The sequence below is a fragment of the Notothenia rossii genome, assembly GCF_949606895.1.
Source record: "Notothenia rossii genome assembly, chromosome: 11".
Lineage (NCBI taxonomy): Eukaryota > Metazoa > Chordata > Actinopteri > Perciformes > Nototheniidae > Notothenia > Notothenia rossii.
Window position 1 is genome coordinate 17,042,912 of NC_136910.1, and position 60,948 is coordinate 17,103,859.

At 41.5% G+C, this 60,948-nt stretch overlaps 1 protein-coding gene and 1 long non-coding RNA gene across 2 annotated transcripts; one reads left to right on the forward strand and one right to left on the reverse strand.

Moving 5' to 3' along the window:
• Positions 1–26,065: 26,065 nt before the first annotated feature.
• LOC307025416 lies at positions 26,066–26,995 on the reverse strand. Its single transcript, XR_013804155.1, has 2 exons — positions 26,856–26,995; positions 26,066–26,737 (listed from the first exon to the last, which is right to left on the reverse strand). It is a non-coding gene; the product is annotated as an uncharacterized lncRNA (long non-coding RNA).
• A 7-nt stretch (positions 26,996–27,002) lies between these two features.
• Positions 27,003–56,835, forward strand: LOC307025415 (heparan sulfate glucosamine 3-O-sulfotransferase 3A1-like). Its single transcript, XM_079660057.1, has 2 exons — positions 27,003–27,576; positions 54,594–56,835. The coding sequence occupies exons 1-2, from the start codon at positions 27,014–27,016 to the stop codon at positions 55,213–55,215; spliced, it is 1,185 nt and encodes a 394-aa protein (XP_079516183.1). The 5' UTR covers positions 27,003–27,013; the 3' UTR covers positions 55,216–56,835.
• Positions 56,836–60,948: the final 4,113 nt, after the last annotated feature.

The window sequence follows — 60,948 nt, forward strand, 5'->3', positions numbered from 1 at the left end:
ACTGAGGTTAATTTGAAAGCCAAGACAATCTAGCTGTAAGCCAAAGACTTTTCTAGCAGTGGGTGTTGTTTCCTGTGTAGAAAACACCACTTATCTGGGACTACAAGCTGGTCTAAACAAATGCTAAAAATACTCTGTTTGACCCCAGTTTAGAGCCCATATGGTTTCCTGCTGCACTTGTATCCCACCGTAATCTGAGCACCCCCTCTTATCTCCCTTCACTAGATGGCATCAGCTGGTGTGTTGCATGAAAGCCGACAGACATGTTGGTACGACGCCGGCGGTCCTCAGGCAAACCAGCGTGGCATTGAGCCTAATAGAGACATCGCCGAGGACTATTAGCACAGATGGTTGTCATATGTATGCAAATAAGGAGCAAAGTGAATCACGTAGCCCCATCAGCACCACCTGTCTGCCTCACACAGCTACACCAACATCCCCCTTCAGCATCCACACACACTACGCACTACCCATCCTCACGTCTGTTCTTTCCGGTCTACAGCTGTATATTAATAGGAGTACACACATTAACATGACATTAATCATCATATTTTTCTCTTTTAAGAGCAGACATGAGGAGGGACGGGCAAAGAAGGATGACAGGATACAAGCGAACTGGCGTGGAAAAGGGGCAGATCAATTGTTCTTTGTTGTGATGTGTTGAGGGTGTGCTCACTGGGGTGAGGTGTTAAGTGTGGGTTTTGTGGTCAAGGGGCATCACGCCCCAGGGAGTTGGCATGTTGCCCATTTCCTCAGTGTGTGGGTTTTGGGAGGGAGTGCATACAATTATACCTTCCTATGGGCTTGCAAGTGTGAAGGAGTTCCTCGTTGCACCCTATGGTTTTAATGCTCACTTTTGTAGAGCTGCTACAGTAGGCCAATTTCCCCAGGAAACCTAAAGTCTACAGAAAGGACTTGAAGCTAAATGATAATGTCCACATGCTATCAGTTGTTTTAGTTTATTGTTTCAGCATTTTTAATAGATATACCTATCCATTCTGTCATAATTATTATTACAAAATACCAAATGTATGGCTTCAATCGCGATGTTTGCGCTTAGGTTGTCTGCCATTAGCTGTAATGATTGGATCTTCATCTATCACAAGTCAAGGAAAAACCTCAAAAAAGATGACCCTTTAAGTTATCCTTTAAGCAGACGTCAATGATGGGCGTGAATAAAACAACTAAAATGATCCCATGTTACTTCACAATGCCAACAAACTCTGTTTTCTGCTTTATCAAATATATATATACGCCAATGGGAATCACCAAGATTTTTAGTATCCACCCTCTGGGGACCATGAATTTCCGTACCTAATGATATGGCAATTTATCAAGTAGTTGTTGAGACAATTCCTTCAAATCCACAAGTCTCATCCTAATGGCTAGAAGAAAAGTAAGGGGATCACCAAAGTCATTAGGATATATACTCTGGGAACCATGAACATCTGCACCAGTAACATGGTAAACAATCCAAACGTGTTAGACTGCAAGTGGCCATTGATGAAAAGTCAAGGACGTATTCTGCACGATTCTATAGGAGTCTCCAGGATTCATCCTTTGGGGAAAATGGATGTCTTTGAAAAAAGTCCATGGATAACCATCAAATCCTAATTGATATATTTCAGTCTGGGCCCAAATGGCGGACTAACTGATGGACACTCATAACCTGGCTGAAAATACTTGTGGTGTAGAATTGAGTGTTCAGGTTTGCATGTTGCAGTGCAATAAAGAGGGAGGGAAATATGTCATTTTCTCTTTACCTCCTGTCTGCGGAGGATTAGTAATGACTGGGCATAGTCCCATGGGATCTCTGTTTTGATAACACAATTTTGCTGGTATTCTTGAGGGAATGCCAATGCAGCATTGCCAGCAGATGCCTTGGCATAATATTTATACTGTGGTTTCCCGTTTTCCACTGTAATAAGTAGTATTTCAGTTGACATTTTGCAGCACATTTTTTTATTTTGAAACAGCCAGAGTTATTCTCTGTTTTCTATTTCTTCACATTCCTTCCATTGTTGCTTCTGGTGACTTTGCTGTTAGACTTTGAACACAAGCCCATTCCCAGTGGAGAACAACTACAGTATTTTGTGCTTTCTGTATTTTCAAAAAGTCCTGTTTGTTTTCCACCATGACAGTTACAAAAAACTGATATCACAGGAATACATCTTCTGAGAGTAAATCATTGAAGATCAGAAACAGCTCTTTCTTTAAACAGAATCTCAGCCATGTCAGCGTTTTGACAAGAAAACAAAAATAGAAAAAGTCCTATAAAAAAGAAACACATTTAAATCCCTCTGCTATCTGTTTGTTTAAACTTATCCAACAAGGGATCTTTGGATCTTTTAGAAAGGGCAAAAACAATGTCCAGTGTTGCTCATCATTGTGAATCAAGGCAGAGTCAACTTTGTAATCCCAGGGGTTTAGCAGCTTCACGCTCACGTTAATCCCATGTTGTACTAACAAAGAACTTGTTCCACTAAACCTCCACAGGCACAAACCAAGCAAGGATTAGAGCAGAGTATGAGGGGGAATTAAACGCTCTTAATACAGGGCTTTGAATTTTTTAAGTTGTGTACTCGATGCTAACACCACAAGTGTTATAATACCTAATGGCACAGTCCATTTCAAACTACTTCGTTGCCCCTTTAACTACTGAAATGCTCTTCATCTCAAATTGCCTCCGTCATATAGTTTTCCCTTACCCACTCAGGCTCAAAATATCTCCCGTGGGTCCACTTCATTTGCTTTCACAAAACAAACTTAGGTCCCTTTCGAGGAAATCAGCGAGCAGGAACATATGGCCCAGAGGAGATTAGGTTAGCCAAATTGGTTAATACGTTCAACTCTTACTACACACTTTTTAAGCAAACACGTAGATATTAAAAGAAGATAGAGGAGTGGGAAGAGGGTCTGCTCCCCTCAGTGATCTACTTTCACGCAGCAATCAAAGATTTTAGTACCAGTGTCAGAAACGGTTGAGTTACTACCCGCAATAATGAAGATAATAAGAAGGGCAACCCATTGATGAGTCCCCACTGTATTTACTGCATAGAAAGGGGGGGGGGGTGAATATATTTTCGCCACATGTTCTCATTATGAACCAACACCGCAGTGCTTTGAGTTATTTACTGCTGACCATGCTCACTTTCTCTCTTTTCTTTCACTGAATGTAAACTCATCACTGGTCTCTTTTTTAATGAAGCCACTCTGGGTTTATACTGTATTTGAAAACTTACATTTTGCTAATCTTTGCTTCGTATCACAAGGCAAATATTTGCTCTGTTGCTGATGCTCAGACGGAGATGGGAAAGAAAGCTTTAACATTTTCTGCTCCAGCCAATTAAGAGTAAATGGGGAAACTCAGGTGAAATTGTACAATATTATACATTATAGGGTAATTGTCCATTTGTTATTCCATCTTGTCTCTCTGTTGCTTTATTTTATATTGTTTTGTTTACAGCATTTTAACTTGGTATATTGTACTGATGCCTCTGCCTTGAAAATGTATCACTTAAATAAATGAAGGTAATACAAAAAGTGCTAGCCACTCTGCAACTGTCTTTCAGCACAGCTGAAAAAGCCAATGGTGGGACTTTTTCGTATAGTTTATTGAATTTTTCGAATTTTCTCACATGCCATCCAGTAGATTGATGAGTTATTCAACAAAGGCAACAGAACAGGGAAATGTGAAGATGAAAAGGCAGCTCGATACAATATTTATAACAGCACTGCTCTTATCACAATACACAACAATGATGCAACCTTTGGAAATCTTCTGCACAAAATAAATATAAAACGTTTCTGGCTATCTCTGGCACAAAGACCATTGTTGGTGCTCACACAGCTGCAATGGAGTTAACCAACCAGTGTGAAACTTTTCAAAGTGAACAGCCAGGCTCACAGGTGGGATTCCTCTCCACCTCAAGTTTACTTTGTGGAAATATTCCGGAGCACAGCTGAGAAAACACATCAAAACGTGAGAAATTGAGTGTCTTAACGGGTGTTTGACAGCACTAGATTTGCAAAGCATACAAAATATCCTTTCACTGCGTTATGAGTATTCAACTGTGTGGATTTTGGGTATAAGTCACCTTTGATGGACATTCATCATTTTATTCATGCAACAAAAAAAAAGTGACCTTATTTTGACTCCACGTTCATATCGTTCTCCTTCAGCGGAGACAAAGCAGCACATTGTTGAGATACCTGTGTAATCATGAGAGTCTCTGGTGCCTCTTGCCTTTTGACCCTGCTCGTATTATCCACTCTGTCTTATCCAAAGTGTGGCCTGAGGAGGACTGTCAGCCCCTGTGCTAACGGTAAAGGCTAGCAGCTAGCTGGGAAGCATGACATAACAACGAGGTAAAACTGACCTTGGCAGGGGATTAATTTCTTCACACGCACGCTGTAGTGAGACACCTCATTTAGTATTTGAGGTAATTTTCAGCTGCAAAACCATGATGCATGGCAGACCATATGCGCTCATTCTATTTCGCTAATTGCCATTTTTAATTTCTCCCTCTGCCGTTCTGCCTCAAAACAAAGCAATAACATAGATACGGCATGAATTCCTCCTGCACTTCTCAAGGCCGCGTCCTTTATTTGTCAAAGCAAGTGGCAGTTGTTTGGCAAATGGAGTTGAGTTGGAGTCTGGTTGTACCTTTGTGTAATGCCTCCGTCTTTACAGCAGGAGCTCCGCAGAGTTAATAAAGGAGCTGGGAGCCTTCATGTAAAGCAACTCTGTGGATGAACGACGTTTCACCACAGCATAATGGTGCCTTTGTGCGGTGGCGGCGGCAGTAATATGGAACTTCATCGCTCTGACGTGTCGGCCAGGGCCAAATTAACTTTGTCATCCAGTCTCTGTGCGGTGCCTGCTGCATTTATCACAGCAGCATGTGCGCCAAAAAGGCTGTTCGCATATGGGTGTTTCACTATGAGCGTATTAACACGGCTTTGACTGTGTGTGTTTTCTTTCTCTAGAAAGGGAGCTACTGATGTAATGAGCAGAAACATGTTTGTTCGGTTCATCCAAAACCACACGGAGAATTCCCCTGATGCCTCCCCGTCTGCTGCGCTTTCCAATCAGTGCTAACAGTTTACAAAGGTGTTAAGCAAGTATCCTACTTTGCCAGGAGATGTTTAACAATGACAATGCAGTTAATCAGCGGGAAGGGAGTCTGATTTCTAGCTACTACACTCTATCTGAAATCCATTTGAAAATGTTTTAGTGAAAGGTAAATAAGCCTAGTATTATTGTAATTCCTGAGTTCATCTTTTGCCTTCACGTCATCTCTCGTTCAAATCCCAGCACGTTGCAGCGACCGCAGCCAGTTATCGAGAAGTGATTAACACACAATTCTCCAGTAAAGTCGACAGCTGTCGTAACCTGTTGTCTCTGTAATGAAAAATGACAAATCGTGCACATCCCTTTGATTGATTAGCGTATGCAATTACTGTCTGGGCCACAGAGCTGCATGAAAAACAGCTCTGCCTCGGCTGCCGTCCGCTACTCTGTGTGACATTTTAATCTACTGGCAGATTAATGGGACACTGGTAGAGTGGAGAATATTCCACTATTGATTTTTTTCTGATGAACAAACGCCTCCATTTTCGTGACAGGATTCCCGTTTATCTAGTCTGCTGTGATTTGTGTGTGTGTATGAGAGAGAGATGTATATAAAGGAAGGGAGACAGTAGCTACAGTGTGAATGAATGATTGTATGGCTGAGTGTGTGTGTCGGTGCATGTGTGTGTGTTGGCATTCCTTTCTAAGATAGGACACCCACTGCGGCATCTCTGCTCTGTAAACAGTCTCCTGTTCTCTCTGCCTTATTTCTATTAACCTGTTCACATATTTGTTCGGGGCCCAGGGTAGTCTTCAATTTTGTCCGCGGTGCAAACTGAGAAAAGATATAGAGAAGAAGAAGAAGAAGAAGAAGAAGAAGAAGAAGAAGAAGAAGAAGAAGAAGAAGAAGAAGAAGAAGAAGAAGAAAGAAGTGTTCCTTTGCCCCCGCTGATTTACTACTCGACTTTAATTGGGTTGTAAAATCAAATCCAGAGTTGTTTCAGGAATGCCAAAATGCGATTCCCCAAGCTTGTTTACAGGAGGAGCATAGCAGTCAAGGACACATAGGGATAGTGGGGGAGAAAAAGTAAGATAGCGAGGGAGGAGGAGGCAAAGTGATAGTGGGGTGGGGTGGGGGGGAGCGGGGGGGGGGGGAGCGGGGAAGATAAAGGGCTTGTTAAAAGAGAGTGAGCAGGCGAAAAGAATGGAGACAGATGGAGGAGAAAGGAGAGGAGAGGATCAAGTTGAACTAAGTTTGGCCCATCATTTATAGACCTGGCCTGCGCCGCTTCACTCTGATTAAAACCGCCTGTGATTTATTTCAACCGATGGGCCTCAACACGAAACAAGCGGCAGCTCTAATGTGTGAGACAGAAAGAAAAGGGCAGGCCAATACACAAGTCACTGTACAGACTCAGCTGCAGGAGAGATACACATGTAGTGAAAGATCTGCTGTTGAGCTTGGAATGAATAGCCTTAACAGAAGAAGGCTTTACTCTGTGGGCCTTTAACACATCCACAAGCACAAACGGGGCATGTTTTCCTCTTGCATAGTGAAAAGAAATGATGATGGTGAGTTTTCAATCAACACTGGCGGCTGGATGGAGCAGAAAGCATTTGAGGGTTTTTATCAGCGACGAGGGGCTAATTTGCACATGATTACGAAAGCACACACTGCAAAGTCTCCGAGCGACACAAGAGATCCAGAGAGGGCAATGGAGACGCTGAAATTGAATAGGAGACGGACAAGTGGGGCGGACATGGAGACAACAGTCCTGCACTAAAGGACTTGAAGTGAAGTACCTTAAAGCACTATTGCTTATGTTCATTATGGCCGATTACAGTGATGGAGACACTCACAGAGGCCCCACTATTCTTAGGAATTTGAAGCTGATTTCACTTAGAAGGTAAATATTTATCTTCATGTAATCCTCGAATCATTAAAATCTCATTAGACAAGGATACAATATTGAGAATCAATACAGAGTTCATCGTCCATGGTAAGCACACTGCTGAACTCCTGAACCCTCATTATCTATAACCACTAAGATATCATTCTTCTCTGCGATCATTTACATATGCATCAGAGTGTTATTATTTCTATTATGGTTATGAGACCCCTGCCGCACATGCGTTCCATAGACTAGAGCACTTAGGGTAATTAGGTGTAAAGCTTTGCAGAGAGAAACGCCTTACGAAGAGTGATTTTTTTCTCTCAGTATTACATGGGGTTGCATATTACTGTGGTTTTCTCCCTCCTCGCTTCCCCGTTGAAAAAGAACAATGCATTTCATCGCGTTTGCTGATTTAACCTGCCTCCAGTGACTCCTTGGGTTTTAATACCCTCTCTCCAGGCTCGCAGATATGAGAGGAGAGGAGACAGGATGACTGATTGAAAGAGACGAAGAAAAACTAGCAAGAGAGGGCAAAGAAAAGTGGCCACTACAAGTTTGAAAAAAGCGCACGCATCTCTCTGAGGGGGAGAAAAGCTCTCGGCTGTATTGAATACAACTGAAAGTCGCCCAACTCTGATGTCCCTTAATCTTGCTTTGTAGCTAGATGGAGAGTAAAATGCCCTAATCTACTGTACACCACTAATCCGTACAATATTTAACATAGCAGCACACAAGCTAAATAAAGCAATAAAAGGAAAGCAACCTCCCTTTGCTGTAAAAGTTAAAGTAGGCCAACCATAAGTCCTAAAGTCTCCACACTTATAGCAGGGGGAGAAAACACACCAGGGAGCCTGATCTGACACTGAAGCTCGCTGATGTGCTACAAAATAGTTTACATTAGAAAACATGGTGTTTCATTTAGCCAGATAAGCTCAGTTCAGAGGTCTTTGCGTGGGGCTCAGGCTCCCTTTGCTGTCAGTACAAAGCCGAGCTCAGAGGAGGAGGAGGAGAAGAAGAGGGGGGACAGGAGAGGAAGAAAAAAAAGGGAAGGGTGAGACAGCCTCTAATTAGCTATGCAAATCCCAAACACTGGCGGATTGAGTTTTAAAATGAAGTTGGTCCTTTGGATCTTCTCAGCTTCTTCTTTTTTTAATCTCTGCCAATGTGACCAGTTAAGCAGGGATGGCTATGAACGGTGAGGATGGAGAGGTTCCTTATTAGAATCAGGCCGGATATAAGACCCTAGTCTGCAGTTACCCACCCACACACACACACACACACACACACACACACACACACACACACACACACACACACACACACACACACACACACACACACACACACACACACACACACACACACACACACACACACACACACACACACACACACACACACACACACACACACACACACACACACACACACACACACACACACACACACACACACACACACACACACACACACACACACACACACACACACAACGTACGGCTAAACACTGAGCTGTCGGGAAATGGAGGTTTCATCAGTTTTCTGTCCATTACGGCTCAGTGTTCCCATGAGGTTCCTACCCAGGGGTCTAAAACTGTTTGCTGCTTGCTTCTGCAGGAAAACACAGAGATAGAGAAGTGTGTCTGGCTTAGTCTGTTGAAGCAATCCGAGCAAAAAGTAGGACATCAACGTGGTAGATATGGCATTTGACAGTATAGTTCTATGTGTTTGCTTTTGCTGATTTCAGAATGCAAGAACACTCACCAAAAGGATCTTACCTCAAACCTTTATATTAGTTTTGACCAGACCAAAGCATGATCTCAGTTTTTGTACAGCACAATGCATATTTCCATTATGCAAGCTGTATCTAACAAGCTAATTTCACAGTAAAAACGTGTTCTCCTTAGCCAAGAAATTATTAACCTCAAACTGTGTGGCTGAAATCCTAGCAGTGGCTGTGGTGAGTGTTTAGGGTCCTCAAGGGCCAGGGGTTAGTATTAAACCATGTAACAAGCCAGAATGTGGCTGTACATTAATACAAAAAATAACTGGCCAACTCAATTTTCTCCCTTTACGTCTAATCCTTAATACATTAGGGTTCTGTCTGAGCAACAAGCCTCACTTTGTAATAAAAAAAGCTTAAATCCCGGCGGTTTTGAAAGAGCACGTTGTTGCTCTCGCATAAAAGCTTGGATGTAATTGGACCAGTGCGTGTCCTAACCCCGACAGATCAAAGGTTAGCAAAGCAGGTACTCATTTAGCATGACGGGGGATTAGCAGGCTCAATACACTGGTTTGGCACAGAATTTGTGTGTGGATCAAAGTGATGTCCTAATGCGTGACTTGTAATTAGGTTTTTGAGTGGAGAGGAGAAAAGAGGAGAGGAAAGGAGATGAGAGAGAGAGAGTGAGGAGAGGCGCTCGGGTTTTGACATTGATGAGTTAGAGCTGTGCATGACACAAGGCAGCCCAAGTGGAAAGCCTTCAGGTTTGTTTAGGGAGAGCTGACATCTCGAGGAGTTGCCATATTGCAGCATTTGGAGATGTTCCATCTGTCTGCACCACTGCACACTCATGCTAGTAATAAAGATTGATTTAAGTGTAATGTAAACTGTTATATCCTGAGGGCACAATGTAAACAAGAGCTACAAAGAAAATATATGCATAGTGTAAATAGTACGTCTCGATCATAACACTCAAATGTGCCCTAGAACACAGTTTTTCCCACCCCAACATGTTTGTTTTACAGTGTGGTGAAAAAAGGGGCTCCAATTCTATTATATGTGGCTATTAAACAATTTAACTGTTGGCGGTTTGTGCTCCACATAATAAGAATGCTTGGTGTGTGACTCTACATGTACTGTATAACATGACGTTTAAACAAAAAATACTCCATATGAGAATGTTGAGCATGTTAATTATATGATTGAAGTTTATAACAACCTGGATCTTATTTTCATAATTTGGACCATTATTTCTATTGGTTGTAATAACATTTGATTCAACAAGATAATTGCTAAGATCTGAGAACATAGCAACCTTGCTAAAAGAGAAGTCAGATGGGACAATAAACATTAGCAATTAGAAGATCGAAGAAGTTCCAAACACAGCCGCAGGTTAGTTGAATTTATTTGGAGTAGAAAACGAAGGGCGAACTGCACAATTATTCCCCGAACCGAGAGTTGTAAACATTTATGAGGGTTTGCATGTGATCTTGTGCAAGGTGGAAGCATGAAAAATGAAGGTGAATGATTTCATCCTCCAAACAATCTAATGTCAAGTTGCGGTGCTTGTGTGGTGTATTTTCACGTTTGTCCAGCGACTGTAGCTCTTCTAAGTGGTAGCATGGATTAGATCTTCAAACTACCTCTGAATGTAGTAAGGATTGGATTTGTAACAATGTTATATGTTTTATTTTCTGGGTCAACTTTCTGAAATGAATCTGGAAAAAAGGCCGGGAGTCTGAGCAAGATCCTACATCCATGCTAGTAGTTCTGTGAGGCTGTACTTGAATGCTAACGTCTGCATGCTAACAATTCAGCAAATCACATTTGTATTATTTCACCATCCTAGCTGAGTCTGTTAAGGCTTGTTGACCATTTGTAATGGGTTCCTGACGCAGACACAAACAGATGAATTTCCGGTCTTTTGCTGCAGGTTTAGAATGATGTTTTATTGCTTTACATACCAGGGTTTAAAGGAGACCTATCATGCTATATTTAAATGATATAGTGTATGACCATACCTATATAAGGTATATTTATACATTTTATTTTTCAAATTACCAAACAGATCATTTTTTAGCCATGCTTCGTTTTGCTAATTTTCGCTCTATTCCAAGCCTGTCTTTGAAAATTCTGAGCAGCAGTTGACCGCGGCCCCCTGCAGAAGAGGGGGGCATGAGCCGGCGAGAGTCACGTTACCATGTTTGATGTGATTACGAGTGTGGAATAAACATGTCATCTCAGAGCAATGCATGTTTTCAAGCATATTATCAATTTGATCCAGAAACTGACCCTGAAGCAGCGGAGGTTTTGGTGGAGGTGCAAACATCTCGGTTGCAGCAGGACGTTTCTGAATGGTTAGTTGACAACATACTTGTCAACCCTCCCGATTTTCGCGGGAGATTCCCGATTTCATTGCCCTCTCCCGGTTTCCTCCCGGGGTCATATTTCTCCTGCATTTCTCCCGATTTCTGACAAAATCAGATTTACACAGGACTGTTTCCACTCGGACTTTAATACAGCTACACCATTGTTTGGTTTCCATGGTAACACTTCTCTTTAGTAGCGTGCGCAACTCAAAGTCTGAGAGGGTGAGGCAGATATTCACAGAAAACAGAACAAGAATCGACATCTACTCTACTCTCTGCTCACTCCTTTCCTGTAAAATACAGGTCCAGCCCACACATATGCTCCATCAAGGACGGTGCTACAGGCCGCAAGGCAGTGCACTTACAACTACAATAAGCATGTTAATGTTAATCTAACAGCTCCGGCGGTTTTGCATTTTTAAATGCTCCCGGTTTCTGAGGTCTAAAGGTTGGCAAGTATGGTTGATAAGCTGTTGTCCCTATTTATTTTTACTCTGTTTGTTACGATGCTTGCTACTTATTCCGTTCATATTTAGGCTAATTAGCAAGAATGCAATGTGTACAGTTTGTAACTTAGAGTTTGACCCAGCAATAAGTCTCTGAAAGGCGGGGAAAAGTTGTGTGGATAGAGGCAGAGCGCGGCGGCAGAGGAGCAGGCTGCGTCACCTCACTTTGTAACCCAGGAAAGGAGCAGGAATCCTGGGTACGTGAGTGTTAAAAGTGCATTAAACTGTTTCAATCCGACAGCCGCTGATGTGCACGGAAGTCTGTTCGTTTCGTTAACATTTGAATAGCCAAATGGACGGAAATCCGTCCTAGAGAATATGCGAATAAGAGGTTTGGCAATGCACGTGAGCGTGGCTCATTCCCCTGATAGGTGGAGAGTTGACCAATAAGCGGAGCACCTCTTTGTGACGTAGAAAAGTGTTGAAATGTGGATCCGTTGCGGTATGAGCATCTGCCGAGGCTGGCCAGGCTGGTAGAATCGGTGTACTCTTCCTCCTGTGTCCTCGTCCTCTCCTGTCACCTATGACCCCTTTTATACATCCTTGAACACAAATAGTTTGCTCATAAAACAAATATGAGAAAATGTATGTTTTTTGGAATGATGATGGCGCTAGATGGGGAGTCAGAGGATAACCAACGTTTTTTAAATGTATCCAGTCTCTTGCAAGTGTAGCAATTTATTCAATAATTGTCAATACACTCAAAACCATAAATGCAGAAAAAGGTAAAAAAGGCAGAAAATATTTAGCTTGGGACCTTGTAAGCCATTTAACATTACAAAGCAATTCCACAACTGCAGCATGTGAGGCAGAATAATGTGTGTTGCTGTATCTGTTGCTACTTGAGTGAATTACTTGTCAAAACAAGTTATAATCAAAGCTAAAAGCATCTCCTAAGTGGCACAATTTCAAACTGCAAAATGGAGTCGGCATGGCTTCATATGTCAAAATAATGCGTTCTACATTGTGTTCAACAGCAGTAAACAGTACAAATGATGCACCCTCGCAGGAGAATATAGCATGAAGCGATTAGATGTTATAGTGCATCTCCAGCACGGTTAAAAGTAATTTTGTACATCCTGAGGTGATAAACGACCAACCTAAAAAAAAAAAGAAGCCTTATCCTTCCGACTCGGTAAGTATATGGAAGAGCACATTTTCAAAGGCAAGACAGTAAATCAGCTGTGAAGGCTGACAGCTGAGGATGTTGTGCGTGTACTGTACACGTATGCCCATGTGCAAAGGTTTATATTTGCTCTTATGTGATTGTGTATTCGTCCCAGGCCCGGAGCGGGTGTGGCGTCTATAAGGGCCGCAGACGAGACAGGGATTCATCCTGTCTGAATGCAGCTTATCACCGGACTGGCTGTCTCCCTAATGAGATACCAGCAACCCTGCATTTTAAATGTGGTGGACGGAAATCATGTGCATAAACAGAAGAATGAATAACCAATTATTTGTCTAGACGAGATCAAAGTCTCTCCATAACAATGTTTAAGTGATGACTGCCTCACTGTTTATCTGTTGATTTGCAGCCTTTTGAAGGTGAGTTAAAAACACCTAGACAGAAATATATATGCACTGTTGTTCTGTGCTTACACCACCAAGGTCCCCTTACAAAATGTGTTCTGATCAAGTGAAACTGCATTGTCAATAATGTCTTAAGGGAAACACATAACAAATACGATTCTAATCTAAGTCATAGGAATATTGGATGAACTTCCACCAAGAGCCAAACCATGATGTTTTATTAAACCTAACCAAGTTGTTGCGTTTTTTGTCTTTGTTTCAATTTAAATTCTTTATCCTTGTGCACTTAAGTTGTATGGGAATGTAATTATGTAGGAGACAAAGTTGGCTTTACTGCCTTTATTGCTACATATTTTGCATTTTTGTTGTCACTGATTGCATCAAAAAACAGGTGAGATCTATCACGTTGACATTACTCCAAGTTCCCTCACTCATTACAAAGGGAGAAAGCAGGACTACAAGCATTTGGAGTCCAATGAGCCATGTCCCCACACTGATCTTTCTAATGCCACGAATGCCCAAAACCACGGTGACAATGAGCGACAGTCCACATTCAGAGGATCATCCCTATTAGCCCTCATTCTGCTCGTATCCATCTGCACATTCCTCTGTAGGCCCGGTGTCGAGGGGTGATAGGCTACGCTAAATGTGATGCATTAGGTGCCAGCGAGTAAACAGAGGCTTGCAAATATGTTATTAGCGCCCCTACACAACAGCGTCTAATGGGGATCCAAAGAAAGAATAAAGGCTGCAGCATGTTGCAACTTTTGCATTACTGACACTGAAGGGCATTCCTTCCAAAGACCAGGGGACTAAAAGAGGGACACTGCCAACTGCTGTGAGATCCCAGTTGATACAAAATGCCAAAAAGAGTGAAGAGCACTAATCGGCAATGCTTAAAGAGCGGAAAAATGTGTGTGTGTTTTTAAAGCTGATGTTTTTCCAGCCCATCTGGAGCCGTCATTGTCCTTTCTGTTGACCTCTGTCGTGAAACGGGGGACTGTCTGCAACTGTGACGCAATGACAGCAGACATTACGTTTGAGTGACAACGGGGAGTGGATGCCAAAGCATGAAATAACAAAGTCCTCAACTTTGGATCACACTATATGGTTCTATATGAGATATAGAAATACATAGTTTAGGAAGTTTGTTGGATAATTATAAAAATAGTCAATTATATTGTCCATGACATATTTTTGGGGTAGTTCAGGGGTAATGTCAGTTTTAATTTCACATAGTTTATGCAAATGTAGACATTATATTAGCTCAACCTCTGGTGTTATTAAGCCTGGTTCCAGTCGAAAATATGTATGCACACCCATTGGCGCCATTAATCATCGGCTAACAAACACCAAGCTGTCCCAAATGCACCGGGCATGCAAGAGGCCTACGAAAAGCCTCATCTAAACAGACTTTGACACAAACTCCAGGATTTCCCAGGTGTTTGGGAGGCATGACATCACGGGAGGACACAATGAGGACTTTGAGAGGTGCCGGTGAGAACAGTCAGCAAAACAAGCTCGGCTCCATACATCAACAAAAAGCCCCTTCTAAATAATATGGAAAGTGGAGATGAGAGCCAAAGTAGTTCACAAGCAGCTGAATCCAGTTAACGCCTGGAAAAAAATATAGAAACATTTGAAGAAGGGGGATGGGGGGGGGTGAACACCCCAATGTCTGACAATTTGGAGGGGTGTGTGTGTGTGTGTGGTGACAGCTGAGGGGGTATGTATATTCAAAGAAACAACATTCTTCCTCACAGCGTGACTGTGTGTGGACATGGACTCCTAGCTCGTCTATTTTTTGATTCTGGGACTCTGGAAAACAACTGGGTGTTTGTGTGCGAGCCGTAAGCTGTCAGCTTTACCTTATTAAAATGTCAATGACTCCTAAACTGCATATTTATGCAGTGTTAACCGGCGCCCGATGGCAGAGCTCGCATATAGTTTCGTTCTGGCTGGCAGGCTGAGTCAGACGGACTGTGTCACCCAGAGATAAGCTTTATTACACAATGTATGCACAGGGCCTGTTTGATTGATGCTTCTCCATTATTATTATGTTCTGGCAAGGTAATATATTCCAGGCTTCCATAAAAGACCAGTTCTAAATTAGTTGTGTCAAATTGTGGCAGCAGAAGTGTTGGCCCTATCTCTCCTATCTGTACATCGAAATGAGGTTGTGCTGACATTGTGGTGGAGGGGGGCAGAGGCGATGTTCAGTGCATTTGCAAAAGCAGGAGGCCCTGGATTTCTTTCCCATTAAATGATAGCTTTTCAGTCTCTATGTTAAATAGACTTTGACACAGTTCTAGGGTATCAATTAAAAAGAGCATGGGAAACAAACTGATGAAGTAAAGCTAATCTGAAAAAAGAAATATCGACAGTATAACATCCTTGATATCCATGTTGTCTCTGCCAAGGCCAAAGGTGCATTAACATGTTCCATGGACAGCATTTCTCGTTTTTTTTTCCGATTTTGGTGTTTTCAAGAACTTAGAAGCTAAGGAGCGAGAGAGGGCAGTTTTTATTTAATTCTGAAATTTGAACATGTCTTAACATCCCGAAACATCCCAACAAATCGTAATGGATGGTACAGAGACCATTCACATCCAGGCTAAAGATTTTAGCAAGGAGCCTGGTCAGGATGAAGAAAGAGGGTGCTTCTCAATGGCAAGGAAGGATCCTTCAGAGCCACTATTTCAAGGATGCTACGTCATCGAATCCCACCGAAGGACTGTTCCAATGTCCTGGATCCTTGGAATTCTAGCGAGGACTGAATCGTTCGTTGCAGGACATTTCTAAGCTGCTCATGTCTATCCTCGGCGGTCTTAAATTACCCACAATTCTTTGCGCACAGACCAATTTCCCAAATCTTAGGCGGAAAATGGCTGAATCCAGGCAGTACACATTTAAATGTAAGTATGTTCAGTGGCGTAGTAAATGTGCACATGACTTGTGTTTAAAGTTTATAGTCCTTTTTTTTGCCCGTGAACCATAGCCGTGAACGCAAACCGAACCTTCTGAAAAATGAAACAATGTAACAAACTCTCGTCTGGTGCGCACCAGAGAAGCAGACTATTAGGTTTGAATGAGACCTTAGAGCGTTTTTGCACCTAAATAAATAATTTAAAGGAAGCTTGTTTTGACTTGGCCTCTTTTGTTGATATTTGTGGTTTATGCTAAAATGTGCACCAATATGTGTAAAAAAGGTTTGCAGACATCAAGTATGATATGAATACACATTTTATTATTGATTGGTGATGGTGATTTTATGATTTACTTATGGCTACTTATCCTCCAGGACTTTTTCAAGGCTGCAAACAGAAGGAGAACGTTTCATGTTAGTTTAGTGGTTCTGTCCTGGAGAGATGATCATTTTACAAAATACAGTTACTCGAGTACATCTTCGCAAATCAGTTATGAGTCTTCAAACAAATCGCGCTCAATTTAAGGCGGGCCCTTGCATATGACGCACACCTGCACACTTGCTAGCCTGTTCCATTCTTCGTTCCCCGAATGCTAGGAAGGATTCTTGCCTAGCCTCTGAATGACCTGACTCAGAAAGACATGTTCTACCAAGGAAGCGTCCTCGACTTTGAGAAACGGCTAGAGAACCAGTTCAAGAACTCATCTCTTTCACCTACTCCAGTCCTCTGAATCCAAGTGGTGTACCTGCTGCCGATGTTAACTTGGAGCAAGTAGCAATTGCCTCTGCGCTCAACATGGAATCAGACTCTGCTGTAGTTCCATCTCTGCTCTCTTCTGTTACCACTGCTGATGAACCTCCTGCCATCACTGTCACCAAAGATGGTATGACATTCAGCCAGATTAAACCAGCGAAGCAGTCTACCCCAGAGACAGATTCTGACAAGATGTTACCCCTGCAACCTCCTCTGATCAGTGTCACTGTTGCTACAGTACACCTCAATGAAAACACATTAACAAGTAAGAATCACACAGTGATAATATTAAACTAAGTGAGTGAGTATAATACTTTTCTGTTACACAGAACGACAGCTTTTTAGGCAGTCTTAAACTGTTTGTTAATGTTGTAAGGATTCATCTTTATGAAGTTATGAAACAGAAGCTTTAAAGGTGGGGTAATTTTGGAGAAACCGGCTCAAGTGCGCTAGAATTTGAAAATACACAGCCGGAAAAAATCTGCCACTTCCTTGCAGAGCCCCTCCTCCAACACACACGAACGCGCACATGAACAATGAGGGCGCGAGATAAGTTTGTGCACAGATGGAAGGCTGACAGGCAGGTAGGCCATCCAGTTACTTTAGCCGGGCCGGCTAAAATGATTGGTCGTGCTTTTTACAGTACTACGACTTCCACAGATGACATTTTTTTATGGATTTTTTGTCAAAATACTTAAGATATTCATTGCTATCGGGATGTTAAGAGCATTACATGGAATATAACAAAAAGTGTATCTCGAGCCGGTTTCTCACCTACCTACCCTACCTTTAACTGCAATATAAACGTTGACAAACCAATGTGTGATAACAGTACCATTATATTGCTTGCTTCTTAAAATTAGCAACCCTAGCTTTAAGATTTAATGTGAAAACAGCAGTTCAATCCCACCCACCCCCAGTCAACACGTCGATGTGGCAATATACTTAACCCAAAATTGTTCTGTACGCTTGTGTACGTTAATGAGTGTATGTAAGTTGCTTTGGTTGCAATATACAATGTATTTTAATGATAACTTGCCAGAGCTGATGTTCTGATTCAAAGATTATTTTACGGGAATTAAAGAAAAATTCTGTATCCAACCAATGATTCTGATCGAGTTGTTGGCCCATGCTTTACCCTTCAACCAAGTTTAATGAATATCGGGCCTGTAGTTTTCCGTAATTCTACTGACAAACAAACTAAGCCAAAAATATAACCCCCTTGGCATTCATAAAAAGCATTTTCAAAGCAATGGGACTTCTCATGCATCTGCATTCCCTGTCCTCATTACGTATCTAGGGGAGTTGACGCAACCTTGGCCAGGCTTTTTATTTTATCACTCTTTGTCAGCCTATGAGTGGTAAAAGTTGCGTAACAACACCATGTTTTATTCTCATTCTCCCTTCTTTGGCAGCTCATCAGAGTGAGAAGGGATCTCTTCTCTTTTGGTCTGATTTAAAGCTTTGTGGTAAGGTGTGTGTCGGGAATGTAACAAATTGACCAGGGTATGAATTGGAAGACACCTACACACGTACATACACAACATGTTGGCGCTGTGTTTTTAGCCTATGTGGGTTGAGCGAGCAGTACGTTTAGGGTATAAAGGGGAATGCTCCAGGGAAACATCCACATACCTAACTATTAGCCCAGATGTGAATCTGTTTCGATGTCAGAGCAGTCACATCTGTCTGGGCTCTGCGATCAGTGTGTGTGGGTGTCTCCATGTGTGTATAAACGTGTCTGTGTGTGTCAGTTTCCCAGCAGATGTGGATGTGTATAAGTGTCTGTCTGTGTGCACACTATTTGTCTGCAGCCTCGCTGGTGCTGATGGATCTCAGTTAATGTTCTGCAGCACAGGGACTCTCATCCCTTAATAGCTTTAGCAGTTACACCCAGTGAAGGGTCCACCTGACTTCAGCAAGGCCCCGGGTAGTTACAATTCTAACAGTTGAGCAACGTTTATGGCTTTGATTGCCTTACTCTGCAGTGATTAACTTTAAGTGACTTTGTTGTAAAGATAGACATTTAAGACTCAGTTGAAGGCTATGCTAGACATAACAACATAAAAAGAGGTTCCAAAGCAGACAGAATTTCAAGCTTTGATCGATTATTACATTGAAGTTTAAACATTTACTCAAACATTAGTGGAATTAAAAGCAATTGAGACACTTTACATCTTCTACTTGTTTTATGGTGGCTGTCCTCTTTAGTGTTTAGTTGTTACAAAAAATTGACCTTTCCCCTAAATGGGAATCATTGTTGGATTATATTGGGAAACTCTTCCAATTTCCAACCTGGGTTTGTCAGTTCTTTTGGCGGTTTGTTGACAAAAAGTCATAATATCTGTCCTCTATTGTTATGATTTTTACTATTCATTTAAAAATAACACTTCTACTGTTGTGAGCCCCAAAGCTTTATGGAATTGCAATATAAAATCGAGTTGAAACAAAGATTTAAAAAACTGCAAAATCTGTCAATGTCTCTTAAATTAAATAAAAAATTCAAATTACCACATGCTTTTAAATGTTGAACACTCTTCTAAGCGGAATGATCTGTTGTGATGTCTTCTTAACACACAAAGTATTTTCTCCTTTGAAGATATTTTTGTCTGTAGTTGTATGTGTTAGTATGCAAATATATCATTATCTTGTGAACTTTGAAAGGCACACATCTGCAGGAATCTAAATGACAAAGCAGCGTCAAGTGTCTTCCTCAGTCTCTTGTCCTAACATGCAGTTGAAGTCTGAGCTAGCTAATTGGCCCCACACTTGAAATACTGAAGCTAACCTTTACCTCAATACCTGTTTTTAGACTAACGAGTAGTCCTGATGCATGGTCAAATTACGTCTCTAGAGTTTTCATATCCAACATAACGAAAAGTCTGATATTTGATGAGCTTCTTCAAGGTGTAATACTGTAATAATACTCGGCAGACAATTGCTATATTATTTTCCAAGCCAAAACAATCATTTTGAGGAAGAAGCAAAGTGGGAGCCTCATGCAAACACCAAATTGAGACTGCTTTTTGATTTCGTGTCACAGCCAACAAGGTGTCCACCAAGGAAGAAATTGAATTAGACTTCTGAAGTATCTGAAAAAGAGGTCCGTAAATGGCCGATAGCTCAAATAATTTTAGAGGCACCACTGGGCCCGGATCTGACATTAACAAATAGTCTTCATTAGATATTTTCCATGTGACCAGGCGAGATCCTGTCTGATGCAAATATTTCCATGGAAGGGTGAAAGGTTATTGCTTAACCTACGTATGAATGATAAAAAAAAGCACCATTATCGGCCATGAGAGATACAGAGTTTATTGTCCAATTGACAAAGAAAAATCACCAGGGAACATAATTTCCTCCTCATCAGCCCCGTTCTGTAATGTAATTTAAACTAGGAATTAAATTAAATATTTATACATACCTTAACTTATATAATCAGATGTACTTTGTCATAATGATCAAATAGATGAATTGGAGTTTTTGTTTTAATCCCTAAGATAAAGCTTTTAATAGACTTTGGACCCAGGAATTAATACGGTTGCCTGTTGCTATAGCAGTTATCAGCACTGCTAACAAATTGTTCAGGGTATTAGTCGTCCTCGTGCCTTTCGGGGCATCTGGTGACGACATCAGAAGAAACTCGATCCCTTTAAGAATCACCTCAAACACACTCACAGACACGCTCTTTCCAGTTCTCATGACCTCTTTGACGGGAAGGATCAATCTCAGGTGTTTTCAGAGTGTGTGGTTTCTAGCCTGGGTGCACCTGAGCACAAAAAACATATCTTAAATCTGACAGCAATGAAAGGTTAGAGTTAATATCACTGCACACCTCCTAGATGGTCCCGGAAAAGATGGAATGTCTGTGGCGTAAAATGTAAGGAGATCAATTTCTTTCCTGACACTTCAACCGTCCATTTGTCATTAGCAATGGAGCCCTCAGAGGTAAGGCAATATCCGCCACATCCAGCACTGCAGTCTTGTCTATGGCTGCATCTCTGCTCATATACCCTTTAGGGAGTTCATTCATGGGGAGAAGGGTGGGCTAGGATCTCCAAAAGCAGCCTCTCCTCATACATCACGTTGCACACCGTCCCGTTTCCCAACTCTGACAGCAGCTGCCCCTGTCGTCCTGCGCTTTGCTTTCACCGACAATTATTCTAACTATGCAGCCTAATCACACAAACTGAGGGTCTTGTTTGTCTTGGACGACGTTCCGTCTCTCACATGTCCATCAATGTGTGGAAGCCGGGGCTGAATTGCAACCTCTGTTAAGACCACACAGAGCTCATTTACAGACGGAGGTTTTTGAGGTGTCCTGGCTGGGATTGATATCGTTTTCAAAGAAACCAGGTGAGGGGGACATCGTGATATTACCGGTGTGTGATGTGAAATAACTCTGCAACAAAAAGTTTGATTTCACTGGGTCTGATAGCTATGATATCATCAAGCCCCAGTTGTGGTTTTGCAATATGCTTTAACACCACAATATCACATATTCAGTGCTACAGCTAGAATAATTTCCATATGGTCAGTGATACTGCATTTTGTCAGATATTTCACATGAAACATGGTCATTTCCCAAAATAAAGACTGTTGCCTGTACTGCACTGCATCAGACCGAGGCTACAAAAGCGCCACAGAAACGTCAAACGGTTATTGCATCCAGGCAGAAAAACACCTGATTCAGCGAATGATTGCTTCTGCTTGGGCTCCATCATCCCATTACAGCAGCGAACAGCGTGAAGATATCCTGGCCAGATTGGAGGCCCTAACCCTCAATCCCTCACAATTACAGGCTCAGTTAGCAACGTGTTTAATTCAAACTCACAGTTGGAGGATCTGTGCTTTGTGATTACCCTGCCCGGTGGCTAAAACAACCCACAGCCTAGCTGTCTTCTCTGGATGTACGAGCAGATATTTATCTGCAGGAAATGGCAGATCAGACTTCCACATATTGCTTTTTAATGAACACAGCACGCCACATCCAATGGGTCTCTAATGGGCTCACATGTGACGCATCATCTGGGCTGGTCGTTTGGACGCCAATATCAACTTGATATCGTCCAACACCATCTCCACGGCTAGGCCTTGTCCCAGGCATGAAGCCGGGTCAAAAGGTCAACACAGTGTGCTTTTTTCCTGGACGTTGTGTGATGATGCTATCTCCTTTTCCTACAGCCTGGGTATAGGGGGCTGAGGGCTCCAGATGATAATGTGGAGTAAACAGTGTTAAAGGCCTCTCGAAATGTCTAAATACTCTGAGTGATGGGTTCCTTCCTGAGCAGAAGCTTCTGCCAAAGCGATTTATTAACAAAAGAGATTTTTATTTTGTTTTAGTTGGAAAGAAGAGACACTAGATACGTCTGTTCATCAATCAGGATATTGCAAAGTTTGAATCAAAATCTGTTGTTGGGGTTTTTCCCTTGGAGCAAGGCCAATGCCACCCCCACACTGTGACATACAATTTTATTTTGAATTTAAAACAACTTTTTAGGTGTTTTAAGTTTTGAATATTATTATTACTCTTATTGAAATAATCAAGACTTGCATCTCCCTGGTAAAATTAGACATTTTATTCCATACTTTAGCTAGACTCAAAGTCACCATGACATTATTTTCCTATTGCCAAGTGCATTTGGAGATTAATTTGGACAATTGTTCTCCTGTTTGCAATAAACCACAGCCAGCCATATGTGCCATTAACCTTTTTTTACCCACACCAGCTTGTCTTTAAACCTGATAACCGTCGTTTAGAGATGAACATTTAGCCACACGACCTTCCAACTGGAACAGCGCCTCCTTCCCTCCCTCCCTCCCCACGCACCCCGCTGGCCTCTCATAATCAGCTGCATCCTGCTGCCTCTTGGAGGAAGAAATGTGACATAAAATGTTTACGCACCACATGCTGTGGGACTCATTTCAGATACAACACAAGCTTTGGGATCAGACAGGAAGATTGTTTAATCTTGATTTTATTCAAAGCTGCGTATGCATAAATTAATTAAAATTCTGTTTTTGGAGCATAACAAATGGCATCAGATTTTGTAAGATAATTTCAATAATTATAAGGTGAAGGCTTTCCCGTTTAAAATATGTATTAACTATATATAAACGTAATCATAACGCCGCAATTTCATTTTCCATTTAAAAGGCAGAAATCCATAATTGCGTGCCTCCTTTGCTTGCGGAAAACATGAGCAAACACAAATCTGGAGATAAAGCATTGATGAATGGAGTGTATTTGCCTGTGTGCTTGATTCAAATTGGTTTTATGTTGACATTTTGAGTCTATTTAGAGAAACAGCCCCACTTCAGATGAGCATTAATCTGATTAAGAGCACAATTTATTTGGGTTTCTGTGCTCAATAGAAACTCTTCCTGTTCAGCGCGCGGCCTGCCAATGAAGCAGAAGACCTCGATGAATAGCCAACAGCTGTGTATATAGAACGAGTAAATTTCCTCTAAAAAAAAAACAGCCTGTTTCAGTAAAACATTGAGTCATTGCTCACACACTATTCACATATGTGCAAGTACAGTATTTGAAATCCTGTTTTTTTTCCTTCTAAATAACAGATTGATTACCAAGAAGGGATCTTTCTCTATAAAATATTGCATATACATATATTTTTTTTAAGTGTTACAGCCAGCTGGGTGGTAGGAATTGTACTGCATGTGTTGTGTTTTCTTAAGTTCTTACTAACATACCTAATTAAGCTCTTGAGTGGGCAATGCCATTTCAATTTCACTCAAAAAGAAATGGTTTTAAGAGATGAGACTCCGGAGCCAAGGAGCTGCCCGGCTTTTGTGGAAATGTGCGACACTGATCTTAGTTTAGGCACGGAACATGTCGTAAATCACATCCATACAATTTCCATGTGTAAATCTTGTTTTTTTTACTAGCAGCATCTGTTTCCAGACATGATTGCCCCGTGGAGCATTGTACCTTTTTCTTTGGGACGATATTTCAATATCAAGCATACATTTGAGTCAGTCAATTTATAGGCCATTAAAAAAGGACAGTTGTCCGAAACTAAAAATGAGTATTTTTTTTTTTATCTTAACAAATTTCAGGTTGAGAAACGCAAAGCCAATTATAATGGCAGTAAAGATGTCTCCTTCAAACTGACAGCTCCCAAACCTCAGTTCATAAACCTGTCTCGGGAGTATGTGCATGGCTGAGACACGGTCTAACTACTTGGCCAGCGGGGCAATGGAAAATGTTCCTGCATGACTTTATTTTTCACTGTTGATGGTGCATTTGAGAGAGCGAATGCACAAGTATGGTTTATACATTTCCATGAAACAACAATCAGATGCAGAAAATTCAGCCGTTTCTTATTTGGTTTCGTCTTGGCACCCGTTGGCTTTCCCATGGCCTGCCCTGAGAATGTGTTCAATATGCAAAGTAAATGCTAGATTATATTCAAAAGGATAATAAACAGTTTGTGTTTGTTCTCCCCTAAACATTTAAACACCCAACCCAGCATCCAAGATTCCAAAAAGGCTGCGTCAGGGTAACCATAGTGCTGCAATTTGGATAAACGGCGAAGATGAAAGCCGAATTACGTTTTTACATGCCTTCTAGACTGCTTGCACATTTTTCTGAAGGCACAAATGTCTGGGTTTGTAATTACACACTAAATGCTGGGTTTTTTCCGAGGAAGTATGTGTCGCTGCACAAACATTAAACCCTTCTGAGAATGGGTACGTTGCACAAAGCACGTCGCAAGATTTGGAGTACCTACTCAGTCGCCCTTGATGACAACAGAGCTATTAGAATAATCAACGGACACTTGGCACAAGTGTTATACGTCTATGATTTTCTCTCCTCACATTGTTTCATACTAATCATTTGGAGGTCTCAAGGTTTCTTTTCAAAGTGAATGGAAAGTAAATAAATACCTTTACTCATGTACTATACTCAAGTACACTTATGAGGTATTTGTGCTTTACTTCCATTATTTGCTGTCTGTACTTCCCTTCCACTAGATTAAAGAGGAAAATATACTTTTTTTAAATTAAAAAGTCATTTTGATTGGGCGATTTGATTAATTAGATTTAATAGATTCAGTTAAAAATACATCAACCTTAGTAGCTGGTATAAACAATTTGTACAGATTAAGCTACCCAACAGTATACAAGTAATAATATTATCTACTTAAAAGTAGCTCCATCTTGAAAAACACTAGATTAAAGTTACATAAAATAACTTTTGATAAAGTATATATTCCTGAAAATAAATATGTAATTAATTAGACTTCAAAAGAGGAGTTAGGATTTGCAGTATATCTTACTTATTCTTAAGGAAAGAATCTGAATACTTCCTCCACCATAATACATTAAGAAAACAAGTCAATAATGTTATATAATATAACACTCCACGTGGCTAATTTTGTGTAATGGGAATTTTGTATACTTTCCATTAATTGTACTTTGAATGATGGACCTTAACTTGTAGCTGCATTTATTGTTTACTTGAGAATTTGATCTGAGTATTTCTTCCAAAACTGGGAAAAACTATCAATCGGAGAAGTAAAATTAAAAACCTGCTTTTTTGTGTGGAAGAAATGTCTATTGCCCTGTCACGTTAATCATGTCTGACCCCTCAAATTCATCTCTGTTGGGGGTCCGGACCAAGAGGGTGGGGACCTCTATGTAGTTACTAGGCTGTCAGATTGTCCTTTTCATAACTGTTTAAATACATAAATTAATTAATAAAATGTGCTATAGGTATTCTAGTAACTTTTAGCATTACATTTGTCATGAAAAGAAAGAGACATGACTTCTTTAACATATTATTCTCCCAGTATTTGTCTTCGATAAGAAGGAGAGTGAAGCCATTTGACCTTTATGAGGGAATGCTGGGTGCCATCACAGTCGGTTTGAGGGGGTCGAACATCTCTCCAGTGTCAAGGAGACAGAGAAAAGACACAGGGTGTGATTTGTTAAATGCGGGACACCCCCATGTATTGTTTCGACAACATGGGGGACATCTGGTGCTGGCAATACAGCCCAGTGTCGAGGTCTCCATCCTCTTTCTCAAGCAGTGAGCTGTGCAGCATTGAAGCACTGCCTGCACATTCTCATGCTAATACTCAAAAGGCAAGAGCAGATGTGAAACATTTGGTTCTGTTCTTGTTCACTTGTAAAGAAATAATGCGCCCCGTTATCATTATTTCACTTTTTTTGTTCTTCTGCATGTCGTAAAAAGAGTCTGTGGTGTAGGACATCTTCTTTGGTGGCCTAACTTCAGCTGCATGTGGAGAAACGGTCCCACGAGTGTTTTGAAGAACTGAGGGTAGATTTATTTTGGCATCCTTAAACAAGCTGCATTCGAAAAATGTTGGGACGATGCACCAAACAAACATATTTATAAAATTATCCTGGCAAGCTTGACAGCCGCTTCTGTCTGTTTGTAAACAGAGATGGTGTTTGTGTGTTTGGATGTTTTTTAGCATGACTTTTTCAAGTTTCAGCAATCAATAACCTATTTTGTTGGATGGTTAAGTGTTTATTGTGTTTGATTATACTGTATATGTTAACTCTTTTGGACAAGTAATAGGAATTAAATAAATAAAAACTAAATGTTTATTTCAAGTAGAATTTCATTTAAATAAAGGATAAACTTAATATTGAAATATGTGTGTCTACATTTTGCAAATTTGCAAATGTGCTTGTGTTATGTTACTTGTATATTATTGTATTTTCAAAAGTGTATCTTTGCAGCATTTATATCCACTTCACAACTTTATTTTTGCACATGGAAATTCCCTTTAATTCGCTTGAGATGTTGGGTGTATCAGTGTCTCCTCCCACCTGGAAGATCATTGGCTCATGTCTGCTTCTCTCTTCATCTCATTGGCCGAGGAGGTGCCAGTCAAGCAACCTGACATGCGAGGCAAGTTTACAACTCTATACACGTGCGGGTGGTACATCGGGGCTGGTGGTGGCATCCTACAGAGAGCAAGGAAAGAAGAGAGAGTGTCACCTGAGTGCGTACATCGTTGCAGAAGTAACTGCGGGTGGTTATTTTTTGGCTGTTCTTGGTCAGTCTGGGCGTCATCTTTCTCACCTGTGCTGCAGGTATAATTTGTTGTCTTTTTTGGAGGTGTTATCCACAGCACACCGTGGATGAAGAAGCCTCACTCCTCGGTTTCTTCATGGCAAGGAGAGTCAATATTGTGTGCCTAGCATGGCTGCGGCTCCTGCACCGACCTCCCAGGGACCGGTATGGCTTTTAGCCGCATCAGTAAACTGGACCCCCCTTGCCGAGGCATCTTCAGGAAAGCGGCGGTCATGCTGTGCACCCTCTTCACCTCCCTCTTCCTCCTGCACTGCCTCACCGCCCGCTGCAGCACCACTTCACCGGTTAAGGCGTCCTCCGGCCGGGCTGCGGGGCTCTTCGAGGACTTTAGGTCACTGAGGACTAAAAGACTTGCGTACCAGTGGACACCCGGGTCGGAGCTTACGGGCTACGGGGTCGCCAGGCGGTCTTCACGGGTTCTTGCGGATGAGCGCTCGGGGCAGGTATCCGAACTGCCCGAGGAGGAGTCTTTCATCTTGCCGCCACCGGATTTAGTTGCTTCCCGGAAAGTGTCGCCGAGGTTCGCAGGTAAACTCAGTCCGCTCGGGGAGGGGAGCAAGAAACTGCCCCAAGCTCTCATCATCGGGGTGAAGAAAGGAGGGACCCGGGCTCTGCTGGAGTTTCTCCGGGTTCATCCGGACATCAGAGCCGTGGGAGCGGAGCCGCACTTCTTCGACCGAAACTATGACAACGGACTGGAGTGGTACAGGTGAATAATTAATTAGGCTGATTAATAACATTTGCTATCAAAACCTAGTGAACATCTGAATTTAAACTATTTTTAGACCCATGTTTATTAAGCATAAAATAATATAGGCTACTATCAAACTGAGGTACAATAGCCTACTATATGAAAATGCCTAAATGAATTAATGTCCCTCTTTTAATAGGCTCAACTTCTGTATATTGTTATTAGTCATTAAATTGCCATGATGATAGATTGTGTTTATCCAACTTTTCATTATGCCTATACTACTCCCTCACTGATAACGATTAGTCTACACAACCCAGAAATCTTTATTTAACATCTCAACATCCAAAACTGCTGCTGGATAAAGCCTGTTGATTTATTACTCTACATTAGGCCTGCTTTCATTAGATGTTATCAGGCAGCTCATTCTGTTGCACATTTTAGGGTTGACTGCCTCTAAGTGGCTTTGGTCGGGCCATAGTGCAATCATGGTTTGTTGCTTGATTAGGCTGGGAAATAAGACAAGGATTAAAGTTTAAAAAAATCTAAACAAGTTCAAATTTACATTTTCTCAGCCGAAACATCAAAACATCAAACAATGCCCTCTAAAACTTCATACAACTACACGTGCTTGGAAAACTCAAAACGGTTTTACCCTATGTTTAACATTTGTTAAATCCTACTTAATTTAGTTCAAATTAGGTTAATTGTAAAGAAAACTGTGCTAAATATTCAATCGGTACGTTTTTTTAGAACTTTTTATAAGATTTATTTCCTTTGTTTAACCAACTCTTCAATTAAACCTAGACATAAATCGTATTTTTTGCAATTTCTTTTTTATTATTTTTAATATGCAAATCAACAAGTTTTCCTTGCAAGTTACAAGAAGCCTAAATTAAGCTTCTAATCTAGAAAATTAAATAAATAAACGTAATGCTTAAATGTGCCGACCACTAAGTGTATAACAAAAGTTTAAAGAGGAATCATTTACTGAAGATAAATGTAGAGTAAATTGTGCCGAAATAGTCATTTGCAGCATTAAACACTTTATATCATGTCGCCTTTTTAACATCTTTTAAGGTCAAAAGCAGAAGTTTAGTTTTGTTCATCCTTTATTTCAGTATGGGCTTTTATAGCATCGTTTCCAGCCTCATCCAACAAAAGTGCAACTTTAGAGAAACTCTCATCCCACATAAACACACATTTATTTTCTGTCAAGGTCCCTATCCCCGTGTGGAGAAATATGCTGCATATTCCTCGCTCAAGGTGTGTGTGTGTGTGTGTGTGTGTGTGTGTGTGTGTGTGTGTGTGTGTGTGTGTGTGTGTGTGTGTGTGTGTGTGTGTGTGTGTGTGTGTGTGTGTGTGTGTGTGTGTGTGTGTGTGTGTGTGTGTGTGTGTGTGTGTGTGTGTGTGTGTGTGTGTGTGTGTGTGTGTGTGTGTGTGTGTGTGTGTGTGTGTGTGTGTGTGTGTGTGTGTGTGTGTGTGTGTGTGTGTGTGTGTGTGTGTGTGTGTGTGTGTGTGTGTGTCTTTGGGGAATAATGTCTCTCCCTCGCAGTGGCTCTCTGTCTAATGGGGCATTGCCGACATTGCCGCTCTGTTATTAAGAAGGATTAGGGCCATAATGAAAGGTTACCTGAGTGTCTCAGGAGGTATAATTCACCTTTTGATTGAGTTAACACTACACACAGCATCCTCTAAAAGCCTGGAGACAAAACTTTTACTCTCCCTCACTGACAACTCCCTCCAGACCCTTCTCGCTCACCCCCCCTCCTCCCCCGAACACTCTGGCTCTCTCCCATCTCCCACTCACACACCTCCCTCTTTGTGCCTCTCTGAGAGTGAACATTCTCTTTTCGCCATCACTCTTTCACACCCTTCTGTTTACCTATTCATCCATTGTGGGGTTTTATATCCATGAGGGTCCCATCTATCCCGAGGAGTTGCCAAGATTCTCTGGAATTTGGACCATGCCTCCAAGGACAGACCTTAGTGCCGGTTCCCCTTAATGCCGTCCATTTAAAACAGAAGGACCCTTGAATTGAAAAGAGGAATAAATAACTGTTGCAACAGCATGGCCCACTCTGCGGGAGTTCATCTTGTCACCTCTCCTCAACAACGTCTGAGAGTCTTCCTGTTGATGGTTTTTGTGGAAGCTTTTGAAGATGTTGGCTTGAGGTCATGTAAAGGTATTTTTCTGTTTACTCTTTGAAAGCAGGAAATCAGCCTGATTGCATCAACCCCTCGTCATCAAATGGCCACAATCTTGGTTCCGCAAAGCAATAATAACTGTGCCAATGCCTAAGATTTCATGGCTGCACGAACATTGAAAACAGACTATTATTTTCTTTATATTTAAAATTGTCAAAACTTAAGAACAAACTCTCAACTGCTAGCAGTATAGCCAGTATATTGCTGTCCTTCAAAATAAAATACAAATTAAACAACTATCTGTAAACAAGACCCAATTTTCTGTGAATAATCACCAAGTCCAATTTGCTTGAGTTATGCGATTCCTTTCATTAGCTGCAGTGAATACTTAAAACGTAGAAGCTCCTGTCTCAGGAGACTCTTTGTTTATTGTCGAGGCCGATATGTGTCCCTCCGCATGAATCGCTGGTCTCCATGTCCCTATGGGAATGTGTACTGTAACACCTCTAAGCTCTTTATGTGACGTGGCAACATCTCCCTACTTTTCCAGCTTTCTCAGTATTAAACTTGTCTGGCTTGTTATGGGAATTTCCACCAACTGCCCTAAAAACTCCACGGCGCACACCCAAAGCTATGATGCAAAAAGCTTTGATTTACTGAGGATAAAATGTCCCCGTTTGACAGAATGGCTGTCAGAGCATGAAACATTGGAAGCTTTTTAACTTCTCTTTTATGTGGTCTAAGACTCCAAAGAGTTGGGTAAAAGTTTCTCTTCCCCCGTGCATTTCTTCAATTCTTGGTAACGACTTTATATTTCTTTTTTATAATTTCGCTGTTGAGTTTTAAACTTAAAACATAATTTTAGCTCCGTGAATTTAATGTGTGTCTTGCTTTTCCTGCCCTTTTGACGTTGAGTAAATGTAAACCTTTTGTCAAACAGGAAACCAACACCCCGTCTGTCAGTGTTACATTTCCCCGCACATTTCTCAGCAGTGTATCCGTATAATCACGTACAACCTGTTAGGCTTTTGTTGTGGAAATGGACACTCGGAGTGAACAAGGAGGTCGCGCACAAACACTGTGAACTACAGCAGAGGTCCAGGCTATAGAGTGCTCAGTATTATGTTTTTGGCCTACTTGTGTTACTGAACACCCAGCTTTCACCTGTCTAGACCCAACCGCAGTTCCTGTTTGATGTCTGCAGAGCGGTTGGATTAGGCTTCACCAGATCCCTTAATGGGTTAATTATCCTTCATAAAAACATGCGTGACCCGTTAAACACAAGGGCAAAGTGCCACCAAGTCCGCCACACGCAACTTCGTCTAGATGCAAACCAAACACAAGGAATAATTACACACACACACACACACACACACACACACACACACACACACACACACACACACACACACACACACACATACACACACACACACGATCTTTGTGTTCCCTACAGTCTACAATACATAGACCTTAAACAGACACACAAAAAATTCCAATAAATCCAGGAAATCAATAGGTGTATGGCAGCTTATATATCAGCAAATATTTTGTGTAAAGTGAATCACTTAGTGTATCCATGTCAGCGCCTCTTTACTTATTTTACTAGATATATTTGATACTTAAAACCATGCTTAACTAGAAAAGCAGAGAAGTCACATTGAATTAAGGGTTTCCCTCTTTATGAAACTGGCGTTGTTTGGAAGAAAGTTCTGTAATGGCAATAAAAAACGGCTCTTGATCATAAAAGTAGTGAGGATTTATGTTAGAAAGCGGCAATGTCGGGCTGATTTGTAATTCTGTGCCGTACAGCATGTGGCACAGTCCGAGTGGCAGGACGGCTCCAAACAGTGAATCTAGATTATTTATTTGTGTAACTGAAATGTAAAGCAATGAAGATCCAGATGTACAGGATAATATGTAATAATAAAAAAAAAAATCTTCATTACTTATTAGCATTTTTCCTACTTCAGGCTACCCAGTAAAGATTGTTGACCCAACTTCATTAGGAAGTACTTTACTTGGCAATTAAGAAAATAAAGACACGTTTGTGCTGACGGTGAAAAGCTGTTGAATTCTCTTTGAAATGAGGGCGACTTGCTGTTTCTCTGTTGGCTCTGTTTAGAGTGTGCGGCAATTATTTGGGTGGCAGATTGAAACTCTGGCCTTGTTCGCTGCTGCCTGACATTTCACTTGTCATTCTGAGTGTGGAGAGTTTTAGGACTGGTGGAAAGCATGACACAATTCCAACAGGGAGTGGCTTGATGTTAATAGTGAAGAATTTACTTAAGACTTCTTCAGTTATGTGTTTTTATAGGACGATAAGCTTGTTGTTGCAGTCGCTTTAAGGCAGCGTCCACACGCTAAAGGCCTTTGCACACCAGGAGTGTGACGGATAAACAACACAAAAATGCTAAATGCTTGCCTGTAAATATTATATGTCTGTGGTTTTTAGTGTGCAACGTAAAAATGAAAAGACTTGAAATGTTATGTGCTGCCTTTGTGAAGGTTGAAATTAGTTGTACGGTTTCAGTCTATGGAGCGTCCGTCTAGTCATTTTACAGTTCTCATACATTTAGGCGCAACCTAACATGTTCCACACTACGGTGATGCCTTTATTTGCGCTACTAAAGCGCATTCAAATTTGCGTTTATGGAAACAAATACGTAGCTCTTTTGCAGGATTTTCCTTCTGTAGTATTTTAATACCTAAAACAACTGTTACAATATATCAAAGTGCAAGTTAATCTTTGCCAAAAAATCCCTGATGCATACATTCGTTTTCTTAAAATATAACCAGTTCACAAACACATTGGCAATTGTCTGAAAACTTAAACATGCACTTAAGCTGTAACATATGTATTGTTTATTGTTGTGTGGCTGCACCAAGTTGTTATGACCAAACTACACCAGCTGGAACAAGAGGCCATATTTAACTGTGTATACTATGTGTGCATATTTATGTAAGAATGCAAACCGTAAGCACCTCCAGTGTACTGTTGGCGCTCGCTGATGCCCTTGGACGTAACTCGGCCTGGAATAAATGATGACATGTTCCTTGTCAGAACGTTCCTTCGATACAAATATAGAGTTCAAAATAGTTTTCCCAACCTACTCCCTTTGCAACACATTTTCTAGCAACTCCACATCAGCCAAAATGTAATTATTTACATTTGAAATGTTAAGTTATGTATCTTTGTGGGCAAAAACGTATAGTGTATCATTTTGGACTTTTATGTGAGGCTTTCCAAGGAGCCATTTGGATTCCTAGAGAAAGATCTTGGCGTGGTATCTTGGAGGTAACATTCTAAATTAGTTAGACATGCTTCGTCATGAACAGGATGTGGGAATGAGACTTATTATGGAAAGGAGAGGTTTTATATACTACCATGTATATAAAACCTGCAGGTCTACATTAAAGTCCTTTCCAAAATAAACTATCTTTGGCATGGGGGCCTCAAAAGGAAGTGCGTACTTAAATAAATGTGTTACTTTAATTTATTTTTCAATAGAAAAGGGGGGAATTCCAATATAAAAGTAAACTAAAATGTATTTTTAATTATCATGATAATAAAAATAATTGACCTATGTGATATAAAAAAGCATTGTATAGTGTTTTTTACAGGTTGTTTGGCAGTGGATCTGTTTTCTAGATTCTAGTACATCTGTTTTAATGGAGAGGCAGGTGGAGTAGAGGACCGGCAGAGGAGGGTGGAGGGGTCATGGTTGGGGTTGTAGAGGGCAAGACCAGCGGACGAAACGTGATCACCAGAGACCTCCAGAGCATGAGCTCCGAGCTGCCTTTGGATAGTGATTATCAGGAAGTATAATTGTAAAAGCGGGACGCTCACCTCCTGCTGAAGGCATGCAACCCACCCATGACTGTAGTCCCCCCTCCTTGCCAACTCCTTGACCTCCGCCACCCCCACCGACATCTTTGCATGCCCTTAGCAGCTGACCCTAGGAGGCCCCATGCAGGGGAGGCAGATAGAAGCAAGGGGACTATCCAAAGTAGTGCCTGTCAGCAGCTGCCTTCTGGCATCCTGGGAATCTGCCCCCCGATGGGTGAGTGAGGACAGGCAGCAGGTGCAGGGTGCTCTGCAGACACCACCTGGATCTGCACCAGACGCCCACACCTGATGGATTCACCTGGCACACCTAAAATAAGAGCCGTTTGTTGACTTCTTAGCTAGCTGGTTACTTTCATGCACATATTTCGGGCCTCAAGGATCAGGAACCCAGGAAGCTTTGATGAACATGTGCAGAAAGAGAGTGTGATTGATCACGGTGAGGAGGGTCACTGAGAGGGCTGCCACAGAATGTGCCACCCTCAGAGTTCCCAATGCCAGCAGATGGTACTGTTACATTAAGATCGGGTTACATTGTTTCTAGGATTCTGTTGTTTGTTCACTTTTAGGTTTTTGTGTACACTAGTCAGCAACCTGTTTGACCCCGTCGTATCTCAAGCCCCTTCAGCTCAGCAGCTGTTTGTCCTTTTTATGAGGTATTAGCCCTTACATTATGAAGCATTTATGGGATTCATATTTCAGATGGAGTATTTGAGGTCACTTTTTCTTGTCCTAGGGCTGAACAAAAATACATTGCTTTGTGAACTGCGACGCATCGTAATTGTTCCTATCGTCTTATGCTTTCTCTCAAGACATTTGACCTTTTTCAAGACATTAGCTTTAGGCCTGCAGCACTTTATTCTGGTGATATACCCAACGCCCTTTGCTAGTTTAGTGGTTTTCAGGCAATGCCCATGAATGTCAGTGATGTTTATTTTCCCTGAACTCCATGGAAACCTGCCAGGTAATGTGTTCTAACATCACAGCAGTTCTGCCTTCAGGCACTTTACAAGCAACACGACCGTAATGAAAAAAGAAAGAATCATGTTTGCAATTTTCTTCCTATACTGTATTGCTGCTCCTTTATGTTTCATTCTTGGCAGTCCAAGGTTGATGGAAGTTAAATGTTATCCTTTCACAAACAAAGAGAGACTGTAACCCTATCATTTGGCACCGGAGAGTCAAGGGGCTTTAGCCGAGACTGTGTTTCAGTTGTCTCTTCGTGGAAGCGAACTAAACAAACCACAAACAACTTCCAGAATTCATGCATATCAAGATTTTCAGAGGATTTGCCAAAGCGCTTTAGCATTTCAGGAACGTGAATCCAAACCCATGTTATTTGGGCACTGAAGGGCTTGGTAAATGATGCATGGATGGAGCATGTAAGTGTTACAGCCCTCAGTGGTGCGGATTGGCAGGGCAAACCAACGCCTCAGCGTGATGGATCTCTCTTTCCCATCTCAGAGGCAACAGCTTTATCACAGGACAGGGAGACCTCCATATTTTCCACCAGAGAAAACCGGTCAGAGACAGACAGAGCTATGGAAAGCCTGGGAACCAATAAAAATAAGGAAGCCTTCTCCTCTTGAGTCCTCCATTTTCCGTTTCCAACTGTAATGTTTTATCTAAAATGCCTTTGCTGTTTTTTCTTCTGGCACACATGTCCGTCCTGTAATTCAATTCCCTGTAAAATTAAAAAACATTCAAGTGTTTACTACTCACGTAGTTAGAGGTTTATCTTTGCAGCTCTGAACTCACGGTCACTCAGCAGGAAAGTCTTTTCAAGAGTCTTTTTTATTTTTCAGCTTACTGGCCAAACACTGGATTCTCTGCCTCTGTGCTTAAAGGCATGGACTCTGACACACTTGCCATGTGTGTTATCTGCAGCTGCCTGTGTGGTGATAGGATGGCACCAAACATCCGTTTTTCTCTTGTTCCATTGGGACAGAGCCTGTGCCAGTCGCCTTGGCAGGGTCCGTCTTGCAGGCAGGGCAGAGGCTACAGCAGACGGCACCACAGGCACAACCTCTTTTTGACTGCCTCTGTCTCCATGCTGCAAAACATAGAATCAAACTGTAGCTAAGCTCGAGGCGCAACTGTGTGTGTGTGGCTCTTGGAGTCCATCTGAAATAAGGGATTGGCATTTTTTTTGGCACGGCCGACAGAGGCCAACACAATATTTCCTTCAGATGTTATATTGGAGCTTTCAACACTTCTACATCCAGTTTATTCTGTATATCCCTGCTAGAGGACGAACAAAGAGTTGCATGGTAGTGATGAGGGAAATAAAACATGCTGAAGATTAGGGTTTGGCAGTAGTATAAACCATGACCAGAAATCCTGCACAATTTTAAAAAAACCTAATAATGGAGGTGGTGAATAGAGCGGGAATGACAGAGTGGCATTTAATCTGCCTCGAGAGCTGTTTTATTCACACAGAAGCCCAGCAGATGCATTGCATGTGCGGTTTTAAAAAGCTACCTGCTTCCTCAAGTCCAAATCCAGCTGTTCAAACAAACGCTTTACATACGGTCTATTGTATTTTATATTTGAAAGGTTTCACGGCACAAAAGAGCCATTCACTGGATTCTATGGCAGGGTTTTTCTTCACAAGTGATCAATTAAATGTATCACAAATCTTCTATGAACTCATACAGAGTGCAGGTCTATTTCTCATAAGTCAAACAAGGGCATTACAATCTCAGCTGCTCTATTTTTAATTTTCTCTAACATTATATTCATTTGGAGAAAAGATGGCGAACAGCTTTTGCTAACTACCTCCGAATGCCAGGCTGCTTGATTAAAGAGAGAAATCTGTTGGAAAATGAAATTGCCACCCCAGACCCGCTTATTGATAGATGGAGTGCAACAGCACGGCCTGCGCCTTTTTACATAAAGATGGAAGAGGGTGATAAAGGGTCTGTGTAGCGCACGGGCCGTGATTGATTTGCCCACAGAGGAGTGCAGGGAAGCCACCCAGTAATTCAATGAATCTTAACCTGAACACTAGTAATTGCTACTGTAACTAGGTCTGACTGTACATTAGACAGGAGGGAGATGGCTGTCAGAGGAACATGTCCAGCTAATAGAAGCAGGAAGGAACGTCCTCCATGCTCTGGAGTTGCACAAAAAGGGTTCCTTCTTTCACTATTATCCTTTCTCCCAAAGATGAGGATTTGCATGTTAATGAGAGGAGCAGGGGAACAGATTTCCTCAGTTATGGACCAGCAAGGAAGAAGTGAGAGATGAATCATGGCAGGGAAATTACCCATTCAAAATCTTGGAGAAGCTTTTCACTGCTGTAAAGAAGACACATTCTCGCAAATGTTATGTAATCATCTCGGAAGAAAATGTCAATTTGAACGAATACGCTTATCCCTTTTCTTGCCAAGAATAAGGTGAGAGGATACATACGTCTCTTATATCTGTCTAGTAAATGTTAAGCTAGCAGCTTAGCTTAGCATGAAGACTGGAAACGCAGAATCAGAACCAGTTTTATTGCACATACAAGGAATGTGTCTTGTAAATATATATATATATATATATATATATATATATATATGAAACAAATAAAATATATTTTAAAAGGATATATTTTCTTAAAGGTCCCATGTCATGGCCATTTCTACTGATCATAATTCCATTGTTGAGGTATACTAAAATAGATTGACATTGTTCAATGTTCCAAAATCACATTGGTGTCTCATACAGCATCTCTGTATAGTATGTCACTCTCTGTCCTAAACGCCCCCCCCGACAGTGTGAGCTGAGCTGTATTACTGGTGTCGTTTCCTGGTTGCTGCGTGGGGTCTGCGAGACACGGCCAAACTCAGCCTGAGCACACACACGTGAGTGTCTAGTGAACTGTGAGTGGAGATCCGTGCAGCTGCGGCTGAGAAAATATAAGGTTGAGTCTTCTGGCGAAACTCTGCAGACTATTGTGTGTGTGTGTGTGTGTGTGTGTGTGTGTGTGTGTGTGTGTGTGTGTGTGTGTGTGTGTGTGTGTGTGTGTGTGTGTGTGTGTGTGTGTGTGTGTGTGTGTGTGTGTGTGTGTGTGTGTGTGTGTGTGTGTGTGTGTGGCTCCACTTGGACCAATCGGTCGTTACGTCACTTGCTACCAGGAAGAAAAAAGAAAATCTCCAACGAGGCGTTCTGGGGCAGCACAGGTCTTTTCTGTGTTAGAGTTTTACTCGCTACAGGGTTTACTTTGAAGGTTTGTAACTCTGCAGACCGTTTACATACAGAAAAAGCTACATAACACACAAGGGGACGGGTAATAACCGGAAAAGCATAACATGGGACCTTTTAAGTGGAAGAGCTGTACAGTTTGTGCAGTAATACGAAATAAATGATCAAGGGATTGGCAAAAGTTCCAAATATTATGTATAGATTGCAAAGGATGTGGTCATTATTGCTAATAATGTAGTCTCCACAAAAATGAAATAATAAAGCATAGCAAATAAGCATATTGCTCAGAGGCTAAACTGGGGCTGAAAGCCACATTTCCTAATTCGCAGGTTCACATTGCGCCAGTCTGCACCGCTCTTCACCACACAGACACGGGTGGAGTCTTTATTGGCTTAAATGAACTGCCCAGGTCATTGTTTGTCTGTTCCTTTGTGTCCAGCACCTATTGAACTCTCCAACTAATGATTTTAGGATTGTCAGAAATCCTGTGATCCCACCCTGAGATATTGATCCTATTGTTTCCTGCAATAGCACAACATTGGTTTGAAGGTGTTAACTCCAAAGACACAGGAAGACAAGCCTTCTTTTATGGGCAGGTTTAATGTGTCCTCTGGCAACTGGACACCTCGAGAACAGCGAATAAATCAGATTTACAATCAAATCTATTTTTCTTACCCTCGAATGTCCCGTTCTTTAGCCAAAGCTATTTCTTCTCATGAGCTTTGTGACCTGCCCGCTGCTACACATCAGTTCCTGTCGCTGGTTCTGAGCCGGATCACCAAGCTCAGAATGAAGTGCCAACATTTATGAAAAACTGGCCCCGTTATACCAATGTTTAATTTTTGCGTTATTGCAGTACATTTTATTTACGCAGCTGGCTAGTTGTGGGTCAACCATGGTCAGTTTGGTCTAAGGGTGTAACAACATCGTGGAGCCTCTGGGACTTGACATGAGCCCAAAGTCATTTTAACCGTCAAACATGTGGTGGGGCTGCGGCTCATTATATCATTATGTTGTCAGGGCGATTGTTTATTCTGACATCTTCCTCTCACACGGTCACATCCTCCCCGACAGTCATATCATCAATAGGGCCAGGAAGCCAGGCACCAGCATGGACAGATGTACAACATATAGCATTCAAAGTCCTCTCTAACAAGACAAGTTGCATGTTCTTCATCCATTGCAGCTCCCACCTCCGCCTCCTTCAACACGACCCCATCAATTATTAATCCAGCCAATTAGCAGTGCTGCATTATTCACCAGGAAGCTGTGATCACATCCATTAACTTCACTGCCTCATTGTGGCTCTCCCATGTGGCCTTAGCATAGCCCACAGTCCCCTATACACTGTGTTCATATTTGACCACCAAACAGTTTCCAGCACATTTATTTTTAGCTGATGTTCATACTATGTATGTATGTATGTAGTCACCTATTCAACAACTTCCTTCCACAAAAATGAGACGAAAGCAAAAAATAATCCATAGAAATAAAAACTATGGGGAAATCTCAAATGTAACGTAATAATCTGGAGTATTTTCTTCAACTGCGTATTGACAGGTGGGAAATATATAATCTCATTATCACCTTGTTGGCTTTCACACAAACAAAACTAATAGTGAAATTACTAAAATTAGTCTAACTATTTATTTTTGACAAAAGACAAAGAACAAAACTAGATCTAAATCCGGCACAGGTTCTTAACAACGAAAATATTAAAATAAATCATGCTGCTGTCAGTGGCTGTGAACAGGAAGTAATGTTTTTGCCGCCCTCCCCCTGTTTCCCACAGCTCTACGAACAGCGCGCTGGTCCCGATTGCTTGTCACTGGGATTTATGGAGCCTCCTATCTCTGAACAAAATCACTTCCTGTTTTCCCTGTGTTTACCGGACTCACAGGCGGGCAGCCGCACATTTGATAAAAAGTGATTTATTTTCATTTGCTTATCTGCCTAATTGATGTCCCCCAGGCCTCCCTGACAGCCCTAATTTCATTACACAAACAATTTAGAGAAGTTTGATTAACACAAATGAGAGTTCAGGGCCCCCGACCGGTTTACATGTTCCTACACATTAAGGGTCATGCTTTCTTCACACTGACCCTTTGCACCACAGTCATTTATAACCACTGCCTATCGCAATGGACGGTAGCTTGAAAAACATTTGAATTATCACTCTAATCAATAAAATGTTCTTGCACCACTTTAATTTGATTTAGAAATGCACTCTTTATTTGTGTTAATCATCATACAGTAATATACCCCACGTTTCACACAGCTTTAGTTCACTGCAATGAGCTGATTTTAAACCCCTTCCTTCAACCAGATTCTCATTATGGCCATTGAGACGCAACAGTATTGATTTTGTTGTTGAGGATTCACCTCGAGCATTGATTTATGGCCCTTAGGAGACAACTGTGTGTAATTAGGCTCATATTGTCAAGGGTTCACCCCACTATCGCCTCAGCTGTAGTGGCTCATTGATGATTCTGTGCTTTGTTTGCTCGCTAATGGTGAGGCCTTAACACACACACACATATGCACCGGAATGCACACACACACATGCACAGACTCGGTGGCTGTCGTGGGCAGGTCTGTTTCTGACATACCATTTATTACATCATCATATTTTCCACTCAGGCCAGCAGCGTACTCTGCTTCACCGCCCTGTTTTTTGCTCTTATGTTCCTTCTCTCTTTCTTGTATCCAACTGGCTTTTAAACAGAGCTTGCTGTGGTGAGGCGTAAATCCAGCAGGAGGGATTTCCCCCCCCCTCACCCACAAAGCTTTTACTTCTGGCAATCCAGGGCCAGTGCGCGTATCTAGCTCTCCCTGATGAACTCTTGGATGCACACTATAGCAAAATGGCCCTTTTTTAGAAGAGCTCTTTCAAATCTCTAGGTGCAAGTTCAAAAAGACACACTCAAAAAGACTTCAGAAATGTATGTTTGCACTCCACATATCAAGGACTATGGCTGACATATGCACACACTCTATTTAAAAAAATACATTCAGGTTTTCACTGGAGGAAGAACTCAAGCAAGTTGTTTTCAAACACATTGACATTTTTCCCCAGCACCATTTATCTATAGGTTTACAGTCGCACTACAGGCCCGTAATGAAATGCAAATGTGATTGAAATTGGTTCATAATGTCCCCTATTCAACTGTCAAGAATATGAATGGCACTAATATGCATTTCGTTTTGGTTTGCTTCTTTTCTCCCTAAACGTGTTCTCTCGAACGATTGTGCACACCCGTCCCCTCCTCGTCACTGTCTTTACACTATTTATCTGTTTTTTAATTGTGATTTGGTCGGACTGTATTTATTCACGCCGTAGCCTCTATCTGTATGTGAGGCACATCCGTCATTCAAGCCTGGCAGAGTTTGACTCAATAACAGCGCAAATATCCAGCCATTATCTCTCCGCGGAGTACTCCCTCAATGTTAATGTGTTTTTAGGACGATTACATCAATGTGAAATATTGAAAAATAACCCGCTGATTGATAACATGAATCATCAAGCCTGTGTCCCCTCCCCCCCTGAACACCTCATTTACCATCTTCGTGGCAACATGCCGGGGAACTGCCTACATGCCATCAAATACTCGCTTGAGATGGAGTTATGGCGCTGGCTTAGTAATCAGATGGGCTTTGGCGAGAATTAGAACATTCGTTATTGGACCGATACGAGCAAACAGCTCCATGGGCCATGCCTCTGTAATGCCATACATAAATACACCGCAGACCTGCTCGTAAAAGAATGAAGTGCAGCATCCCTCATGGAGATAACTGTTAATCTATAGCTGTTAAAGTGTAAGAGCATTTCAGTCGGTCTTCTCGCTCAGCTCCAAGGCTTTACATTTGGAAGTAAAGTATTAAACTGCAGCATCGGTTCTGCAAAAGATCCAATTCAATCGGATATAATGGAAGTGGGAAAGTATCTGGCGTTATCCTGCTCATGGTTTCTCTACCTTCTTCTCTGACAGTCACTATAGGGCTGAGAAATATATTTGAAATCCTTCTCATGGTATTAATTCCTGGCTAATGTATGCAAAATCCCATTTAAACTGATGTTCAAAGATTTGTAGTCTACGCACAGGACCAAACTATTCACTTGTTGAACCAACATTTTGTAAAACGAGTGGTTAAAAGTGGTTTAAGACCAGCGAATGCCATATAACTACAATGTTTTCAGTTGAAATCAGGCCGTTAATCTTTGACCCATGTCACCAAGCTCCTCCCTATGTATTTTGTGTTTATTGTGTCAAAATAAAGGCATTAGGGATTTACAACCGTGCTGCTTTACCAGCAGCTCTTAGCGGTTAGCTAGGGTACCGGCATGAGGTTAAAAAAAAAAAAACTCATAACCAAATCTAATATTTCATATGAATTTAAAAAGTCACTTATTTGCGTTGGTCTGGTCTCAAACTCACTCTCAGGCTTTAGCTGAGCGCCTTTTTTAACGGGGAGAAAAAGAAACCTCCACTACACTACACACATTGTCCTAACCTCGACAATGAGGCTCTGCCCTGTAATTACATTCTATTTCTAAAACCATCCGTCTTTGCTCACAGAGAGCTGACAGGCTAAAACATTAGCACGTTGTCAGCGGCTCCTCAGACGCCGCATTTCTCCGTTACACTTCATATTATCTCACTCCCTGAATCCGGCTGCCCAGATGGGGTTACCTCCCTGCAGTCTGGGGAGGAAGAGGAGGTGTTTTCCTGCTGCGAGGGCCAGTTCAGCTCCGCCGACATGGGGCCTCCTGGCTTCTCACTGGGGGTCTGTTGAATTCTGGGTCACAGCCCAGCCCCAGGCAACCGCTGGCTCCGCTCTAGCCATTCTGTGCTGGTTTAGCCCCTGTGACATTGTGGGTAATTATTCACCTTTTCTTTCAGCGACAACCTGTTCTCCATCCGCTCCACCTCACTAGCACTGCTTACAACCACCCGTGCAACTGGTGCTGATAGCATGCCGTTGTCACACACCTCAACATCACCTGTTCTTTATGCACGGCACTGCTGCCTCGACAGAAACGACCTGCAGCAAGTTCCATTATCCCCGGGCTATTTATTTAATGGATAATGCAAGGGACGCAAAATGGAAATCACGCATTCGACCATGTCTCTAACCCCGAATCCTCCCTGCCCGCCTTTCCCCGAACTGCATTCATTCTCATCTCCGGTAAGCATAAATCATTTTGGTAACTTGTTATTACCAAGGTCATTATTAATTCTCCAGGAAGCAAAAAAAAAAATCCTATCAAATATTTAAAGCTCCTACGTGTGAGTACAGGAACATAATCTTCATGTGTCTCCAAATCTAAGAAGCAAAAAGAGATTGAGCGAGCCCGTTTGTCTTTACGTCAGAAGAAGCGATAAGAGGGGGCATTCATACATGCTAATCTCTGCCCCTCTGCTTCTTCCGCGGTGGCAGGGCGGCGCGGCAAACGTGCGAGCTCGCTAGTGTGCTCTGCCGTGTCTTGGCACCCAGATGAGGAAAGCGATGCGATGGTGCCAGGCGCTTTGTATTCTGAGCCTGGGAGTAAAAGGATGGAGGGAGCAAGCAGTAGGGGGGGAAATAAAATACGAAAAAGGCTGTAGACAGAGAGGAAGAGAGCATGGAGACAGTGTAATCACTTTTACACTGCCCGATACTGCTGTCCGGCCTGACGCTTCACTCTTATCCCCAGCCCCCTCTCCCAATATCTCACACTGTCTGTGTGCCTTTCTCTGCTTTCCCTTTTTACTCAGCCTAAGCAGAAACTTGAGCTCTCTGGTTTTGTATGTATTGAATATGCGCAGCAGTGTTTTTGCTATCTTGTTAACTATTTGTTCAGCTAGGTAAGCTTACACTCCTGACTTCTCGTGCTCCTAAAACTGGTTAACTGTCAAATATTTGGCTTTCATTATGTCACAGCTATCGAGTTACACGTGGAAATGATGTTTTACTGCCTCTTGCCCTCTGCCGCTTATAGGTCCTGAGACAAAGTACTGTAACAAAGTAGAAAGTGTAATGCAATTCAACATGATGGCAGCTGAAACGGACACCGCTGCGAGGTAGTCTCAGAGTCAAAATAGAATAATGTTCTGAGTTCACAGCGAGGAAATGTGCCAAGCCCGTCTGTTGGCTAAGATACTACCTGACTAATTTTGGCTTCTCTATATGCTCATATTTGTACAGGACAATGACTCCCTTTCAGAAGTTGTTCTATTTTAGAAAATCCCAGGCGGTTTACAGTCAGAGCTTTCAGATGTTCGCCAACAAGACTCTCAACCTGTCAAGTTCTCACTTTAATTGTGCGTGTAGTACAGTACGGCATTATTTTGAGTCCACTGTTTTAAATAAGTACATTGATATGCTTACTTATGCTGCGGATCTGAGATCGAAACATCAAAGCAGATTTTCTGAAGATTTTGGTTTTGAGGATGACATCAACTCCACAAGCTTTCAGTCTCTTTGAGATGTGCAAACTCAAATGTATATTGTAGCAGCAACCACACTGACACGGTATAGTCATTACTGCTCTTTCTTTGCTCACTCTTCTAGATTGAACCTCAAATATCTATTTTTCAAGGTTTTGTTTTTGCAGTCTTTCCAGCAAAAAAAAGATTTACGGCCTATTCTCAACTGTAAAGATACACAACAGGGAAAACGTCTCAAACGCTGATCCCTATAGGTCACCATGACTCTTACATTTTTACAGGAGCTCCCCACTGGATGCTAGTTGACCGTTCTGGTGAAACACAAGTCCTACTGCTATGCCTCCTACAGTATAATGGAAAACAGATGCAGCCAAAAACCTTTGAGGATTAAATGTGGCTCTGAATTTAAAATAAGCTGTGATTTATCATTGCCACCCCTGTCTCGTGGCATTAATAGCAGCATAGGTTAATGGAGCAGCAGAATTATACAGGTTTTAATTTAAGATGATAACAGACATGTCTCCGCATGATTAATACTGTATTATATTGCATTTTCTGGGTGTGGCCATACTTCTAAACACACTTCTGCATTTTAGAGCATTCCCAAAAGAAGACCAAATGCTTTCTGTGTATATGACCAGACGTGCTCTTAAGTCTACTCGTGTTTCCTTGCGCGGAAAAAGAAACCTTCATCTCTGATTTAACAAGACTAAGTTTAATAAGCTGCCTATCTGAATACATATTAGATCATAGAGGAAGAGCCAAGGGATAGAGCAAAGCTGAAACAACACAGTGATGGAAAAAACACCACCATGTTCTCCTGGGGTTGTTCAATGATTGAAGATCCCAACAAATCTTTAAGGAAAAGATGGAAGTGTAGCACACAAAAGTACACAATAGGCTGAGCGTTCTGGAGTTTTTCACCCCAATAAAAAGAGAAAGTGTCAAAAGTGTTTGCTGGTGAAATCAATGTCACCACACTGCGCTGAGGAAATGTTTGAGAAATGCTCATGCCAGTGTCTCTCAGTGTACAATGAGAGGAGGGGGAAGGGATGGTCTTTTTTGCCAGGCCATCATTTTGTTTTCGTGAAGGGATCTGAAATGAGGCTTTAGCAATCGGACTTTAGCCTCAATTTTTTAAATCGCAAGCTTTTCCGCCTTTTTTTCTGAGCTCTAACATTTGAATTGCTTCTTCTCAGCGACAAAAGCAGCGGAGGCACACAGGCGGGATCTGTGCCAGCAGAAATGTGGCTCATAACAGATATCTTTTTAACAACAGTCTATGTGGCATATCCAGCAGACTAAATTGTTTATGTTGAATGTTTCAGCAGCTTGGAAATCACCATGGTAATGGTCCCAAAGACAAAAGCCCTAGCCCTTTTGTCATGGGTAATTAACGCAGAGCAGTCCTCTCAAATCCTTCCATTTGGCTTTGAACAAATTAACATTTAATTTTGCTCTCATGCATTTGACACAGGGTTTTTTCATTTTCATTTTTTTTTTATTCAAATCAGGCTTGAATGTAGAATTTAAATACCCATTGAAATGGTTTCCGTTTGAGGCAAGTGGTTCTTTATTTCTCCAGATTATTTCAATTGCTATAAACTATAGAGTAAAGATTAGTAGGGCTATGGAAGTAGACCACTTGAAATGTCCTATCGTAGCCACCTTCAGTACATTAGCGAACAATCAAGAAACAAAATACCTTGAAAACATGCTTTGGTATTAAAACTAACTTAAGGTGTCTTATCACCAAAACTGTTGAGAACTAAAAACTGACTTAACAGAAAGAAATAGCACTGAGCTGATGCCAAAGCCGATCCCACTGAAGTGTCGTCTCCTCATGCTCCGTCTGAAACTCCATGTAACTCTGAACAATTGGGTCAAAGAAAATATGAAAAAGTAATGCAGGCGCTGAGTCTGAGAACTCCAACATACACCCCATGTGATACGGAGCTACTGTTTGGGTTATAATTAGTGGTTTTAGAAAATTGGTTTAAAGGAACATGAATCACCAAATCCAGAATATAGCCCCATCTCTGTTGGCTTGCTTTCGGTTCATGTGGGTTTTTAACTCTCCGGGCAATAATCAGTTTAGCGTCTCCATTAATTCGGACACAGGCTCAATGTGTTTTGCACCTCTCATGTAATTGCATCAATCCATGTAGAAATCCAGGTGTTAATATACCAAGGAAGCATTGGGGATAGATTACAATTCAATTGCTCACACCACCTGGGGTGCCGCAAAAAATAGAATTATTTCTCCAAGCCACATCTGTATTTTTATACTTCACTCAAATCACTGTATCACTAACAATGTTACAGATAATTGAGAGAAAATAAACATCCTCAGGTTATAGGAGACCTATATAGACCAGAGAATAAAGGGTTTCAAATTATTATTAGAGTTGGCAGGCATTTTGTACTTGGGGCAACCGTAGTTCTTCAGCCACAGTAACAAGTTGGATTTAGAGATGTCAATTTGTCGCTATTACCTGCGTTTATGACTGACATTTCTCATCAACCATTGGATGGCTTCCAATGAAATGATCTACTCAAAATCATGGTCCCCAGCGGACGAAGCATACGATTTTGATCATCACCTTACTGCCTCAAGCGCCAGCATGAATGACATTGATGGTTATAAGAGTCATTTCTCGACAACTATCAGATGGATTGCTTACGTTTTTTTGCAGACATTCATGTTACACATAGGATAAGTTGCAATTACAATGGTGATTACTTAAAGTGGACCTATCATGCTATATTTGAAACATATATAGGGCCATACCTATACAAAACATGTCTGGTATTTTGAAAAAAAAACTTCACAAACAGTTCACCCATTGTAGCCAAACCTCATTCTGCTCAAACCCCTCTTTTGAAGACGCAGAACTTGGGTCCTTAGCTTGAAAAAAAGAGGAGGCGGAGCTAATGCCTGATCAGAATTCTACCGGAGATAAAGTTAAATTCTCTAAAATCTGTATCCGCTCGTTATACCCCCGTTTTTAAAAGATTTGGGTACGGAGGAAGAGAGAAAGGGTTTTATTTTCTGACGCTGCATGACTTCCCCGACGCACCGGGGACACATATGTATGTATAAAAGACATCACAAGGTGCATTTTGCATGATAGGTCCCCTTTAAAGTATTATCTAGCGCTATTATAATGGTACATTTAAAATTATTTATTACCTTTGTACCTGGAAAAAAAGCCTTGTTTAGGGCAAATGAAAAGGGTGAACCCATTTAAAAGAAAAAAGAAAAAACTCATAAAATGCATATGGGATATTTCTGTCTGTTTTCTGTCTTCTATCTATTTGAGTGCCCTCTGCCTCTCTGTCCTCCTTTAAGCTCAACACCTCACCCCCTTGTCCTCTCTGCTGATACGCAGTCTGGATCTGAAAGTGAGCGTCCTCTCCTTGATGTCTAAAAGGCCTCGGTTGGCTCGAATGCTTCCTGAAGCCTCCCTCAGTCACTCTTCCACCACAGTTAGAGGGGCTGAATCATTCACAAGCGCGTTGCCATAAAGATAAAGCTTCTTTTTCCACCCTTACGCAATAAACCGGGGACTTCCACTCAGCACCAAGGAAGAAAGAAGTATTGAGTTAAAAACACTGCTGATAAATTTATAAGAACATACTGCAAAGCTAACTCTATAAATGATTTACCGAATCGCATAATGGTAGTTGTATGGAAAGGAAAAAAAGTGAGGAAAAAGTAACGCTCAGTGGTAAGTGTCCAGCGGGGAGATTTACTTATACAAGAGAACAAACTATATTTTTACTACCATATTCGTGTACACCATTTAACATTCTTTATAAGATCTCTAATCTTTAAGTGTGTATGAAAAAAAGAAATTAACAAGTGTAGCCAGACATTTCCACAGAGATAAATCGTTTTTCAAGTGGTTTTGAGTGCTTCCATTCATCAGATAAAAGCCCTTGTGGCTAAATGTAAAGACACATTTCCAGTGTTGCCTTTTTCTAATCCACTTTCATGTTGTAGATTAACTTTACTTTATTGTTTTCCCTCCATTTGGGCTCAGAGAGGACTCCACATTTGATCCTCCTTAAAGTTTCCTGTCTCTGTATTTCAATATCACTTGGAAGTGGTTAACAAAGTTGTTCTTTTAATGAAACTGAGGTTTAACTTTAAACAAGTTTTCCGAATGCACTCTAATTTCCTGCCAGACACAAGCACCACTATCTTTTGAAACATATTCACATCCTTTTCTAATTTGAAACGCACCCAATCAGCAATCTGACAATGAATTTCCTGTTATTTTAAAACTGAAATTTTCTAAGTTTTTCATCCGCAGTGACATTGTTATCTTATGTGTCCCCTGTGTCGTGCAGGGTTACTTTCCTTTCCTACTTACTCTTTATCAAAACCTTGTCATTTCCCAGAGGAAAACGACAGACCCTGTCCTCCCATGTTGTTTTCCAAGAAGAGAGAACTTTCTTATCTTGTAATTGTACTTCTCAAAATTGCTTCCTACCCCCTACAGTTCCCATGTACCACCCTGAATTCACTCGTTCCTTCAAGAGCCCACCTTGGATAATTTCTACTTAACTCAAAGTGTAAATTGCTTAAAAACGTGGCTTTGCTTCATTTATGAAAAATAACTGGTTCTTAACGAAGCGTAACTCAAGTTTTTTGTTAGCCAATGTCCCTATATGACCTATTCAACTTTGTCAGTTGCTTCACTTTAAAGCTACTTATGACTTGGGAGTGAATTATGGGAAGAAGTCCTTAACCCCAAAACATTTGGTTCACAAGAGGATTTTGTGATTATAAGCCTTACTAATAATAACTCTTTTTCTGATTGTTTCACAAAAAAAGGGCTTATTTATATATAAAATTAGCACCCTGTTAGACCAAGTTGTGCACAAATTTAAGTAGTTTTTAAGTAAATAAATTGGCTCAGAATCTATTGGTATGAAGAAAATATAGTTATCATATACCAAGGGCAGCCAAGAGCAAATCCTGCACACTGTTCGCCCCTAATTTAATTTTCAACCATCCTGACAACAGAAAAGTCAAGACACTCAATTGTGTAATGGAAGCTGTGCGATACAGACAGCAGTAATCCTGTGTAGCCATGTTGGAGGAGTACTTAACTGTCCGGGATGGGGTAGGATTTAGAGCCATAAAGTGCAGGTGTGCAGTCAAAGGTGACACAGTGCATGAGGATTCAGTGGAGGGGAGAAAAAGGTCAGTTTGTCTGATCCTGGAGGACTGAGACTGTCAGGGTCATAAAACGGGCGATTATCCTGGCCGGGGCTGTCTGCTGCTGGGAAGCTCACACCTGTAATCCCTGAATTATAAATAGGTTGATCGCTCTGCATCCAGCCTCAGCGAAGGATGAATCCATTACACAGCCCATATTTAAACAATGTCATTAATGCCAAGGAAACATGTCATTTTGGCATTTAATAGTGTTTCCATAGGAATCCCAGAGTCCTTTGCAGAGGCTGTTGCATCCCATGCATATGTTTCCTTTTTGCTTTAATATTTGGCGGCGCTGTCTGGCAGAGCAGTAAAGCTCGGAGCTCAGAGGAGTGGGCTTTCACCTCACCGCACAGCAGCCATTACTCTAAATCACCCCCTCCCTTCCTCCTCCTCTCTGACCTCCGCTAGCATCCACTGACCTGGAAAATATCGTGTGAGTCCAAGCCACCGGGAGCGGCGCTGGCCTTTGCTTCGCCTGCAAACAGCAGAAATATTGAGCCAATTACAAGATTATTATCTGGTGGCGGTGGCAAGGGAACACTGTGGGAGTGTAGTTATGCCTGCCAGGGCTCCCTGCTGGACAAGGAAAAATGAATCAAAGGCGTGTGGGGCGGGGGGGGAGAAGTGGACAGCTCTCATGCCCATTTGCTTCTATGTCTTTACAACTCCCGTCAATTGACAGACATTGGCCAAGCTCCAAACCGCCTTTCTAGAAGTAACACGGAGAAATGGCCCATTCAGAGCTGATCATTTGTTCGTTTTATACTTCTTTCTAATTTATGTCATGTTGTGATGTTATGCATACAGTAAATAAGACCTTAAGAAATGTTTTGGCATGTATATAACAGGCAGACATGAGTCACAGCCTGTATACGAGGGCAAAGTCGAGTTGGTATGCGAATAAAATTCATTCAGTATAGGGAAACAAAAGCATTGATGCGTCAGGCCCTTTATTTAAAAGTGGTTACTTTTATAAAGCCTACAAAGGATGCATTGAGGGATGTTCTGCACATTACCTTGTACATTGGATTATATTTTTTTTAATAGGGAAAAGAGCTGCCTGAACGAGTCCTGGAATCATTCTCCAGATAGTTAGTTCCATATGAGAGAAATTACGTCATTTACAACATGTGTTATGTTCTGTCATGTACACAAGCTGTTTGTTATATACTTTAGCATCTTAGTCATTCTAAATACTTTTTAAATGTGTGCCAAAACATTGCATTTGATTTAAAGGAAGGCGAGGGTACATGCGCAGTGTTCTCTCTCCTGCTGCCCTGTTTCACGCACCAGTGTGCTCAGGGAGTTGTATTGTAGCAACATGATGAAGACATCAAAGCGGGGTCTGTAACTGCAGTAAATATCAAGCACTTGGACGATTTGTCATCTGTTACATCACCTTCCCTGCCAATAACGTTTCATTAGAAAGCACTGCATGCTTCTGCTGCAGAACGGAAAGAAATACCACATTACAGTTCACTGACTGTAAAAGTGCAAATTGTGTTTCTTACTCCATTGCCCAACTGGAACTTGGAAAAGTTGAGGATTCTTTACTTCTAAAACATTTTTGGACATTATTCCCAGAAAATTTTATCGACAATATGATTAGTCTGGAAAAAATGCAAAAAACATGAAATGGTTCCAACTTGACTCACATTTGATGATTTGCTTAAAATGTCCAAAATCCTAAAACCAGATCAAAAGAAGTTTTTTTTCAAAAACCTCTGAGCGCTCCAGCAACAAAACTGAAAATCCAAGTCAATACAATGGGACACGGTTAAGCTTGGTAACCAAGATGACCTCTGTTTTCTGTTTAATGTTATTGTAAATGTTATATCTCTGGTGTTTTTTGTATTTTGCTTTGATCAAATGAACAATTCAACTACGTCACTTTTGGCTCTGAGGTTGGGGCTGATGGTTGGGGCTTTTCATCGTGAGTTCAACAAACTTATAGAACCTAAATTGTTGGTATGCTTATCTTAACAATAAATGGTGAATACAAAATCAACAAATATAACATGCAGGGCAAGTATGAATGTTTATATTTCCTTTAACAAAAAAAAACACTTAATAGTGTGTCATCAGACTGCACTTGACTAAGCTTAAAACCACAATGCCAAGTAAAAGGTTACCAAGAGAGCTTGAAGGCTGGTTCCATGAGTGAAAAACAATGTTCTTATCCGCCTTCGATTTCGGATCCGCTCCAAAATATAATGAGTCTTCCTTGGCCCTTACTATGACCCTCCAACTGAGTTAACAAAACACTAGCCTAGTTATCCAGTTCTGACAAACCAATCGCCAACCAACCAACAAGCAAAACAAAAAACATTTACATCAACCTGGATACATGAGTGCTTTACGACTCATGACCATCCTTATCCTTGGACTAACAAACATGGCTGTCTTCATGTTGCACACCATAGCACATACCTCAGTGACCCTGAAAATCCCCTCAGAGTGCCCTCGCTCCAACACACCACCACTGTGAGTGCCGACCACAGAACAAGCTTGACGCACGCCATCAAATATGGATGCTTTCTTTAGTACGGGCTCATTGCTTTTTTATGAAACAATAATGTTCTCTTTTGTACATAAGGTTTCCGGTACTATAAGGGATGTTTCAGAAGTAGCTTCCAAATCAGCATGTTGTCCACATTGTCAGGACTCTGCATGAATTTGTCTCTGTTAGTCAGCTTAGCAAACATTGTCGTCCCAGGTGGGGTTTGTCTTAAAGCACCATTATAACAGCCTCACTCTGGACTGTTTGTGCAACGGGGCTGCGCTAATGTGACAAGGAAAGGAGCCTTGTCCATGTTGCTCTTAAGACAACTGTAGGAGAGCTCGTAGACACTGAGAGGACTCTGGAGGTCAGGTGATGGTCAATGTTCGAGACATCGGTGCGCCCATGCTACTGCTATTCCTGTTATCGACCGCTTCCTGCATGTCCCCCTTGTGCTGACCCCGTGATCCGTCCCTCACAGCGAAGATCCACTCAACACTGATGTGTTTTGACATTGGCCTGAAGGTATTGACTTATGGCTTTTAGATCTGTTTCACCTCATACGCTGAGCAGCTGTTTTAAAGCCCGGAACAACCGCAAGGAAAACTGTGAAACACACAGTCTTGCTGTCACCTCTAGACTCTTCAGCAGTTTAGGAATCTTCCCGTTTTTTTTTTGTTGTTGTCAGCAATCATTTGGAATTACCAATAAAATGTTGCTCCGTATGTGTCCAAAAAAATACACTGTTTGTTTTTGTCACACATCTATTCAATGAAAAGCCCAAAAGGATTTTTGAAGTGTTTGCTGAGGAAAAGATAATGCCCTCGACAGATTTATAACACTGTAGTTTTAGGTAATTGCTTAAAATCACATTGACGCTCAAGTGACAAAGAGCTTTAGCAGATGTAGGATTTACCTTGGCGTCTTGGAGGAAAGAAGTGTGAGTCTGTTTAATGTCATTTTTAATGTTATTTCTTAAGTAAGTTCGCAGAAGGTTAGTTTAATTACACGGGGGGACAGAGCATGATTTCTTTTAACCATAACGACCATCATTCCCTGATATTTAACACAAATTGTAACTTTATCAAACCTAACAATGTAAGACCAGGTATAGCAAAGATCACTCATTCTTTAGGGCGTCTAAAGAGCTAATTGGAGAAAAGCCTTTGACACAACCAGCCTTCAAATCCTTCATGACAGCTGATGTCTTTTGAGAATGCGCTCTGTTTGTGTAGAGCTTGTCCTTAGCAAAGATCTCAGTGCCCTCCGTCTCATTTTGCTGTGTGTGTTAAACGGAGCATGATTGTTGCCAGCCTCTTTCTGCAAGCCGGAAAATCTGTAGCCCATCGCATCAGAACAAGACACTGCAGTACAAAGACGCTGTACTTTGATCACACATCGTACTTGCCATAGCATGGTCCTGTAAACAACCGGCTGAAGTGTTGAGCACTCTTCAGTCATTTCAGATGACCTTCTTCCTTTAAGGTCTCAGTAGTTCTAACACGGGTGGCAAACTGCATGCACCCTGGGAGTTTCCTGGGTCACTTTGCCAGCACCAGTCCTCGCTTTAAGGAGCACCAGCCTAGCAGATCAATAATTAACAACTGCATTCTGTACTTTGGTGAATTTTAAAGCTGTATTCTGCAGAGGCTCTAAATGGCAGAGGGAGGGCGCGTTAATCATTCATGGACTGCTTTTACCCGCTTTGCTTAAGGTTGCTGTCCTGAAAGCAGCTGGGCAGAAGGAAAGTGGAGAAAAGGGAGAAAGAGAGGAAGGATGGCGTGGACAAATGAATTAGCTTCCCATCTTTTTGGGGAGTTTGGGGCAAAAAGGACTCAAGCAAACATGAGGAAATACTGCCAAAAAACATGTAGAATTTCAGGTTATGTTTGGTTGAACTTTGTTGTTTTCTAAATATTTGAGGTAGGATTCATTTCAAAGAGCTTTAGGATACTCATATACATATATATTTGAATATAGTTACTCTTTGTTCTTGGTTGTTTTGTAACACCTACAACAGAGGAAATCACTAAATTGCATTTAAAATAAACACAAAGTTACCACTCGGATATTTCTTACAATCCACAAGGGGGAATTGTAATATTAAAACACATGTTTCTGATGTTTCCACCATATGTTGCGAAAAGTGAAAGACAAGAAGATGATTATGCTGGAGGAGCCTTTCAGCTCAAATATCAATATTTAATAAGCAGCACTACCATAGAACGGTATAGGCATTGACATTTTCTTTTCGCGCCATATGAGCTTCAAGAATACCCCATTTCAAATGCACCCGGGGGAATCCCCTTCTTGATTTCCTAACCCCTCAGGCTACATTAAGGAACACTGGAGGTAGCATCTGCATACTATCACCAGGAGAATGTATTTTACATCCTGAACGCGGTGCTGCGCCAAAAACTGCAAATCAACATGCGGTCCCACCTCTTGCAAGCTAATTGAGCATAGAGAAAAGGACACCTGATCGAGATCAAATAAATAAACTCCTGCAAACTGACTGTTTCCACTGTTATTCTGGATTGATTGGATTCTACGTTTTTGATGACTTTGCCAGAGTTAGTCCATTTGTAATGTTTATTGTAGTAAGAGCGGTGGTACAACTGTGACAGTCGACAGTGATTCAGTCGGGTCAAACAAATATCTCACTTCCTGTTTCCATTTTTCTCTTCCCAGAGAGCTGATGCCCAAGACTCTGGAGGGCCAGATCACCATGGAGAAAACCCCCAGCTACTTTGTGACCAGAGAGGCTCCGGCCAGGATATCCGGCATGTCCCGGGACACCAAGCTGATCGTGGTGGTGAGGGACCCCGTCACCAGGGCGATCTCGGACTACACACAGACTCTGTCCAAGAAGCCGGACATTCCTTCTTTCGAGAGCCTCACCTTCAAAAACCGGACTACGGGGCTCATCGACACCTCGTGGAGCGCCATCCAGATCGGCATCTACGCTAAGCACCTGGACAACTGGCTGCACTACTTCCCCATGGAGCAGATCCTGTTTGTGAGCGGCGAGCGTCTGATCAGCGACCCGGCCGGAGAGCTGGGCCGCGTGCAGGACTTCCTGGGGCTCAAAAGGATCATCACTGACAAACACTTTTACTTCAACCAGACCAAGGGTTTCCCGTGCCTCAAGAAGGCCGAGGGCAGCAGCAAACCCCACTGCCTGGGCAAAACCAAAGGGCGGACCCACCCCAACATTGACCCTGAGGTGGTGCAGAGGCTACGAGACTTCTACAGGCCCTTCAACATGAAGTTCTACCAGATGACGGGGCGCTTCTTTGGCTGGGAGGACTGAATGTGTTTTTCTCTGAAGGTTGGGGTATTCAGGAGCACTCTAGGGGGGGTCGTATAAGAGCATGCATTTGTAATATTTCAAGAAATAGTCATAAACATGGCTACAAATCAAAAAAGTATATAATTTAAAATGAAAAATAGTTTGGTTTTTAGGGAATAACTCAACCCTCTGTTGTACAGTACAAATGATGTGTTTTCAAACAAATAAAGTATTTATGGAGAGCAATGCTAACATATCCACATCTTATATTATCTATACATCACATTCTGGAAGTTATATTCTCAAAACCTAACCTTTTCGCATAAACATTTTAACTTAATTCTGGTGAGATTATGACTTTTTTATTTTTGTATTTAATTGTACAACATAGCTCTTATAATATATACATGTATGTGATAAATACATATAATATATTTGAGAATATAATAACCCGAATGTTACAGAAAGTATTGGATTAATCTTAAAAGTCAATGAAAAATTGCCAACATTTTATAAAAAATTATTCTTAGAATATTTGTACCCTGAAAGTGTTCCTACTACTCCGTCCTCAGTGCTAACTCTAAGCAATATGTGGCTGTTACAGGAGAGAAATAATCCCCATTTCCCTCCGTGGCACCCCAGATATGCAATATTTCACTGTTACATTTTTCATCTACAGAGCTGCCTCTAATCCACAATCATGGAGATGAACATATTGAGTTGTTGAAGGATTTGCGTCATATCTACCTGCACTATCTGACGTTTTTTTGCCAGTGTGAAGTCCTTGGCTGTGACTCGGAAATATTGTATGCAGTGCTTCTTTAAGAAGATGTGTGAAATCAGTGTGTCCAGGGGCTTTTGATAAAATCTGTGATTGAATGCCATATTTTAAACATACATAGCTGCTTTTCAAAAATGTAACTTTTCTAGCAAAATAAGAATATGAAAAGATAAAAATATATGTATTTTTGAAATGTAGTTATTCAAGAAGTACACAAGCAGTATGTATGTGTTATAAATAAATAACTCCTCAGTGATTATTTGCTCTTTTATTATTATGCTCCCCATGCCTTTTGAGGGTTTTCCTTGTTTTATACTAAAAACATGTTATCCTCATTTAAATTTCAGGTCATCCTGTTAAATATATATTTACCATACAGTGTGGGAACGCTTGTCTCCACTTAGCTTCCTGTGCCAGAGCTGCGAGTTTGTTATTTCAAGCATCGTCTCCCCACCTTCTCTTAATGAAGTTACAGGCAAAGATAGCACTCGCTGTTATTCAAGCAACAGTGAGTATGATGGAGGGAAAATACTTCCTTCCCGCACTGTGACTCAAATTTCCTCAACATGCCTCCTTGTGAATTGAATACACTTGATGTCACTGGCCTTCCTTGCCTCCAGGCGAATTGTTTGGAAGTCTTTGAAAATGAACAATGACCGAGTTGTGTTCCTAATTTCTGTCTACTTGTATTGTGAGCCACTTTCTGAAAGCAGATGTGCCTCTAAAGACACAACATGATTTTGTGTTTTGGTGTGAGCATCAGAAAAGAACTTAATATAGATCTTGTGTTGTTCTGACTGTTTTCTTAAAGTTGTTAAGATTTTGAAGGCACTCCTTGAATAAAAAATGTCATACGTAAACATTTTTGTCCACTGGCCTTTTTTTAATTTGTTGATATTTTGAAAAGATTATTGCATTCTGGAAGCCTTATTTCAGGTCTCTTGGCAGCTTTTGCAGGGGGACAATGTCAAGAAAGTAATAGTAGTATTATCTTGCTAATATGTGTATTTAAACATAAAAGAGCAGAATGTGCAATACATAAAATACTTGTGCTGGGGTATTAATATTGTATGTTCTGATACATAACACTATACGTTTGAATCACTCTCTACGATCGACTGGACACATGACAAATGAAAACATTTCCTGGATCAACTTTTGGTAGCCTACATTGACGCTTTGAATACATTTGTGTTCAAACAACATGGAGGTTTTTCTGAATGTTGACAAAGAAATCATAACATTTTAGTTGTTAAAAGTATAGGGAACAAAACTAAATTGTTAGATTAAGGAAAAGATCCTAGTTTGGGTTGAGGTTTGTGTTTGTGACACCAAAACCGATTGGCGCTTTTTATACTTCGGCATCTGACTTCCTCCTGTGCTCTGTTTCGTAATTACTATGGCCACTAGAGGTGTGTCACTATTAATTTGTTCTTTGAACAACCATGTGAATGCGGCATGCTGAATCTTCTAGTAGTAGACTACAGTAGGCCCCTTCTAACCAATCCAATGTGGTGATGACATCTGTAGAGGTGGTTATAGTATAAACAGATAGCAAACACACCTATCGATGTACAGAATAACTGCTTTCCTAATGTAATAGTCGTACATACAGGGTATCAACCACAGCTTATGCCTGAATCGACAAACTGTCAGTGTCTCTGTGATAATTTCCTTTTGAATGTTTTTATTCCCCAAACACAATTTCCCTTTTCTCCCCATCTCCCATCTTTCCTTCCCTCCCACTCTGCACCTGTATGTTTTTCTTTGCCCAAAGAATCTCTCGGCCTTCTTCCCTCCCGCAGCCTGCTGACTGATTTGAGAAATTGCTCTGACAGGCCCTTAATAGATGAACCACGATGAGAGGAGGGAACCTGTTGAAAGTCGTCAAATGTCTGAAGCGTATTCATGCTGATGTTGTGACTTTAACAGAGTCGTGGGAGCCGAGTGAAGGGGAGGCTGATGTCCATTTGTTGACTCGTCCAATTTGCCTGTTATTCCTTTTCTGAGTGGGTCAGCCTCTCCGGCGACGGTTCCTCACAGTAATAAACAGAGACAGTTTTCATCCTCCCGCTCAAGTCTCTGAGGGGCAGCTAAGTATGAAAGAGAAAATGAAACTGCAACATCTGCTGCGAAACGGCACACAGACCACCACTGTCACACAGCATTCAGCTCAATATCAATGGCAGGGACCCGGAGAGAACCCGAAAGTCTGTCTATTGAAAAACAGCTGACCGCATGTGGTGTTTTTTTTAAGAGGGTGAGGCGAGCTGCTGCAGAAAGACAGGCATTTCTGGTAGCCTCGCAAATCCCTTTGATCCAGCTTTTTTCTCTCTTCTTATATTCCCCCTGCTTTTACTCATTCCTTCAATATGGCACCAATCTACCTCACAAACACACGTGTATGGACCCCAGGAGCACCTGTGTGGAGTCACCTGTGCACAATTAGCTCGCACCCCTCCCCCTCCCCCTTTAAATTCCAACTAAGCCACCAAAACCTCCACTCATCCAGACCCCTTTCTCCTTACACGCAATTCTGAGCCTGTGTTTGCACACACAGACGTTACAGGAGCGTGGCAAAAGATGGGTGGGCTGTTCAATAACAAGCCGCAGCGCTTTATAAAAACAAGTGTGTGTGTGAGCTTGCATGTGAAGTGCCAGGAGCATCATACAGGCCATGCAAAATTATAAAGTGAGGGGATCAGAGAAGTTGCTTTGACGAAAAAGCCAACATTCGTGCACACCCACAGTATCGTAGCATCTTGTATTACTTAGATACATGCATAGGTGTCATTTACGCTGGGGATTCTGGGAAATGTCCCAATTACTTTTTTTAATTGTTGATTTTGTCCTTTTTCAAAATCATCATTTGCCCAAAAAGTTTTTAAAAAAACTAGTCGTTGCAATTATGTTATCTGAACAACTCTAAAATGATAGCACAAATATCTCAAAATACTTATTCTCTTCTTTTCTTGTCTCCTTTCCTTTTCCTCCTTTTTGTCTTGTTTTTTAATTGTCTTTATTATCTTGTAAATACCTTATTTTTTGGAGATACTTTTGGTATCCATGGAAGACGATTAGGGCCCATGTGAAAAATATGTTAAGATCCAAGAAAAAAAAGTCAAAATTCTGCAATTAATTTTAAAATTGTGGCCCTAATACTCATCCGTATATATCAACTATGAAAAATGACAATTACAAAATATGATGGACCAAAATGAAAATCTACAATCACTTAAAACTAATCCCTCTCATTGCATTGCCTCAAAGGGAAAAGGACCACGTAAATATTCTGACCCCTATGTCCCCACCACTTTTCAACACATAGTGACGCCCTTGGATGGCAGACAGGGCTGTAAACTGTGTCACATGCGGTATATATGGAATTGCCCGCACACACGAACACGGTCACCACCCATTCGTGCCCCGCGGAGGGACATGGAGGGGATCAGACCTCTGTTTTCTCTGGATCCAACAGCAGAAGCCCTTAATCCTCGGCCAAGTCTGAGCAAATATCTCCGGCAGGCACGCTCCACACACAGCCTTAATCAAAACAGCCAAGGGGGGGGGGGGGGGGGGGGGGGGGGGGCATTTGATTTTTTAAGTTTCTGTTATCTATCATTGACTGAGAGTCAAAGCAGAGTGTTATCTGGTGAGCTCTAGCCAGATGTCACCAAGAAACCTGTGTCAAACTCAGCCTCCAGGCCAATAAACACACATTAATCATCCAGTATAGCATAATAAACACACATTAATCATCCAGTATAGCATGCTTCACCACTTTGATGCCTTACACTGGTTGCAATAGGGAAAGAAAGAGTTCTTCTGCAGCCAAGGTTTCTATATTTCATTTTTCATAATTTTCTTCATTGTGACAGGACAGAGATGCGGGCTGCAAACAATATAAACGCAGAAAGAAATGTTTAGCTATGCTGCAGCGAAATTGTTGGTTTTATGTTTAAAGACATTCCCATGAAAATGACCAATTGTTTGTTCGTGATGAAAAGGCATTTCACCAGTGGATTGCATGCTAGTAATATAGCGAGACAGCTCTTTGAACTGTCACTTCTGTGCCCTGAGTTTAGCAGACGACACACAAAATTATCAATTAAGATTGTCTGGGAGCAGGACTCCTTCCAGACATGTGTGTTTTGACTTGGACTTTCACGCATCTCTCCTTAAGAGAACTTTCCTTCATTCAAACGAGCTGCTGCTTTTCAAAGGGTGATAATTGATCCTGACACATGAGTAAAGATGTGTTCATGTTAAGCTCAAATTTTCTGCCTCCCGGATGAAAAGCAGGGTGACAGAACTCTAAACAAGACGGCCAGATCGTCTGAGGAGTTAAAGCCAAGCGTTCCCAAGGGAGGAGAAGTTTGCCCTGTTAGTGGAAGGCTCTGTCAGCGCCGCCACTCAGCACTGGTACGTTTTAGTCTCACAATCAGGCACAGATACTGGTGTAGAGGTCATTTGTGTTGTGTGCATATGTCTGCGCTTGAACACAGCCCTTATTTTGGATCAGGAACCCATATACCAAGGGTTACTTCGATACAAAGTGGAATATACGGCACAATTAGCTCATTATGTGCAGGTTAAATGTACAATGTGGGATTTTTTGCCATTAAGGGGCTCTTGATCAAAACAATAGCAAAAGACTGCGTTTTGTTGCATCCTGACGTACTGGAGAGAAGTAGGTTTGTCACTGCATTCGGCTAGGATTCTAACGATTATTGTGTTATGTCACATTTTGTATCTCTTGTTTTGGGTGTTTTGCTGTTCTCCCTGTCATGTTTTCCTCTTGGTATATTGTCTGGTCCTTTTCCCTGTGTTTTTCCTCCTGTTGTTAGTTTCCCTGGTGTGTCTAGTTGTCTGATTGTGTTCACCTGTGGTCCTTGTGTTTCTCCTCCCCTGCCCGGCTGTTTCTAGTCTTGTGATTACCCCTCCTTGTATTTAGTCTTGTCTCTTCCTGTGTT

Bases quoted from the DNA above. Each gene is read 5' to 3' on its own strand.
- LOC307025415 (XM_079660057.1), top strand. From the start codon at position 27,014: ATGGCTTTTAGCCGCATCAGTAAACTGGACCCCCCTTGCCGAGGCATC. The intron at 27,577-54,593 runs GTGAATAATTAA...TTCTCTTCCCAG, and splicing joins AACGGACTGGAGTGGTACAG to AGAGCTGATGCCCAAGACTC.